Source organism: Hibiscus syriacus, unplaced genomic scaffold (assembly GCF_006381635.1).
Source record: "Hibiscus syriacus cultivar Baekdansim isolate YM2019G1 unplaced genomic scaffold, ASM638163v2 tig00110556_pilon, whole genome shotgun sequence".
NCBI lineage: Eukaryota > Viridiplantae > Streptophyta > Magnoliopsida > Malvales > Malvaceae > Hibiscus > Hibiscus syriacus.
Window position 1 is genome coordinate 361,831 of NW_024062779.1, and position 55,726 is coordinate 417,556.

The 55,726-nt window shown below is 35.1% G+C and overlaps 5 protein-coding genes, 1 non-coding gene and 1 pseudogene across 6 annotated transcripts; 4 read left to right on the plus strand and 3 right to left on the minus strand.

Annotated features, from left to right (window-relative positions):
• Positions 1–23,599: 23,599 nt before the first annotated feature.
• Positions 23,600–42,239, plus strand: LOC120131888. The gene is made up of 2 exons (XM_039148759.1): positions 23,600–23,607; positions 41,253–42,239. Exon 2 carries the CDS (start codon positions 41,272–41,274, stop codon positions 42,103–42,105), a length of 834 nt encoding a protein of 277 aa, XP_039004690.1. The 5' UTR covers positions 23,600–23,607; positions 41,253–41,271; the 3' UTR covers positions 42,106–42,239.
• LOC120131781 (protein DETOXIFICATION 40-like) lies at positions 30,321–31,194 on the plus strand. The gene is made up of 3 exons (XM_039148695.1): positions 30,321–30,445; positions 30,562–30,792; positions 30,864–31,194. Exons 1-3 carry the CDS (start codon positions 30,321–30,323, stop codon positions 31,192–31,194), a joined length of 687 nt encoding a protein of 228 aa, XP_039004626.1.
• Positions 31,869–32,207, minus strand: LOC120131782. The gene has a single exon (XM_039148696.1). The coding sequence runs from the start codon at positions 32,205–32,207 to the stop codon at positions 31,869–31,871; it is 339 nt and encodes a 112-aa protein (XP_039004627.1).
• Positions 33,619–36,198, minus strand: LOC120131887 (annotated as a pseudogene).
• On the plus strand, positions 36,373–36,445 carry TRNAR-UCU. Its single transcript has one exon. It is a non-coding gene; the product is annotated as a tRNA-Arg (tRNA).
• A 9,054-nt stretch (positions 42,240–51,293) lies between the features above and the next one.
• Positions 51,294–52,076, plus strand: LOC120131889 (15.4 kDa class V heat shock protein-like). The gene is made up of 2 exons (XM_039148760.1): positions 51,294–51,463; positions 51,602–52,076. The coding sequence occupies exons 1-2, from the start codon at positions 51,316–51,318 to the stop codon at positions 51,868–51,870; spliced, it is 417 nt and encodes a 138-aa protein (XP_039004691.1). The 5' UTR covers positions 51,294–51,315; the 3' UTR covers positions 51,871–52,076.
• A 709-nt stretch (positions 52,077–52,785) lies between these two features.
• On the minus strand, positions 52,786–55,271 carry LOC120131605 (derlin-2.2). The gene is made up of 6 exons (XM_039148559.1): positions 54,972–55,271; positions 54,419–54,518; positions 53,767–53,981; positions 53,574–53,657; positions 53,334–53,387; positions 52,786–53,004 (listed from the first exon to the last, which is right to left on the minus strand). Exons 1-6 carry the CDS (start codon positions 55,068–55,070, stop codon positions 52,876–52,878), a joined length of 681 nt encoding a protein of 226 aa, XP_039004490.1. The 5' UTR covers positions 55,071–55,271; the 3' UTR covers positions 52,786–52,875.
• Positions 55,272–55,726: the final 455 nt, after the last annotated feature.

The following is a 55,726-nucleotide window of genomic DNA, read 5'->3' on the forward strand; positions in this document are numbered from 1 at the left end:
CTTTTTACAAAAGGATAAGAAATGTAAACAAGAAAACCTCTCTAAGATAGGTGTTTACAAGAATTAAGCTCACAAGAACAAAATATTTCTAGAGAAAGATGAAATAAAAATGAAAAACGCTTCTCTTGTTTTTGATTGTTTGGATAGTTGTTCTCTTTCTTCTTCGAATGTCCTTAGCTTGTATTTATAGCTTGGAATGTGTTTGATGTTGTATATAACCGTTGGGGACGTATTGGAGCCGTTTGGGGATGATTTTTCTACTAAAAAAGGCTTCCCATAACATAGTGCATCGGTGCACTATCAAGGTGCATCGATACCCCTTCATTAAATTCAAATAAACTAGCCGTTGTAGCCTTGGTGCATGGATGCACAGCAGGGTGCATCGATGCACTAATTGCATTCGAAATGGAGTGCATGGATGCACTACATGGTGCATCGATGCACTAGTGGCAGGTGCATGGATGCACTGTATGGGTGCATGGATGCACTTTGACACCCTTTAGCATTTTTGCTCAAATCCGAATTTAATAGACTTTGAATTATTTTTCAAACCTTTTTAAAACTTTTAATAAATTCAATTCAAGTCCAAAAACATTTTGCCTTTAAATTTGTTATATCAAAACATATTTCAACAATCTCCCCCTTTTTGATATAACAAAACATTTGAAAAATTTTTTTGGAAAAAATCCCCCTTAATAAAATGTTTAATGAAAAAGATACCAATTGTTAACAAAATGATATCAATTGTTACCAATTGTTTGAAAATATATGAAAATGTTAAGCTCACCCTTTTTCATTAAAAAATTGAATTTTTCAAGCCAAAAACTTCTCCCCCTTTTTGTTATATAAAAAATAATTCAATCTTTGAAGTTCAAAATAACTTTGGAGATTAAGTAGTAAATTTGACATTTTAAAAATAATTTGAAAAATCAAAGCTCTCCCTCCATAAATGCATTCCAAATAAAATTAAGCTTTTAAGAGCTTGACACTTAAACAAAATTGAATTTCAAAAAAGAATAACAAACATGTTAGTAGCACATGAAATTCAATATATCCAAGATTAAAATACTTTATGCAATACCAATTGTTGAAATTTGATACCGATTGTTAAAATTAAATGCATTTACATAAAGTTTTAAAAAAATGTTATGCATTTTGAAAAATCTGATATCAATTGTTAGAGAGATATCATTTTCATTTAAACTATATGCATAAACATTCAAATTTAGGTCAAAATTTAAAAAATGTAAAATCAAAGAATTTTAAAATTTGATATCAATTGTTAGAAGATATCATTTGCATTAAAACCAATTTTGACCAAAATTTTATTATGATGAACTAAAAATTATGAAAAATTATTAAAACTTTAAAATTGTTCATCATAAACATCTTTTCAACATACATGAGATTAAAACAATAATGCATAATCACTTAAAACCAAAACTCATGCATGCTTAAAATCAAATGAGCAACCAAATAACCAAAATTAAAAACATTAAGCTTAAAGGTTACCCATTCCTTTTTCATGTGTGGCTAGAGCATCTTGAATATCATCACTTTCATCACTATTGCTCCCACACACCTACAAGAGACATTTATTTTGATTTTGGTATCCAAATTGCTTTGGATCCTTGGACGTTAGGTTCAATGCCCCTTGTTCCTTTAGGAACCCATACTTGTCTAATTTTAAAACATTTTCTTTTCTTTATAGGAGAAGCATGTTCCAAATGACCATGAAAATGGCAATGTGAGCATTTTGTCATTTTTAAACATAATGAGTTGTTTTGAGAAATTAATTCTTTTTCTTTTGTTAAGCTCTCAAGCTTAACTTTCAAATCTAAATTTTATTTTTCTAAATTATTGATTTTGATTTTTGAAAACTCTAAATCATTTTTTAAAATTTCATTTTGATTTTCAAAATCAACTTTGGCTTTCAAAATCAAATCATTTTCAACTTTAAAATTTGAAATTAATTTCTTATATTTGGAATTCATGGTCTCAAATTCCAAATACAACTCATTATAGAAATCTTGTAAGTTATCAAAAGAACATGAATTAAATTCGTTCGAGTTAGAAGATACCTCGGGCTCTTCACGAGCCAATAGATACACCATCTTTATTGGTTCTTATTTCTTGTTCCCATGGATTTCCTCGAGCTTATTTCAAAGCTCCTTGGCACTTGAACATGAAGAAACTCCTTCATAGATTTCAGGACCAAATGCACAAAACACCATGTGCATGGCATTGGCATTAAGTTGAGCTTTTTTCCGTTCTTTGTCACTCCACTTCTTCTTTTTCTTCCTTGGAGAAGAGTAGTTGTTCTCGATTATCTCCCATGTATCAAGATCATTGGATTGGATGAATACCTTCATTAATTTCTTCCAATGATGATTGTTGACTCCATTGAAGTATAGAGGTTTGTCAGTTGGAAGGGAGTCTTCCATGTGGAACGAGCCGAAGTTGGAAGCTATCTTCTCGGTTATGTAGGGAATTAGTAGAGCTTCTTCTAGGATCGTCTCAAGGTGGTTAAACCTTCTTAAGGAGTTAAGCTCTGATGCCAATTGTTGGGATTTTCATAAGCTCGAATCGACAACTGGAACGGTTTGCAAAGAGGGGTCGGAATGGTTTTGTGTTTAGGGAGTAAGGAGATTGAAAGATAGAGAATTGTACAACGATTTATAGTGGTTCGACTTTCTCAACCAAAGTTTACATCCACTACCTTAGCTCATCACCAAGGATTTTCCAACAAATTCACTAATTTATTCTTTCTTTTGATGACAAATAGATAACCTTACAACTCCTTAGTTTTTTCGGGCTAAACTAGAACATTTCCCTTTTACAAAAGGATAAGAAATGTAAACAAGAAAACCTCTCTAAGGTAGGTGTTTACAAGAATTAAGCTCACAAGAGCAAAATATTTACAAGAGAAATATGAAATAAGAATGAAAAACTCTTCTCTTATGTTTAATTGCTTGGATAGTTATTCTCTTTCTTCTTCAAGTGTCCTTAGCTTGTATTTATAGCTTGGAATGTGTTTGATGTCGTATATAACCGTTGGGGATGTATTGGAGCCATTTGGGGATGATTTTTCTACTCAAAAAGGCTGACCATAACATGGTGCATTGATGCACTATCAAGGTGTATCGATACCCCTTCATTAAATTCAAATAAACTAGCTGTTGCAATCTTGGTGCATGGATGCACAGCAGGGTGCATGGATGCAAAGCAGGGTGCATCGATGCACTAATTGCATTCGAAATGGAGTGCATGGATGCACTACATGGTGCATCGATACACTAGTGGCAAGTGCATGGATGCACTTTGACACCCTTTAGCATTTTTGCTCAAATCTGAATTTAATGGACTTTGAATTATTTTTGAAACCTTTTTAAAACTTTGAATAAATTCAATTCAAGTCCAAAAACATTTTGCCTTTAAATTTGTTATATCAAAACATAATTCAACACATATGGGGTGAGATCTGGAACTACATCAGAAACATGCACTAAACTAGTTTACTCCTGAGAGTTTTGAGGCATCTACGTCCAGCCAAAAACTAAAGTGCCTTGGTACTAGTTGAGATATATTCGGATATTCTAACATGCAAGATGAACATTGTATTGTTAAAGTAACTCGGGAGTAATGGTTATTTCCTGAGCATCACACAATGGCTAGTTTTATGTCATCTTAATTGATATCGTTTCTAGTTGTAGATGTATACATCTATGTTCTCGCTTGTAGTTTTATTTAGTGAAGTTATGGTGTTATCATGCCTCTTTTTCCTTAAACCCCTTGATCATTTTGGTTTCTTATCCAAATCAGTACGCTGGTATCGATATTAAGCTCTTTAGTATCGATACTGACACTTGAGTATCGATACTCACCCTTTGTATCGATACTGAAAATGGCTACTTGTAACACCCCCAACCCGTATCCGAGTCCGAGGTGTCACATTAAGAAAACTCTGTTCTTTAAAAATCCACTAAAATCTTAATTTCATCCTTTAAGAAAATGAGTATTTTACATTAATAATTACCATCAAATTGTTACTTTAAAACCATCAGAGCATATTCAATTTAAAATCTTATAACTACATGCCAACTAACTCTATAAACAAAATACATATGTTCAATATGTTTATGATCTGATCATCGTAAGGAAAATATTGACTTGTCTTGCTTCTCGCTATTCCACTTTCGTATCTCATACCTACGTGTGAAATAATCACACGCTAAGTCATTAACTTAGTGAGGCATAAAACATATAATAAAACTCTAACTCATAGTCATGCTTGAATCATTCCTACTAACATATATACAAGCATTACATCCACATATACATATACTAATTCCTACTATACACATTTCATATATTTATCTTATTATCATACTTTCACATACGTGCACATCATTTTACCAAACAAACATATAGTATCACATAGCATTTTTCTCATTTTATATCTTTTATTTTAGCCCATGCATACATGCGAGAACTGTAGTTATGTGAGTCTATTGAGGTTATGCACTATGCTATCATCACATCTCGTATGGGGTCCCACTAGGGGCTATGAATTTGTCCTAAAGGACCACCATGAAATGTCCCGAAGAACAATTGTATGTTCCGAAGGGCCTATGAACCCTCGACTCTTGGCATGCCAACTATACCTCTAGCTCTCTTTACACATAACATGGGCATTAGCAATCTATCATGTCACATATTCACATGTACATATCATTGTTCATATGATTTCATATTCATATGTCACTTATCTTATAACACTTCCCATGTGTTCATATAACATGTATATCATTTTCATCTCTTGTTCACATATGTGATATATGCTCATATATATCATATATATCACATATGTATATAGATCATTTTCATATTCACATAGCACATACAATAACAAATCAATTCATATAAACAAGCATACACACACTCATATTAAACACAAGTTACTATTCATAAATTCATACGCAACACTATAGGAAATAGACTTGTCGTAAGTCTTATTTCTATCATTTATCATATACTATCGAATATGCACTCACCTTGGCCTCACTAAGTTTCGGTCCCCTTTTATGATTTCCTTTCTTTCGATCGAATCTTAACTTGATAATCATACCAGAACTTGTTCGTGTTCGATATCTACATAATCATACATTGATATGTATTAGTATCCAATTAATATACTCTAATCTATCATTTCTTAGACCAAAAGAAAGGTTTGTTTCTATTTCCCCTTGAAGTTCATCGATGCATTCTATAGTGCATCGATGCATTCTTTATCATGTGCATCGATGCACTACCCATGCATCGATACACAAATCACCTTCGATGTTTTCATTTTAAGGGGGTGCATCGATGCACTCTTTATGCATCGATGCACTAATTGCATTCAATGTTTCCATTTTTAATGGGTGCATCGATGCACTTCTTGTGCCTCGATACACATTGAATAATTTATGGAAATACCCTTGATGCATCGGTACACATTGAATGTGCATCGATGCACATAGCCCAGAATTCATTTTTAAGCCCGAAAATCCACTCAAATCAACTCAAATGCTTCATCTTTCATCCCCTTTCATATTCTTAACTCATATACACATGCTTAAACCACTTTATATCCATATAAACCATCTTTATCTTCCATATCTCATCATGATTCTTAAAATTTAAGAATCTTACTAAACTTTTAACTTTGTTATTAATCCTTTCTAACTTCATATATCTCTTATTCTTAGTGATGACAAGTCAAATTCCTTTTCAAATTTCACTTATTAACTCTTTTCCAGAAATTCATCTAAAAACTCATTTTCTTTAATCTCTTCTATATCTTTCATCTTGTTGTTTTAGAACAATTTAAGCTTTCCTTAAGCTTAATTATCATCTAATGATCATAACCCAACCTTAAAATCAATAATTAATCAACAAACAAAGAAACTCACCTTTGAGTCAAGCCTTCACGTATGAAGAAGGAAGAAGATAAGAGAACTCTAGAACCTTTTCTCTCTTCGCACGTGATTTCCTTATCTTATAAGGAAAATAAAAATCTTCCTTGTCAAATAACCCTTTTGCCCTTTAATTCATCTTATAATTACTAAAAACTTTTATGATTTATTTCCAAATAAATCATTGAACTAATCCATCGTTCTACTATAGTCACCAAATTCTAAAACTTTACAATTTGATCACTAACCCAGTATTGAGGATGATACACTACTAGAGTCTGAGGAAGATGGACAATATCAATATCCTTAGCTAGAGTACCGATACTTCTGAATAGTGTATCAATACTTGTTGAACCTATATTTTGATATAACAAATAAGGGTAAAATGTTTTTGGACTTAATTGAATTTGTTCAAATGATTCAAAAATAATTTAAAGTCCATATTAACTTGAAAAATATGTTTTAAATGTTTTCAACTTAGTCGAACCTTTTTTAAAAACATACTCGATCGTTTTCACGCTTTAAAGTCAAGTTTCCAAGCATTGTTTGCTAAAATGATTGATCCCCTTTAGAAATGATCGATCCCTTGGATTTTAGTAAGTTTTGGATTAATTATTTCACCAAAGAATCAATCTTTCAATGAAAATGACCGATCCCTAGATGAAAAAGATCTATCACTTCTCCTAAAGGTTCAATCACTTTATTGTAATGGTCGAATTGTTTGAAAAGTGATCAATCCCTTTCACAAAAGGATTGATCCCTTGTGTATTAAATGTTGTTTTTAACTATAGGTAACGACTATAATTGATCCTAAACGACTAAAGAATCAATCCCTTGTGTAATGGATTCTAGTAAGTTTTGGATTAATCATTTCATAAACTAATCAATCTATCAATGAAAATGTTTGATCCCTCGGTGAAAAAGATCGACTCATTCTCCTAAAATATCAATCCCTTTCTTGTAACGGTCGAATTATTTGAAAAATAATCAATCCCTTTCACAAAAGAATTGATCCCTTGTGATTGTTTGCTCAAATGATCGATCCCTTGGATTCTAGTAAGTTTTGGATTAATCATTTCACCAAAGAATCAATCTATCAATGAAAATGATTGATCTCTCGATGAAAATGATCGATCCCTTCTCCTAAAGGATCAATCACTTTATTGTAACGATCGAATTATTTGAAAAATAATCAATCCCTTTCACAAAAGGATTGATCCCTTGTGTATTAAATGTTGTTTTTAACTATAGGTAACGACTATAATTGAACCTCAACGACTAAATAATCAATCCCTTGTGTAATGGATTCTAGTAAGTTTTGGATTAACCATTTCATAAAATTATCAATCTATCAATGAAAAGGATTGATCCCTCGGTGAAAAGAATCGACCCATTCTCCTAAAGGATCAATCCATTCTTGTAACGGTCGAATTATTTGAAAAATAATCAATCCCTTTCACAAAAGAGTTGATCCATTGTGTTTAAATGTTGTTTTTAACTATAAGTAACGACTATAATTGACCATTAATGACTCCAAAACATCACCAACAGCTAGAAATCGTCACAAACACATTTCAACTTATAAAAATAAGTTAAGGACACTTGAAGAATTTAACACAACACTTATCTAAGCATTCCTCATTAAGAGAAAAACTTTTCACTCTTTTATTTCTTTTTCTCTTGTATATAGTGTGTTTGAGCTTTATTAAATATCTTTGTATACATTCTTTTTTAAACTATATGAATCAACCAAAAATATAGCCAAGAGGGGGTGAGTTGACTTTTTGAAAAAAAAAAAGAATTGAAGAATAATATCGATATTATTTGTCAAGTACTGATACCCAAGCTCATAAATGTTATATTTGAGCACGAGAATGACACATTATTTCTCCTAAAAGTCCCACTCAGGTCCCCAAACGTTATTAAAGTCTTACATATGTTAAGAGGGGTCATGATAAGTCAATAAACATGTTGAAAAACACCATACACTAAAATTTACTATAAAAATGCTTATATGCTCTATAACTCATGCAAACTATCCAAACACATCTAGTGATCTACATGTGGTAGCGATGAGTTATAAGTATGCTACCTTGGATCCTAAGCTGCTAGAAACACTCAAAGTTTAACTAAGTGCTAGCTTCTCAATCCCTTGCTCTTGGAGCTTTCTCCAACTTCTCTCATTCGACAATGATCAATATATGAATTACTAATGTGTTTAAGTGCTTACAAAGGGGTTAAAAAAGACTTTCTAAGTCTTAAGCCCATCAAAATGAGCTGATTAAACATGGGTTTTTAAACCCCCATTAAACCCCAAGGGCCACAATATCTAATACTTGATTTTTGGGGCTTGAAATGAAGCTATGGGTGAGAGGATTACAAATCTTACCTTGATAATTTTGTTATATGCTTGAAGGGTTATAAAGTTTCCACATTTTGCTAGCTCAACTTGAATGAGAAGGATATAGAGAGAAAGAGATGGAAGATAATAAGATGAAGAAAATGAGAAAATGGGAGTGTTCAACTAATTACATCTAAGGGTGTTAAGATCAAATCCGATCCAAAAAACTGAAACCAAAAAAACGAAATCGATTAAGTGTGTTTGGTTTTTTTTAAAAACCGATCGGTTCGGTTTAGAAATTCAGAACCGATCCAAACCGAACCGAACTGATATCTATTACAATGAAGTGCGACACCGTTTCAAGTTCATGGAAAAAAATCTTAAACCCTAGCCCACTTTCGACTCCGCCTCTTCTCATCCTCCTCAAGCACAACCCTCACTCAAAACCCAAACGAGATTAGTTGAGTGATTGAGACCAGTAACAAGATAGAGAGAAGACAACTAGAGATCATCTGCTAATTTCACTGTTATTCTCTTGGCTCTGATCGGATTATATCAAGAATTTTGTCCTTCATCCCAAGTAAGGTTTTCCTGTAATTACAACTTTTTCCTATGGAAAAAAATACCAAGCTTGTTGTTCTTCTTGCATCTGATGTTTACGGTATTTATCCATAAGTTCTTTACTTTTCTTTTGTTTATCTATCTGCTTCAGTATTTAATGTGAGTTTTTTTGTGTCATTTTCTGTTTGGGTTTTGTGTCAAATTGATGAGGAACAGTCTGTTTAGGAATTGAATAGCTTCAAGGGTTGGTTATATATATATGGAATGGGGAAAATAAGTTTCTTTAGTTTTCACCCATTTTTTGCACTTCTTTTTCTTCATTGTTTTTTATTTGTTTGCACTTTGCACTCTGTTTTTCTACATATCATATATTGGTTTTGTACTTTGTTTACTATACATTTACTTCAATTGATTATTGTTTTTGCAATTGCTTATCTCTGTTGTTGGTAATGCTCAATCCCACATAGTATTGGAAATACTATTGGGAATTGGTATTTAAGGTTTAAATTTCCCACTTTCTTGTTGAGTGAAAGAAACAAGGGAGACTCTCGTGTATCGCCTCCACCATCCGTCTTGGTACGGCTCGGCTCGGCTTGTGGTCGTGGTAATACGTGTCTTTGACACGTCCGCGCGGATACTATCTTTTAGAGAAAATTCTTGAGGAATTTCTCTTTGAAAGAAACAAATGAAAAATGTGAAAGATTTCAAATGATATTTATAGGATGTTGAGGACTGTTTAAATTCAAACGATAACAATTGATTTATGAGTTATCAGAAATTAAACAGTTTTTTCCTAAATTAAATCAAAGACGTTAAGATGAGACAAACTGTTAATATTAGGAGTTACAAGAGTTATATGATTTAATTTTAGGAGTTATAACAGTTGAATAATGAATGCAATGAACCTGTACTATTTCTGAGTAAGGTTCATTTAGACGTTTCAGCTGTTACAATGAAGGGTTTTAATCTTGATATTTTATGGACGATTTTAACCCTATTTCTAGCCTATAAATAGAGAGTTGGATTCAGCTTCTCAACTCACTCTCAACATTCATAATTCATTCTCCAAGTGTTTTCTAAATATTTTCTCTATGTGCTTTCCGATCAGGATTGCAATACCACCAACAGTCCACTCGGGTTTCGGGTGTATAGAATTCGGAGCGACCGTGTTAACCTCGGGGGAAGGTCCGCCTACTGCAACGATTACACACATCAGGGCGAATTCATTTCTAAGGCAGTGGTTTTACCACGACACTGTTTACGAATCTATTCTTTTTAAATTACAATTTATCTTTCATGTCAGTGCTAACGGTGTGGTTTTGCAGTACATATTTCCAACATCTATTCCATAAAGTATTCATAGCGGTTGTCATTAGAATCATGATAATCAATTAATCATCACCATTGTTTTGATCATTTGTTAATTTCACTATTCTTCTCTTGGCTCTGCAGGATATGAGACTCCAAATTTGAGGTAAGACTGATTTTGCCAATGTTTTACTTTAGTTTTCCCTAGCATGTCAATCTTGTCAAAGCATCTCCTTTTCCTTGTATACTACTCACAAAATTAATTATGGAACTATTGACTATTTAAAATGTTCAACATAGTGTCTATTACACTATAATCTAAATTACTAAGAGAAAATTATTCAAGTGAATCTATATGCAAATTAGGTCATTATAAGAATTAAATTAACTTGCATTAACCATTCATATGTTCTAAAATGTTGCTGCAATAGCCTAGAAAACAGTTTTCCATGAACAATTGCAATTAATTCTGTTAGTTGACTTACCATTTCTAATATTTACCTTGTTTGATATGGACATATTGTTTACAGATTTGTGCCAAATTTATAGGCTAACTTATAAGTGTTTCCATATTTCTTGTATATTTGACTTTCCTATTAAGACTCTTGAATATATATAATATAGGTCCCTAAAGTTGTAACCAAATTATTAAAAATGAAAGAGATTCTTTTACCTACTGTTATGTTTATTTACAAATTCTAAATGCAAGGATTTTAAAGTATTGTGTTTTTCCTGCACATTGTTTGTTCATCAAGAATTCCCAATTTCCAAGGGAAATTAACTCCCGACTTAAAGCATCTTAAGAATTCCAAGCTTTCGACAAAGCAGACTACATGAACTCAACTACTAGATTGAGAATAACAAAACAATACATGTGCGCAAGTCCTCGTGACCAAGCAAAAATTGATGTTATGCTATTAGTGTTGGTTTAACCTCCTTTCTGTATCCAAACGTGCATTCCTCATGTTTCTCACTTGTTAAATTTATTTTATTTTGTTTTCTATGAGTTCTGGCATGTTCGATACATGTTCCATTGGGTCAGACGTCTGTTCGACACTGGTAGGCACCCCTGCAAGGAGTGTTCGTGCTTCATAGTCCATCAATGTGGCCATACTCCTTGGAAAATATATGATTTGTGTTGTTTTTTTCAATAGCTTTATGGTTTGACCATTCAATATCTAGATGTCATCAATTTGAATCTAGGTTCTTGTTTATTTTTTTGATTTTTTTCTATTGTTTTTTGTTGTTGATATATGTAGATTAGTTGAGAATTGAATTGAAATTTGATGGATTTAGCAATTTTGATGAGTTGTCGGAGATTATGGTTGAGAGCTGATATTGTTCCTTTTATGTTCATCAACAGTGTTTATTCGATCGATGTTAGTTTAGGATGTGAAATGGTGAAACTGTTTGACCCCTTAGGCAGTATTGTTGCTTTGAATTATTTTGAGAAATTAGAATCCAAAAACCACACAAATCCAACCAAATCAAACCGCACTTAATTGGATCGGATCAGATCATATTTTTTAGAAACATCCAAACTGATCCAAACCATAAACATTTATGCTTTCAGATCGGATGAATTTTTAGCCAAAAACTGATCCAAACCGACCGAAAACACCCCTAATTACTTCACCACCCATTAAAAAATTTCATCATTTGGTTCAAAAATTAGTATAATTACTCCCCTAGTCATTCCTCTTTCACTTTAAGATTAAAAATGCCTCTTTTTTACAACTAAATAGGATCAACCCAAGCCCAAACCACTTCTCATTTGAACCAAGCTTTCCTACAAGGCTAGTGGGCTTACCTAAACCCTCTCGGGTTTGCTCAAAACTTCTAACCCAGAATTTGAGGCATTACATCTATATTTTTCCGTAACAAAAGCAATCATATGAATATAAACATAAAAGGTAAGATTTATATCTAATAGGCTTAATACAAAAATAAGTGCTTGAACTTTGCCTAAAAAAATTTAATGCCTAAAGAAGTTTTCGCTAAAACTAGGTGCCTAATGTTTCTAAAGTTATACATTTAGGTGCCGCATTTAAAAATCATCGTTAAGTGATGTCATTTTCTGGTAATTTTAAAAATTTATTTAAAAAATAAAAGAAATTGTAAAAGAAAGGAACAGTGCCCCCTCCCGCGTGCTCTCTCCCCCTTTCCTTTTCCCCCTGCCCCTTGCAATAGGTCGCCGGCAGGCCGGAGATGACCATCACCGCTACTATCATCGGCACCGACGTCAACCTCCGATCAAACCCCCTGTAACCTTTCGCCGTAAGATGTCATCATTTACCATGGAGAAGCGTTCGAAGTTTCATCGGATTTTATGCCACCATCACTATTTTTCGTCGATTCTGACTGATCCCAATGTCCATATGCCACGTTGTAACCACCATTCGAATCATTGTCCAATCCCACTCAAAACCCATCTTCGTCGGTGCTCCTCCAGTTTTCCACCATGGTAACGGGGTTAAAATGAGATATTTTAATTTTTTTGAGTTTTTTTTATGATTTCATTAAAAGTTTGAGGGTTCTTTTGTAAATAAATTAAGTTTTTTTATATATTTTTCATTAAAAATATTATTTTATTATTAAAAAAATAAAAAAAAATAAAAATATATAACGATGGGCACCTAAAAGTGTAATTGAAAAAATTTTAGCCACCAATTTTTAGCGAAATATTCTTTAGACACCAAATCGTTTTTCGATTTAAAGTTCAATAACTTATTTTTGTATTAATCCTATCTAATAATATATTATTTTGAATGTATTGACTTTACTATTCTTTAAAAAAAATCAAGCATTCTCTCAATTATTTTTCTACTAAAATCTCTCATATTACTGCATGTATTATATCAATGTAATCTGCAATTTTATATGTAGGACGTCATTCGTACGTAAAGCACACGTTATTTTATTGACAAGGACAACGTAAAGTTCTCAGTACAAAAAATAAAACTTTTTGACAACACCACTCAGACGAGATTTACAGAAATTAATTTAGAACACCGCAAAGAATCTATGGGTATTTACAAATTTTTTAACCCGACAAAGGAACGGGACGCCAAACATGCTATTTGAATAAAAAAAAAAACCCCCAAAGAATGAGCGAAGTTTTGTTGGGGGCTTTGTCGTGAAGTGAGACTTGGAGTTGTCTGGCCAGCCAATGAGACGAAATTCTTTGATTCTTTCACGATCACGAGATACTCAAATCAAATGTCTCACTGTAGTGGGCTCCCATGGTTTCTCAAATTTAACCACGACCCACGTCTCTAAAACAGCTAGCCGGTGCATAACCTTGTAAAAACTTGCATCAAAAACAAATATTTCTCTACAGTCTGGAAAGCACTGAAATGTTGGTGCCAAGTAGGAGACAAAGTGTTTCAGTTTACTATAGCATATAGGCAAATGATCATTAATATGAACGTAAATGATAGTCGTTACAGATGAAGTTAAGATTAAATTATCGGTGAAATATAAATGCATGTTGATAGTACAATAGCTTTACCGTAGGTGGTGGGATACGGATACTATCTTTTAGCAATGACGGATTGAAATGACCAATAAATCACCGACAGATCCCTGCTTGGAATTGCTACTGCTTCCAGGTTGGCCCCATTGCCTTTCGTATCAACATATCAGTGCATCTCATAGAACTTGTATAGACTACACTAAAAGACTGTTTGTTTACTTCATAATGATTAAACGTTGAATGATTTAAATATTAAATGATTCAAAGATTTTAAATGGTTTGACTCTGAATGTGACATACTGTTTGATAACTGGCTCTGAATGATTCAGAATGTACTTTTGTGTTGAACCATTCAACACTGTTTTGTTGAATCAGTCAGCACTGAATCATTAAGAGATACGAAACAAATACGCTGAATGCTGAACGGTTTAACATTCAACGCTGAATGATTCCATTAAAAGACAAACAAACAACCCCTAAATTGTTAAATTGATGTTCCTAGGGCTAGGTTTAGTGGCGTAGCCCACTACGGTTGTTCACTTGTTCTTTTACTTCTTATACTGACGGTGCAGTACCATCAACTTTTGTTACGGCCTGCCTAACCATGTGAATCTTGAAGGGATATTGAGATTCTTGGATTTCTTATTCCTTTCTTTTTTCCGTTTCCGTTGCGTGGGGTATAAAATGGGAGAGAGAACTTGCTTTCATAATTAACATTCATGGTTGACAAAAACAAACGACTTCACCTAACTAAACAACCTTTATTTAGTCATTTGTTGTCCGTGGACACTTGACAGGTTAACCAATCTTGTATTTGTTAACTAGGATGCTTAAATATACGACTTGTAACGGTCGAATGCAGCTGTAATATACAATCAAGTACCGTAAAAAGTGCACCCAACAATGTACTTTGATTCCAATATATTGCTTCAGCATCAAACAAGGTAGTACCGCAACTGCAATAGTTTTCAGTCTTCCGTCACATTAAAACCAATGTTTATTTATTTCATTATTTTTTTTTACCTAATTTCTTTCATTATAATTAAAACATTAACAATTAATCACGCTATATAATTTAGTCATTGAAAAAGAATCTTCTTTTGTTTATTAGAGAAAGCATCTTCTGTGTTGTGATACTAGTATTACTATTAGTTGTGTAATTTATTCAACAAAATAAACCAATATTAATCAATGCTGCTATTATAAAATGGAAAGAATCTTACCCTTTCCGAAACATAAAGGGATTTTCTTGCTTTGACCCCTATGGCCGCGCTTCTTATCGATCATCAAGGGTGCCTGTCATAATTGCTGCTACTTTCTAGTGCTTTTCCCATATTAAGACAATCATAATTATTACATATTAAACTAACATGAATTATTGGGTTATTTGACTAAATTGACACGTTTTTAACGAATATTTATCTTTTTGGTACCGTTTAATATATATTTCTTGAAGTGGCACCCTTTCGACTGAGCTAACGAAAGGCGCGTCCCTAGGGACACGCTTTACCCGTGTTTTCGCTGAGTTGGATGCCACGTGTGGAAGGCGTATCCCCAGGGACGCGCCTTTCGCCAGCTCGACTGTCACGTATTTTGTTTAATAATAAATATTTTATTTTTATTATTATTATAATTTAATAATATATTATGTAAAGTGTTTCGATTATAATGTAAGAATTATCAAATGTATTTTGTTAATGTGTGTTAAAGGTAGAGTGAATTATCTACATTAATATGATATAACAATATATGAAAATCAGTTTTGACTTTATTGTAGTTATAGGAAAAATGTATGAAATTATAATATTACACATATTGTTATATTATTATTTTTTATTTTGATTATCGATCTATTAATTTTATCAGTTAATTATTTAAATGTTATCAATCTAGTCATCTCTTATCAATATTTAACGAAAATATTGATGCATAAGTTAATAAATTAGTATAATTACATATTTAATCTTCAAGACTTACATATTTTATGAAATTAGTCTTATTGAAAATTTAATTTAATAAATTTAATCCTCCAATCAGAACATGAAATGTGTCATCGTATACATAAATTTTTTAATAACTTTTAATATGTTTAATTTAATATTTTTCTCTACTTAGAAGGTTGAATTATTATTATATTTTAAAAAAAATTATAACTAATAATATTAATTATTATATTAAATAAATATATTAAAAATATTTATGTATTTAAAAGTTAAAAAAATTATTTAGGTGTACATACATTGACAAATTATATAAATGCAATAACATTAAATTATTAGAAACAAAAACATTCATTTAAATACAATATTAATTACATAAGAGTTAACGGTTATATGATGATAACAGAGCTGGACATTTTTTTCTATTGTGCCCGATGTTTCTACAATGCCCATATCGTTTTTGTTCTGTTGACTTCTCCCGAATATCCATACCACAATGTATTCTAGTAGATTTTGGACGACCTGAGTCCCTCAATAGCAATGGATCTGGTACAATTGTAAGCCAAGTTTGAATCTCATTTGGGTCTCTTTCGTTTCCTATGGGCGGAAACTCAAATTCATATACCTTGAATACTTGTGAAAGTTTGTATACGGGATCAACATAATTTTTGTAGTCCAAATGTGAATGTGAGCAAGCAGCAATGACATGAGAGCATGGATATTTGAGTGCTTGAAAGAAACCACAATCGCACCACCTCTCTTGCAGATTAACTCTGAAAGAGTTTGCTCCAATCCCTTGCAGCAGACGTGGCATTTCGGTTACACGAAACAATTCACGGGTGCGAGAAAAATTTGTAACTAACATCCCATTTGATGCAGCCACTTTTTTATGTAAATCAACTATTAGTCTTGGGTGGTAAATATGTACGTTTTGCATCCAAGTAAGAGCTTGTCCACCGAGCTTTGCAAAGAGTTGACCCAAACGAAAATAAGTCGTTTTAACCAACGCCGTGACTGGTAAATGACGTGCCCCCTTTAAGGTTGAATTTATTACTTCAGCCAAGTTTGTTGTCATATGACCATAGCGATACCCCCCGTCATATGCATTTGTCCATATTTTTTTTGCTGATGTCCATAATGTACTCGCACCCCTTCTTATTTTTGTCAAACAGCTCTTGTAGCATCGACTCAAACCTTTGAGGTAAGAGTTCGTAACCTAAGCCATTAGGAATATGTAATAGTTAATATGAAGTATAAATAAGTAATAAGAAATTGATAGAAAAATTGGGAAAAAGTAACATACCCATCTGCACGACTAACTGACGTTCATCGTTCTTCTTGTATTTTCCGTAATAGTTTGCATCAATATGACGGACACAATAATGATGTTGAACATGTGGAGGTCTATACATTGTACCCAAAGAGTCCATTGCTGCTTTTATCCCGGCTCCTCGGTCTGAAATAATGCATACTCGTTCCCTGGTGACAACATGTAAACGTAAATTTTTAAGGAAAAAAGCCCAAGACTCAGTGTCTTCTCCTTGAACGAGGGCAAACACAACAGGAAGAATATTGCGGTTTCCATCTTGGACCACAGCCAATAATAAAACTTGCTTGTATTTCCCATACAAGAAAGTACCATCAATTTGGACAACTGGTTTACAGTACTTGACTGCATTAATACACTGAGGGTAAGTCCAAAAGACACGGTAAAATTGGCAGCGATCGCGAACCATTCGATCATTCACGTAATGATGTTGAGTTTCGAACTCAACAATTGTCCCGGGATTAAGTCTTTGCACAACATGAAACCAACTGGGCAGCTCGTTGTAAGAGGAATCTCATTCGCCATGAAGTTTGCAAATGGCATTCTGTTTTGCCAACCACGCTTTTTTATATGAGACAATGTACCCATATTGTGACTGTATAGCAGAAATCAACACTGCAACAGCTATATGAGAGCTTTGCTTCACAATGGGCATGATTGCTTGACAAATAATGTTGGAGTCCAAGTTGGGATGATCCTGGTTTATACCTGTTGCACAACATGTATGAGGACCGTTGTATCTGGTTAGTTCCCATAAGTTGTTATTCCTCTTCCTCTTTGATACACGGACCATCCATTGACATTCGTTGTCACGTTGGACGCAGTAGCAGACATATTTCTCCGTGTTAGATCGATCAACTCGGGACTTAACTGAGTTATGAATATTGTAACTCTTTATTGCCATCATTGCTTCCTCCTTCGATGCGAACTCCATTCCAATATGTAAATTACCGTCATTGACTAATGATTGAAGTCTATAGTTGCCAACATCAGGAAGATCTGGAAATTCAGGCTCATACATTGCATCATAATCAGCCTCATACATATGTGCAGGAAGTTCGGCTGGTGTTGTTTTTATCGGAACGTCATCCTCGTCATCATCATAATGTACGTTAAACTGTGGTGAGTCAGGTTCAACGAATAATCCCGTTTCAGCACCATCTGCACCTGGCTCCCGAAGAGGTTCTTCTGGTGGAGATGAGGGTTCCTCCGATAATCCAATATTGAGGTCAAATAAGTTCCCGCTTGCGTGTCCTCCCCTTGAACTTGAGGCCCCTCCCCTTGAACTTGAGGCCATTGTATCATGTGGGATGTGAATAGACTGCTGTCTCTTTGGCATTTCCATATGTAAGTCGAAAATATTGGCAGATGAATGTCTGCCCCTTGAAGTAGAAGAGATGTTGCCATATGGATTATTGGTGAAGCCACGTGGGTTGAGATCATAAGCAGTTGCAGATGAATGCCTTCCTATTGAACTTGATGGCATGGTATCTGGCGTTGTATCCGCCATTAATGATGTGAAATCATTACAGATCAGGTTTGTCAGGCTATCAACTTGATCAGCTTGATATGCAATGCCAAAGTGAGAGGAATATGAGAGACCACGAGTTGTACGAACCTCAATAAAAGTGGCATACATTTCAATAAGAGATTGTGAACTCCCCATATGAGCATCAACCATCATAGAAACATCATCATCGTTTGAAAGCTGAAATGATGTATACGTGAGCGGAAAAAGTTCAGTAGAAAATCTGTACTGAAGTGAAGATAGTCTTCTCTGGCCTGCTACACGAATCTTTAACGAAATTTTTGTGATTAACTCCTCAATTATGATGTTTCTCTTCAAGTTTAAGGGGATATAATGATCTGACTAAAAAACAACCCCCTCTTCAGCTTCCTTAATTTCTCCATCATACAAAACAACAGCAGAAAGACGACTCATTTTCAGAGAATTTGAGAATTTAGAGTTTGAGAATTTGAGAATTTGAAAGCTTGTGAACTGAAGTTTGTTTTGAAAGTTTATAATATGTTTCATATAATAGTGTCTATAATCGGAGTACTATTCACGTGAAGGCGCGTTCCCGGGGGCGCGTCTTCCATTATTTTTTCAGAGAATATGTTATCATTTCCCTATTATATCACTCAAGTCCCTCGGGGACACTAGATATATCAGTACCTATTATTTCACTATTCACATGAAGGCGCGTTCCCGGGGGCGCGCCTTCCATTATTTTGTCAGAGAATATGTTATCATTTCCCTATAATGTCACTCATGTCCCTCGGGCACTAGATATATTAGTACCTATTATTTCTCAAGGGACTTGAAGGCGCGTTCCCGGGGGCGCGCCTTCCATTATTTTGTCAGATAATATGTTATCATTGCCCTATTATGTTACTCATGTCCCTCGGGGACACTAGATATATCAATACCTATTATTTCTCAGGGGACTTGAAGGCGCGTTCTAAGGGGGCGCGCCTTCCATTATTTTGTCAGAGAATATGTTATCATTGCCCTATTATGTCACTCATGTCCCTCGGGGACACTATTCATATCAGTACCTATTATTTCTCAGGGGACTTGAAGGCGCGTTCCCATGGGCGCGCCTTCCATTATTTTGTCAGAGAATATGTTATCATTGCCCTATTATGTCTCTCATGTCCCTCGGGGACACTAGATATATCAGCACCTATTATTTATCAGGGGACTTGAAGGCGCGGTCCCGGGGGCGCGCCTTCCATTATTTTGTCAGAGAATATGTTATCATTGCCCTATTATGTCACTCATGTCCCTCGGGGACACTATTCATATCAGTACCTATTATTTCTCAGGGGACTTGAAGGCGCGTTCCCGGGGGCGCACCTTCCATTATTTTGTCAGAGAATATGTTATCATTGCCCTATTATGTCACTCATGTCCCTCGGGGACTCTAGATATATCAGTAAATCAAGTAAATTATAACCAAAATTTAACTTCTTTTGAAAGTTCAGCAAGTTAAGAATAACTTAAATTAAAATGTTATGTGAAGTTTGAATAAATTAGATAAAATGTTATGGATAAATTGAATAAATGTGAAGTGATAAGTTGATTGTGACATTGAAATTGTATGGAATGAGCATCGAGATGTTTTTACGAATAAATGTGAAGTGATAACTTGATTTTAATGTATACGTTTTAATATATATGTTAATGATAAAATCATATGTATGGATAAATTTAATTTCAATTTAAGTATTGTGAACTATAATTGGAATATAACTTTTAATTTCGAATACAATTGGAATATTAAGTTGAAATTTAATGTTAAATTTCGAATACTATAATTTATATTTTAATTTTAAATTTCGAATAATATTATTTTTATTTTTATTTTAAATTTCGAATAATATAATTTGTATTTTAAAAACATTTATCAAACATTTAATGTTAAATGTGAATAAAAAATAACATTAAAAATATGTATGTAACAACCATGAAACATTTAAATAACATAACCAAATTACATAAAATTCTGAAATATTACTATTTAAATAACATTAAAATACAACTGGATCACCGATGTCGTCTTCTCGAATGAGTTCCACATGGCGGTGGTTGTCTATTTCGTGGAGGATTTCTTCGTGGAACTTGTTCTTCAGTCTCCTCATCTTCACTATCATCATCAGCAGCATTTTCTTCATTTGGTGTAGATGACGCTGAAGGAGCTGAAGGGCCTGTATAAAATAACGACCCTGGAGGAGTGCTAGTAACAATCCCACCGCTCCCCGGGAACTGTGAAAATTGTGGAAACATTGGCATCGATGTCTGTGATCCAGATGGAGATTGAGGTGTCTGCGGAGAAGCACCACCAGCCAAATAAGATGCATATGAACCATATGCTGGATCATTAAACATAGTCGTATATGCACCTCCATATGGTATAAAACCCTACGGGCTAGGCATGTAACCTGGCGGGCTAGGAATGTAACCCTGCGGGCTCGGAATGTAACCCTGCGGAGATGGCATATAAACTGGTGGGCTTGGCATATGAAGTGGAGGGCTGTGCATGTACCCCTGCGGCATCGACGGATAAGGATGTTGTGGTGGGACTGATGCAGAACCAGTAGCGTCTTCTCTCTGTCCACGCGTCGGGGGATGATGATATTGAGACGGTTGACGTCTTTCTCGGCGCCTAGGAATGTTAACCCCTCGTGCTTCCGTCGAAAGTAGAAACGACTTCCCATTTTCATTAAACCAGTCCATATAGTTATCCGTAACCATATGACCAGTTTCAGCGTAATATTGTTGAGTGGCCAACAGTGTATATCGGTTCTCCCAAAGCGCAATCCAATCTCTGTGTCTCACCACCCAGTTAACATCTTTCTTTCCTCGTCTATCTATGTTATGCACGTCGTCTAAATTCCTAGGTGCTCCATGAATATATTGCGTACAACCATACTGACGGAGCACGTAATCAACTGCATGCCACTCAATAATAGCATAACATATAAGAGATATAACCGATATCTATACCTCTAATGACCCACTAAGGTGGGGTGGGATGCAAGCTTTCACTTCATCGCTCGCATAAGGTATCCACTGAAACTGAAATATAAATATACAATTCAAATAAATAAAATATTCTAATTATATCTAGCATTTTAAATTAAAATATTAATAATTAAACAAATTTAAAAACATACCTCAGACTCAGCTTTCGTATCAATAAGTAAACGAATTTCCTCTAACCAAGTATGTATACTTTTATGGTCATTTCTTTTCATCGACCACCTATGAAATATAATATAAACTAAATATCACCCTATTTAATTGAAAATATTTAAATCAAAATTTAGTTCGAAAATTACCTCAACAATAAGGGGAATACGTATGGTTCATTCACGATCGGGCATAAGAAAGACATGCGGAACCACGCCCATGATTGTAGAAGCAGAAGACATCCACCAATAACAGTTTTCTTATAATTCGTCGCCCGACACATTTCTCTAAAGAGAAATGCCAAAACTGCAGCGCCCCAACTATATCTTCCAGCTTCATCAAAATCGATTAGATGCCGCAACCACATACAATGCACCTGGTTGCGAGATTTGTCGGGCATCAATATTCCTCCAATTATTCGTAGAATATATGCCCGAGCACATGCCTTTGCTTGATCCTCTTAAGCATTTTCATTTAAAACCTCAAAATTAGCTTTCAACCAAGATAAAGCTATTCTACCTCCATTAAACTCTGGCGGAGCAGCTCCAAGATAATCAATGCACATTGATTACCAATCACCATCCGACATACCACACATCATATTTCCGTCGACGGGAAGCCCTAGATGCATAGAGACATCCTCCAATGTAATTGTGGCCTCTCTACATGGAAGGTGAAAAGTGTGTGTCTCGGGCCTCCACCTCTCAATCAGTGCATAAATTAGGACATGTTCGAGTTTGCAACCGCCTATAATTGTTGCAATATACCCGAACCCGGCAGAAGCCAAATATGGCAAAATACGTTCTGGTGTCGGTATACGTGGATTTTTAATAAAAGTCTCTAAAATACGATCAGTATCCTAAATAATATACATTATAAAAAATAAAAATTAATATAAATTCATAATAACTTTAAAATAAAAATAAATTTAAATATTAACATTAATTATAAAAAATATTACCATATCGCTAAAATGTCTGGAGATATGATCAATATCCAATCGCAACAGTATTTCGTTTTCCATTATAACTGTAGACAAAACAATATAATTAGCAAAAAAAATTAATAATTATAAATAAATAATAATTATATAAATATTATTTTAATAAAAAAATAATATTTACATAAATATATTAATAAAAATATAATAACTATTTAAAAAAATACTAACATAAAAATAAATTTCTTACCACTAATAACAAATTTAAAACTCAAATAGTTGGAGAATTTGAGTTATATAAGAGAGGAGAATATGATTTTGGTGTGAAGAATGAGGGAGGGTTGAGGGGGTTTATATAGGAGATGAGGGGGGTAGTTAGGGAAAGTGGATGGGAGCATTTATGGCATTTAATGGAAGGCGCTTCCCCGGGGATGCGCTTTCCACACGTGGCAGTTGAGTCAGTGAAGACGCGTCCCCGGGGATGCGCCTTCCACACGTAACATCCAACTCAGCGAAAATACGAGTAAAGTGCGTCCCCGGAGACACGCCTTTCGTCAGTTCAACCGAAAAAATGTCACTTCAGAAAATATATATTAAACATGTAAAAAAAGTAAATATTCGTAAAAAGGCCGAATTATTGGCCTAATTAATAGGAAAACAGTCGTAAATGTAGCTCGATTGAACCCCCGTATCTCCATCGCTGATTATTTATGGTTTGCTTTAATTAGTGTCTCCCCCTTGTATTTGAAAAAAAAACTTCTGAAACAACTTAATGATGGCGTAAAGTCACTTTCAGATCATGTCAATTAACAGTAACTCTCTGGTATATCAGTTATAGTCACAGTTAACGGAAAAAGGTTATCTTTTACATCAGGTTACAGCGATTACCACTTTACCAGAGAAGTGCTCCGCCCACTTGCATAGTGTGGTGGCGGTGGTCTCTAAAATTTAAATTTTAGAGTGATGATGGTTAAACCAGGGATCTGAAAATATTTTTTTAGGGTATATACATATAGATTAGTAATAAAAAAAATTAAATTGATAGGCACAATAAAATTTTAGGTATACAAAAATAAAATTTCAAAATAAACATCTCAATAAAATAAAAAACTAATAAAAAAATTTAAATTTCAAAGTAAGCACGTTCTGTGTGACTACGCGACTGCTGGTGGCGAGTCAATTTTTCATTGAGGGTGGGGTTCCTTTGCAAAATAAATGCACTATGGCTTTTTTTTATATAAGCTTTCTATTTCATCGTCCAAAAATGAAGAAATCTGCTACAGTTCAACAACATTATAAATCATTACAGTATCAACAACTCAATAAACTATACATTTATTTTATGTTTCATACTCTACAAAGACTGTATTTATCCTCTCATCTACATTAATTCTCTTCTTTCCTAGCTTGATACTAATGGCTTAGCTACTATGTAACCTAGTTTTGTTTCCATTCACATCCAATAAACCATACCATTCTATGATCATGCGCTATAGCTTTGGGGGGCGTTTTTACCAAAAAAAAATACTCAAAGAATCAATAATTACCTATCAGACACTAATTGATTAAATTTTATCGATCTAATACTTATTTGTTGACATGGACGGAAGGCGTAGATCACTAAAAGTGCATTCCTTGAGTTTTCGTCATAGTTGACACCACACAGATCATCATTTGTGCCTTCGTAGTAAAGTTGACACGCGGCGGAAGACGTGGATCACTATCATTGTAAACATTACTTCCACAATGATTTGATGTGAAGACAACGTCGATTTCATATTCCTGAATTTCTCTATCATAATAAACAATAGCTGAAACACGCCTCATTTTGAGAGTTTGAAAGATTGAGTCTTTTATCTGTAAAAATAATAGTTGAAATATACCTAATTAAATAAATAGTATACGAATTAAAATATAAACTAATGCTAACAAAATTTAAAAAATTTCACAGTAAATTAAATAAATCAATTTAATATTATTACCGTATCGATAAAATATCTCGAGATTTGATTTCGCATTCCATTTTACAACCATAAAAAATAATATGAAAAAGTTAGTACAAAAAAATTAGTCAAATAATTAAATATAAAAAAATATAATATAATAAAAAAATTTACTTTCTAAGAACTATAACAAATTTTACTTAGTTTGATAGAATGAATTAATAGAAAGAAGAATGTGAACGTAATTTTTGTGTGATTTGATGTTTGCATTTAGGAGTATTTATAAGGGAGGAGATGGGTGAGTCGTCGAATTTTAAACCTCGGAAAATAATAGAGTACCCAATAAGGTGAATAATAAAGGGCACTATGATGATCCACACCTTTCGCCGAGTATCAGCTTTATAACGAAGGCGTGGATGGTGATCCTCGCTTTACTTGCATGGCGTCAACTAAGATGAAAATTCAAGAAAGACGTGTTTAGTGATCTGTGCCTTCCGTACATGTCAGTATATAAGTCTTAGATTGATAAAATTTGATCAATGTGGAACTAACAGATAATTATTGATTATTTAGGTGAATTTTTAGTAAAAGCACCTTTGTTTGACCAATAACATCGGGTGTAATCTTATCATCTGATGTCAGTAGACCCCAAGGCAGGTCAAATCAAAATCACCTATGCTTAAATTAACAATACTTTAGTAAACCTCCAAGTTAATATAAATAAAAAAAACTATACAAGGAAACTAATTTGATGTAATTTACTACACCTTCGGTCATTTTCTCAAAACTTTAAATCCAGATAATTTACTGGAACATGATGTATATATGGCTAGAACCATAACCTCAGAGTTAACCAACCACAATTACTACTGTGGCCTTAAAAAAGAACAACTGTGGTCGATTGATTTTGCTGACTTCGGTTGCATAAGTTTATTCGAAATGACATGACAGGGTACGTACCTTTGTCCCATTCCCTGTAATTTTCAAACATTTACTATGTTTGGTTCCATTCCAAAATTAGAACATTAACTTTCCGATTCTAGATTTACAGCGGATTCCTGAATGAATCAGTTTGCGTCATACAAGAACTCAGAGCTTTCATTTACTACCAATGGCTACGGAAGTCCAGGTTAGGTGGAAACTGTTCACAGGCTTTTCAGCCCAATGTAACCAATCACAAATTTCTGGGTAGCCCATTAGTTATGAACACGACAGCGTGTTATCTGAATCCGACCATAACATGTGAAGGAAGTTGGGGCTTCCCCTTTCCACTACACAGTGGATTATTTGAAATGCTTTTTTGGTTGATAATGAAAGGTAGTTGTTCCTATTCTGGATTAGGCCATCAAGAGAAGGGAAGCCTAGAGTCTCATTGCTATGATATCTTTTAACTTCACTTACACAAGTGGGTTTACTTGTGGGCCATGGGGAACAAGATTGGACTTGGATGGGGTATATTTAAGCTGAAGCCTGACGGTGAATAGTTCAATGCATAATGCATTGTTAATAGGAACACTGGGAAATTAGGTTATTATTTTTCTCTGTCAGACTATTCATGATTTGAAGACAAATAATTGTGGACATGGAAGTTTAAGGTGGGTCTACGGTGATAAGAACAAGAGGGACAACTAGTCTACAGTTTTCGTTTAATACATTGTCATCTTAATTATTTATTTATTTATTTTTATTAAACTAAGTTGATTATAAAGTAGTATATGCTCTAAATACTTTAATTATTTGACAATATACGTTCAAACTCCGTTCAATCTCCAAACTGCAATCGTTGATGCTTGAGCATATGACTTCTAGAAACATCAATGATTTATTTAACTACTGAAGTAAATTTGTTCATACTATTCGTATTTTTTTCTTTCTTGGAAATGAGGCCAAAGTTTTCAACAATGTACGCAAGCAATTCCACTGGAATTGAGTTCTATGTGGAAAATTTATGCCCAAATCGGAACTGTCCCATTTGAAAACTACATCTAGAAGCAAGTTGAGTTGGACATTTCTGTTGCTGGGTTTTGTGGGGGTAATCTCGGTTTGTCTTCAAAACCCAATGGGCTAGTGTTCGAACATTATGACCTGAATTATTAAGGAAACATGGTATTAGATCTGGGGATAAGCCTAGTCTTAGCTGTCGCCTGTTTTCTAGGCCCGACACCATTTCTAGTAGATAAGATAAAACGAGACAGTTTATGAAGGACAGTAATATTTTTCATTTATGTTTAAATATATAGATGATTGTGCATGCAAAACTACAAAAACAAATCAAGTGTTCCGGGATTGGCCCAACCTTTTCTGTTACTGGAAATGGTTCATCAAGTTCCTTAAATGCATGTAGCAGAAAGGTAAGTTGATATTTATCAATGTTTTTAAAATCGGATCGGACTTTGAACCGATGAAGGTACTGATTCACTGGTTCAATCGTGATTCAACCGGGTTGAATCGAATTTTATATAAAATAATATTTTTTTTAAAAAATTTTACATAATATTCAAAGCAATATTAATATATGTATAACACTTTTTTTAAAGTTTACAATATTAAAAGATATAAAAATATCACAAGTCATAACATATATAAGTTAAAAAACATAAAATCAAGTGAAACAAAATGATTCACATCAATTACAACATAATATTTAAGGTAAAACATATTAAATAATAAATATAATTATAAAACTATAATAAAAAAAATAAATTTGAGACTGAAAAAAACATAACAAACGATGTCGTTTGGTTTAATTTAAAAAAAAACAATCTCACATGGCTAAAAAACATAAAAGAGCATCATAAAAGTCTAAAGAGTAAAAATATGAGAACAAAACAATCGCACATGGCTAAGAAACATAGAAGAGCATCTCAACTAACTTCTATAAATACTAGAGGTAATTTGACATTCAAAACCATAGAGGTTTTTGGTGAGCACATAGCGAACTATTCTAGTGAGTTCGAGCTTCTAAATTTTTTTTGAGTTCGAGCCTTTTTGAGTTCAAGTTTCAATATTATATTTCGAGTTTGAGTTGAACTTGATAATTTTTAGCTCGTGAGTTTTTGAGTCGAGTTGAGCTTACTTTTAAAGTTTTCGAGTTCGAGTCGAACTCAGCAGTACTCGAGTTCAACTTGGCTTGTTTAACAAATGGCGTCGTTTGGTTTATTTTTTTTAAAGAAAAAAAGAGAACAGGCTGTTCACACCGATTTTATCGGTTTTTAGCCGGTTCATCCCGATTTTGCCGGTTCTTAGTTGGTTTTATCAGTTCAGTACACAATCGGTTTTGAAAGTTAACCGAATTGAACAGGCCATCGATTTACGGTTCAACCGGTTGAACCGACCGATCCGATATAGTTTTAATAACATTGATATTTATATTTTCTCTTCTGTGTGTTTTTTTAATTCCTTAGTCCCATACCGACAACTTTAGCAATAATAATTTTATTGTGTCGTTGTGATGGGATAGTAACTCTCGTGAGCACTTACCATATCAAAACTCCGGCTCCATTGCTGGCTGCGCATCTCCCCGACTTCCCTCATCGTGAATCTGTTGTGGGCTCAGATATGGGAAGGTTTTGGATTTTTGTTTATTTAGTAGCGTCCAATATTATTTGCTAAAAAGTTTCTTTAGTTATTAATTTTCTCTTTCTAATAAAATTAAAATAATTTAATTTATGTCAATTTTAATATACAAACACTACGAAAAATTTTGCTGGGTTTATTTTTCTTTTATCGATTTATCTTAATTTTGAGCGTTAAGATAATAAATTTGATACTTAATATATATACCAATCAAAATTATTTAAAATAAAAATATAATATTTAAGGATAAAATCTATTATTATACCAATCAAAAGTTAGATAAAATAAGCAAAAAAATAACTTTAGTGAAAGTGTGGAAAATGATTTTATTAGATTTTTGATATAGTGTATTTTGTTACTCGCACCTTTATCATGGGTAACTTTTTTTTTATTTTGATTTTAAGGTTTCGTCTTTATTAATATGAATTGATCCGGATCGTATATTTAATTTTGGTAGGTGAGTTTTCTAGTAGAGATTTCTTACATACACAATGACTCAAACCTGAGACTTTACTTAAAAATATCAAGTTGCTTACCACTTAAATCAACCATGTTGATAACTTTTTTATTAGTTTAATATTATAAAATATATTTTTTATTTCTTTTCCACCGTCTCTTTCCCGTCACATCTAAGTAATAGATTACAACTAAATTGAACTCACTTGATTCCGATTACTTTTTGTAATAGTTTTTTAATCCAGTGGAAAATGACGAGTGACAACTCTACTGACCGTGAGAAAGAAAACTCCACATTAAAGATAAGCGAAGCAGTATCCAAGTTGGTTTTTACTTGTTGGATGTAGATAAAGGTTTCTTTTTACCCCAAAAGTATCATTCAAATGATTAATTTTAAAAAAAATACTAACATTTATTTTTGTTGACAATACATGTTGTATATAATAAAATATTTTTAAACTTATGATTAATTAGATATACGTGACATGTTTAGTCATAAGAGGTAAGATGTTGTATTATTTGGCAAATATAACCCAATGTGTGAGAGATATTTGACAAATTCTTATTAACAGTCCAGCTACCAACTAACAGCTCAACGGGTTCCTAACAGTCCAAATACCACTAACAGCCCAATCAATGGCTCAGCAGCTGCCTCTCTCTTAACAAAGAAAAAACAAACGATTTTGCATCATGGGGATATCGATCAAAACTCAAAAGCCACTAACAGAAATGTTCATATAAGTGTTTAAATTCACTCAAGTTAATTATCAAAAGCCATTTTAAGTATAAGTTAAAATATAATTAAATTCCTTATTTGTGTTTGACGAAGTCAGCAAAATATAAATATTTTTTTAGTGGAACGAAAAATATAAAATGACCGTTTGCTGTCACTTACTATATATTTTTGGTTCTCTGCATGAATTGATTTATGCAACTTATCAATATTTTTTATATATCATTTCGTGGTCTATCTCTTTATCAATAAAAAAGGGACTCTGAGTCTGTGGACTATAAACAGAAACGTTTACTATTTATACGTGAGAGAGAGAAATGAAAACTTTTTATTTATTTATTTTTGAATAATATGAGATTAGTAAAATGTAATATTTGTTTAAATATAACTCTAAACTATTTGACATTGAACGGTCACACCTTAATATTTTTAGAATTCGAACTCGAAACATCAAAGAATAACAATAATTTATTTATCAATTACCATCGAGGTCAATTGATTCATGAAAAAGAAATGAAAGCTAATTACCTTCTTCATTAACAATTACACGTGTTATAATCTTAAACAGGGTTGGAACATCATGGGATCCAAGGAGATCCTTAGGCTCCATCAATTATTTTTTTAAGTATTAATTAATATTAAAAATATATATATTTTTAAAAAATAAATAAAGAAAAATTTACCAAATCCCCTCAATTAAAAAAATTGTATTTATGAATTTTTTTTTTGATCTCGTTATAATAAATTCCTAATTTCGCCCTCTTAAACATTAAAGCTATTCAATCAGTAAAATTAAATTATAAAAAGTAAGTTAAATGATACAAGTAATGGTAATTAATAAAGTTTTTACAGCTTTAAGTTTAAATTTAGAAAACGTACCAATCAACCATATGATGTATAGTAGTAACATGGTGGTAGAAGATAATGGCATAGTTTTTTCGGAAGTATTATAATCCATCACCTAAATGCAGATAAACCTTTTATGAATATCGACAGCAATTATCTCTAATTCCTTACCATTTCCTTTAATATCAATCAACCATAGGCTGGAACTGCTAGGAAAAAACATGGATTCCCAACAGGACCTGAATCATCCAATCTTGAATAACTCCTTGCCTGATGATGATGATCAGCAGCAGCCACCCTCATACGACTCATCTAGAATGAGGGTTTCAAATCACAGTCCGAAAAAGTAATAGCGCTAGTGACGGCCACAATTATGGTAAACCCGAAATGATTGAAAACGCAACCGCGACCATGATTTGAAACCCTGTCTGAAACTGATCATGGCCATGAAGTGGACTCTAGGCACGAGAATGTTTTGTCAGGCACGGAGCTGCCTTTCTTCAGGCGTCTCCGATTGGCCTTGTTGATTGAAATGAAGCTCCTTTTCCGCCTAGCGGCACCGGCGGTCTTTGTTTATTTAATCAATTTCGCCATGTTCTTATCCACTCGTGTCTTTTGTGGTCATCTGGGCAATCTCTCGCCTCTGCCTCTCTTGGCAACAGCGGCATCCAACTCCTTGCTTATGGCCTCATGGTACTGACATTTAGCACACTTGGGAGGCATTCATCGATCACTTTATGAGTTTATTTATCTAACTAAGCTAGGGTATCCAACGTTTTGCAGCTAGGAACGGGGAGTGCTGTGGAGACTCTATGCGGACAAGCTTTTGGTGGGCTTAGATACGGCATGTTAGGGGTTTATCTTCAGAGATCAACCATTGTCCTTACTTCAACAGGGATCCCACTGATGCTGGCCTATGTGTTTTCCAAGCCAATCTTGATCTTACTAGGCGAACCGCCGGAAGTTGCATCTGCTGCTGCTGTTTTTGTCTATGGTTTGATCCCACAAATCATTGATTACGCTGTGAACTTCCCACTACAAAAGTTTCTTCAATCTCAAAGCATTGTGAATCCGAGTGCATGCATAACAAAATAATAATTACTCTACACTTTTATTATTACTAATTTGAATGTATATTCATAGGATCATAGAATACTAGATTCCAATGAGCTAGATAACCAAAAAAATAATAATTTTTTTAGCATTAATTAGGCCGGGTAGTTGTGGTTCGGTTGACCACAAGGGCACCGCCATGAACCAATAAATAGTTAAGGTATAATTGATCAGACAGTCCTGCAGATAGGAAAAGTAGGTTTTTAGATCTTTGAAACACCCCCACAGGTACCAATAATTTTCAAAGGTTTGAATGTTCCTGCTTGCTATATGGCTAACATTTCAGTAAATAAGAAAAATGCTGAAAGTTGAAACTCATGTGAGTAGACTCTCTCAAATCTCAGCTAACTGGATCTTTATCATTTCTGTGCACCTAGATGGATTGAGGACCACAATCTCATAACCCTCACCTTCCTTAGGAGTTCCATCAGGGTAAAAAAAGGGAAGATGAAAATTAACCAGACCAGCAAAACATAGGTGTGCTGGAAAGCTCTAATTTTGGCGTGCATCAATAAGAAGCAGTGCCAATATATGAAAGGAAAATTAGAATAATGAAAAAAAAACCTTGTTATTGCAAAAAGAAGAAAACACAAATCATTCTTGTATTCCAACAAAAAGCAAAGAGAGAGTTCATATCTAACAGCAACGTATGTTTTTCAAGTGAACAAAGGCCGAGGAAGGGTGGCAATGGTTCCATGATGGCTGCCTCGGTTAAACAAGCGTCGCCATGTCTTCAACTGATTCATAACCTGCTTGTAAACGCCGATTCTTGCTGCTGAAATACTAACCAACACACTCTTCCTTAGCTTTTTCAATCTTCTCCCAATCTTCACCTTTAGCCTACACAATCTGATTCGTATAAACGATGTTTTTCTTCTACACTCTGCTTGCTCCATCACTTTGTAGATCAAGAACTGAGCTCGTCGATGAATTAACTCCTTTGGGTCTTCTTTATCCACCTTTGAGTACCCATTTGATCTCCTCAGAATCCCCATTTTTTTTTCTTTGTTTTGTTTCTCTGTTTGGGGGGGGGGAATTCTACTATCAGAAGGAGAGTTAAAGAGAGCAAGATGAGACTTCATACAGAAGCAATATTTATAGGGGGGATGTATGTATCAAAGCTACTGAAGAAGTCATATGGTGATGAAGCTGTACATGTGAAGCGATATTAATTTCACAAAACATAAAATAATAACAATCAGAATGGAGAGAGAGATGTTTTTAATTAGCTGGCATTTTTGTAGTGTGAAAACTGATCTGCTCTGCTCAGGAAACACCATGCCACTACTTTATTAAAGAATCCAGTGGGGGTGATATTCTCAATGAATCCATAAATATAATTACCATGTTCTCGTAAATCAAGCTAAGATCGAGTTTATCATATGGTAACTCCGATTGTTTATATGAAATTTAATAATTGCATTAACGATCGACTCTTATCATGATCAAAATTGCATGTATAATGAAATGAAGCACGTGGATGAGCATAAGGTCCAGCTATTGATGAGATTTGACTTTTCATAGCACACCATATATGTGAGAAAAACTCAAAGACAGAATTTCGGTGCGTATTGGCTGAGTTGGGCCAGAGACAGTGAAAGAAAAGTATGAAAGTCAAAGGTAGCCAATCTAAAACGTACCAATTTTCCACCGGCATGACTCGTGAAGTGCCATTGATAAGCAAAAATTATTAATTGAAAAAATGTGGAGTGTTTATTGTCACGTTCTATACTATCAAAAGGAATTTCCTTTTTGCAAGTCATCCTACCGACGATGGAATGTATATCGCTGATAAAACAGTTAGACTAAAGTATGTTGCTGAAATCAAAGAGAGATGATTCTTTATAATCTTTGCGGGAAGAAAAAATATTTTACTCCAACAATTATGTAGATAAAAGTTATTGGTATTAGGAGCTGAAGTCTATCTGTAAAGGATAGACTAGCTTCTTATTTTGCTGGTTATTCTCTCAATAAGTTCATCACAACCAGAACTTCACCAGGGGAGCTCCAAGGTATCTAACAGAAAGCTGCCCCAACTTTAGCCCTCTAGAGTTCTATAATCTCCTTAACTCCAATGTGATCAATACCTGAGCTATATGGTTCACTTTTGAATTATTCACTTGTAGCCCGTGAAAGAATTTCAACACATTACGAGCTGCTCCAATGGAATCAACATTACGTTTAGTAAACAACAGCAAATCTTCCGTAAATATTAAAAATGTAAATATTTCAAGTTAAATTTATTATTATACTAATTTCCAGATTATGGTTCGAGGGATAACCTGGTAATTACAACTAAATTTTATTAATGTAGTTGTTGACTTTCTAACTGGACATGTACATTACAACACTGTTGGTTATAATAAACTTACACCGACAATGTATAAAAAGCAAATTCATCAAAAGAACATGATTGGAATACCGAGAGAAACTTTCTCGTCACAGCAATACGCAAAACGGACTTCTAAGATGTATATTACAAAGTTGTTCAGGGTATAAGAGATCAAGTATATAGTATACACAGGTATACATATTTCGAGAAATATGTATTTTTTAGTGTTCAAAACAGCACTTTGAAATGGCAAATACATCAAAGCTAACTAGTCATTCATAAAAAGACTCCTAAGAACTTGAACGTTAGGGAATTCATTGACAAAAGTATTTAATTATCCAACATGACATCATTTGACCAAAACCTGCATCATGCTTAACCCACGGATCCCTCGAGCTTCAAACTCATGAGTTGGTTCACCTCAGCACCGAACTCATCCGGAAGTTCATAGAAAACGTCACGGCAAAACCCAGAAACCATGGCAGACATGGCCTTCTCATACTCAATTCCCCTCTGCTGAAAGTAAAATAACTGATCTTCACCGATTTTCGATGTGCTGGCTTCATGCTCAACACGAGCTGAGGGATTCTTAACCTGTTAAATAACGACAATCCAATCATAATCAACAAAATGAAGCTCCTACCTTCTTGATGCAACAAATAACAACAGAGTCTTACATAGGAATGTAATTCAATTCTAAAAGAAATAGCTGTTACAGTACAAACATCAAAAGCAGATTTGTGCCAAAACAAGAATGAGAATAAAATTCTATCATGACTATTGACTAGCATTCCACTGCTTTCTTTGGGTCAAATAATGGAGCTCTTTTTGGTAAACAAGATGATGATAGCAAACATGGTTATGGGCTGATATTATGGAGCATGCACAGTATGGGAGTAAACATTGTTTCAGCAGAGTAATAGACAGTTGGATAGACGGGAGAACACATGTATTGCAAAATATCAATCCAACAGCTTGAATTTTGCAGCAGTTTATTAATATGCGTACACAGGAAAGCAAATAAAAGAAGGTGGTTCACCCCACTTTCCCAAAATGTATAATCATAAAATAGGTGGCAATAAAAACTTGTACAGACAAATATTTTAACATGATATCGGAGAAAATTGCCAGTAAATCAAATATTCACACCTGAATGTAAGGATAGGTGTTTGCAGCAGCATTATCACCAATAAGCATTGAATCACATTGTGAGGAATTTTTAGCATTCTCTGCCTTTGATTGAACCTGAACCAGCCCCCTATAACAGTTTCTTGAATTTCCGGCAGAAATACCCTTCGAGATAATCTGGCTTCTTGTATTCCTCCCCTTGTGTATCATTTTTGTACCTGTGTCGGCCTGCTGATAGTTATTCGTGAGTGCCACAGAGTAAAATTCGCCCACAGTGACATCACCCTCCAAAACAACACTTGGGTACTTCCAAGTTATAGAAGACCCTGTCTCCACTTGCGTCCAAGATATCTTCGATCAATCTCCAGCACAAAGTCCACGCTTAGTAACAAAATTATAAATCCCACCTTTTCCTTGCTCGTCACCTGCATACCAGTTCTGCACAGTGGAGTATTTAATCTCTGCACCCTCAGCACAATACAACTCAACAACAGCAGCATGAAGCTGATTCCTATCATAAGAAGGCGCCATACATCCTTCTAAATACTCCACAAAACTTCCCTCATCAGCAACAATCAATGTCCTCTCAAACTGCCCGGTTTCTAATGCATTAATCTGGAAATAAGTCGAAATCGGGATAGGGCATTTTGTATCCTTTGGAATATAACAGAATGACCCATCACTAAAAAAAGCTGTATTCAAAGCTGCATAATAGTTATCATCACTAGGCACAACTCTACCCAAATATTTCCTAACTAAATCAGGGTACTCCCTGATTGCCTCAGATATCGAACAAAAAATGACCCCAGCTTTTTCTAAAGTCTTCCTATGTGTAGTAGCAATTGAAACACTATCAAGAACAGCATCAACGGCAACATTAGCCAATCGATTACGTTCATTCAAAGGCACACCCAACCTCTCAAAGTACTTCAAAAGTTCAGGATCAGCCACATCTAAGCTGTTTAAAGTTGGCTTCTTTTTAGGCGCAGAGTAATAACAAATATCCTGGAAATTAATTGGCGGGTAGTGATTATCAGACCATTTGGGTTCTTTCATTTTCAAAAATTTCTCATAAGCATTCAATCTAAACTCCACCATCCAATCAGGTTCTTCCTTCAGAGAAGAAATTAAACGAATTGTCTCCTCAGAAAGCCCTTTGGGTATCGCAAACGAATCGATATCCACAGTAAAGCCAAATTTTTTTATCATAATCACGATTTCGAAGAATTTCCTGGATTTTCTCATCGTAGGACTTACCTGATGAAGAGCTGGGATCGGACGTGAGGGTTTGAGAATCGAAACCAACGTCTGCTCTGACCTTTGTAAGCCTTGAGTTTGGGGGTTTTGAGGTTATGGGTTTGACGAAATCGAACTTTGGGTAAAACCCTCTAGGAGACTTGGTTGAATCTGAGGTAGGCCGTGCTGAGAAGCTCGAGATGCCGTTGGCTAGCAAGGAAGACATGGTTACGGCAGCGTGGTTTCAGGATAGAGAAAGAAAACGCACCATAAAAGGAAATCAAAACTAAACGTGGAAGTAGAAGTTGAATTTTCTGGTTTCTAATTTCTAATTTTATTTTTTCCTGGCTACGATATTCTTAGGTGGTCTTGTGGACAACACACACTCGTCACGAAATTATTTTAGGACCAACCGTTTTAAGTTATTATATAAAATTTATACTTGCTAAATCTTGGCAAAAATGGCGCCTGTGGCCTAATGGATAAGGCGTCTGACTTCTAATCAGACGATTGTGGGTTCGAATCCCACCAGGCGTGTTTGTTTTAATTGCTGTTTTTCTGTTGTTTCTAACAATTTAGGCGTGAAGAAACCAAATACAATTAATTACTTTTTGCGTCTACTCGCATTACGGTTTTATATATCCCATTTAGAAACCTTAGTTTTACTTGTATCATTGCGTTCTGATCGCTGAGTTTCCCCCCCTTTTTGATGGAATGAGCAAAATATTTTTTTTGGGGGTGGGGATTGTGTGTGAGTTCATAACTTAGCAATATTCATTTGCCTGTTTAGACTGTGAAGAAGGTGGTTCTTTTGTTATTTTTTTTTTTTGCACCCGATGTAACTTGAAATGTGTTCAAGAGGGTATTCGTATTTTTAAACTTGCTGATTTGGGTTATGATTATGGGTTAAACTTTTCTCGTATTTGGGGTTGCTTTCCTGATCCTAGAACAACACAGTTCTGTTGGGGGGAGGAAAAGAAAGGGAAAGGTGCCTTTCTTCGAAACTATAAGTTGCTCTGCGTTGTTTTATAGAATGGTGTCTTGCTTTTGTGTTTGTTATGCATAGGTACCAGAACTGTCCCTTTTACATAAAGGGGTAGCTCTATCGAGTATCATTTCATGTTGGAGATTGTTTAGAGGAAATTGTTTCAAAATCATGGACCAAAAATGGGGAATTTGTTTAGCAGTACAATTCATATAAGGCCAACCAGTAAATTGCTGTAGGCAAAATGTAAAAGGAATAGACAAACAAGCAACGCGTATGACTTGAAATTTGGCTGTTCATCATGACATCAAATCTGTACCAGAATTTCTTGGTCATGCTTAGACGTCTATATTTGGAATTTACCCCATAACTAAAAAGGCTAGTTGTATTGATAAAGTTTAGAACTCATCAACATCTTAAACAGAAAGAGAATCTTGAAGCATTTTGTAAGTTTGTCATCTGCTTCGGTGCCCAAATTTTGGGAAGCGGCTGTGTAAGATATCACGATGACTTGTCATATTTGAATTTGCACCCCTCTGGCTAGTTCTAGAATCTATCAATTACACAGATGACCTTCTTGATATGCATATCTTTATCACTAGTAGCTCTTCTCTGAGCAGGTGATCTTGTTCAAATCTATATTAACATCCATTACTTGTGAAAGTTAAGATATTAATTGAATTACTTTTTCACATTGAATGCTTATTAAAACCAAAATTTTAGGATAAAATCTGGGCGTACTCCAACAGAACACTTCGCTATTGCACTGAATAGGCAATCTTTATGTTCATGATAATCAAGAGGATTTCTTGATGTTATTTAGTTTCGCGTATTTGATTCATGTGAAATATGATTTACTAGCATGGCAAAAGAAGTGGTACTAGTCTTGATTAACTATGTTTTGCACCATTTTCCTGATGCTCTCAATTATTGTGTTGGAATATTGATGACAAAGGTTTTAAATACTCTTGTGACTGCAGGTAAGCTCAGGAAGATTATTGTAAAAGGATTTGTAAATTGTAGTAAGATTGTATAAAGGAGATTGTTCATCCAATTGTGGAGGATGAGTAACCAGAGTCGAGGTGCAAGTTTATCTCTGACAGCATACCCCACTATTAAGCGGAGATGTGGGCGTCCACGTAAGGATAGTAGTATTCAAGGGGACAGCACACTTTTGACACATCCATCTGAGAATCTCGAAAACAAGCAGAGCGTGGGAACAAGTGACCCTACCTCTGATGACATGGTTGGTCAGATGGTTTCTGGTGTCATTGAAGGTTCATTTGATGCTGGATATCTTCTTAGTGTTCAGGTGGGTGATACCAACACACACCTTAAGAGGTCTTGTATTTCTACCAGGGCGACACTCCAATTACTGCTGAAAATGACGTAGCTCCAGATGCTAAGATGTACGAAACAAAAAGGATTTCTATCCCATCTGTAAATGCGCAGGATCATCTCCAGGTTGTGAGTTCAAGGAAAAGTTCGAAGTGTGTTGACCATAAAAATGATGCACCTAACTTTCCAGAACAAGGTCCTGTAAAAGGTCTTCCGCCGGGGCAAAAGGTCCTGCAAGAACAAATCTTAGATCCTGGAGTGCATAATGATAAAGCTCTAGGACAGGATCAGTCACTTCTGGGATATGAAGCCTCCAAGCTGATGAAAGGACCAATTATTAACTTAGAGGTACTTAATGCAGATGAGCCAGTGTTTGCAACATTTACTGCTACTTTGCCAGCATCCGAGGAAGTAAATCTGAACCCTCAAGTTGAAGACAGGGTTGTATATTCTAATCTTAAGCCAAAGGAATTGTTTCGTGATGATGATACAGGATTTGAAGCCTCCAAGCTGATGAAAGGACCAAACATTAACATAGAGGCACTTAATGCATCTGAGCCAGAGTCTGCGAGATTTACTGCAACTGGAAATTTTGAGTCTCAAGTTGAAGACGGGGCCGTATGTTCTTATCTTAATGATCTTAAGCCACAGGAATTGTTTAATGATGATACGAGATTTGAAGCCTCCAAGCTGATGAAAGGACCAAACATTAACGTAGAGGCACTTAATGCATCTGAGCCAGTGTCTGCGACATTTACTGTAACTTTGCCTGCAACTGGAACTCTAAATCTTGAGTCTCAAGTTGAAGACAGGGCCGCATGTTCTGAACTTAAGCCATAAGAATTGTTTAATGGTGATACAGGATTTGAAGCCTCCAAGCTGATGAAAGGACAAACTATTAACGTAGACACTTAATGCATCTGAGCCTGTGTTTGCAGTATTTATTGCTAATTAGCCAGAGACTGAGACTGTAAATCTGAAGCATCAAGTTGAATACAGGACCATATGTTCTGATCTTAAGCCACTGAACCTGTTTCTCGATGACACACAAAGCCTTGACCTTGGTAACAGCCAAACTCCCAAGTTATCTGAACCTCAAGCCAATGCTAGTGAACCCACTCGAACCAACATATTGGAAAACATTCGTCATCAATGCAAGACATATTTCTCAAGATACTGAATTGGAGCTTGCTACGAATAGTATTGGTGGACTCTGCAATGTTGTTCCAAAATTGGCTCCATCTTTTTGAAATTGAAATTTGGAAGTGAAGATCGAAAAATCTTGCACTTTGTATAGTTGTATTCCTAAAATGGACATAAATTTTGCAACACATAGGTCTGTAAATGAACTGAACGTTTAGTGAACCGTTCATGAATCGTGCGGCGGGAAGTTCGTTTATGTTCGTTTATTTATTAAATGAATGAACATGAACAAGATTTTGCGTTCGTTTAATTAAATAAACGAACATGAACAAAGGGCTCGTTCGTTCATTTGCGTTCGTGAACGTTCGATTATATGTTCATTTATGTTCGTTCATTTATGTTCATTTATGTTCGAACAGAGGGCAAGTTGAATATATTACGAAGATTATTGAAGTTGTTTGGATTTCAAGAAGATTGTTTTGTCGAACAAATTAACTTTAAGACTTTATTATGTTCATATAGCTTATTTATGATTTATGTATGTTTTTGTCGTATTCGAACAAATTAACTCTAAAGTTGCATGTTATATTAAAGAATTTTAAGTTGTTATTCTTGTTTACTTTTTTTACATTCATTTGTTGTGTTCGAATAAGTTTATTTTTTGTGTTTGTCTTATTCGTTTATGTTCGTTTATGTTCGTTTATTGTGTTTGTTTATGTTCGTTCGCTTGTGTTCGTTTACGATCGTTTATCATTTAAATGAACAAGCATGAACGAACATGAACAAGCTATATTCATTAATGAACGAACATTAACAAAAAAAAAATTCGTTTATATTCGTGTTTGTTTATGTTTGTTTATTTATTAAATGAACGAACATGAACATACCTTCGTTCATGCGCGTTCGGTTCATTTACAGGCCAAGCCAACACACCTTGTAAATTATATAATCGCAAACAAACCATATGTTCGCGGATTTTTTTAAAATGTGAAGTATATTTTATCCCCTAATTTATATGTTAATCATTCTATAAAAAGTATGTAATGAAAAGAGTATTTGGACAATTTTAACTAAATATTATTTTAGCTGTTATGATTTTTCTTTAAAAAAAGGTTAAATATACTATCGATCACTTAATTATCGTCCCTAAAAAATGCAAAGAAAGTGACTTGATTGAATGCATTTAAATAGTTGAGTGACCTGATTGAAAAAAAATCAAAAATAGTGATCAAAATTAAACCTTTTATTTTCCTTTACTAAAAAAACCCCTTTTTTCTAACTAATTTTAATTATCTAAACAAAAATTATATATATTATCTCATTTCCTTCTTTCCTTTCCTTGGCAATTTTTAGGATTCATTGTAAATATAAAAAAATGTTATTTAAGGTATATTTGATGATTTTCCTATTTGTGAACACTGACCGTAGCAGTGTTTTAATGGTTGATTTAGTCATGATAATCACAGGTCTTCTTCACTTAAAATATGGGATAATTTGGATTTTGACATTAACTTCTTCTTCTTCTTTTGTCACAAATCAGTTTCCCTTTTGGTCTTATAAGTAAGAGGTGTACTCTACGGTCTGAAAGAGAAAGCCAATGGGTCTAGAAAGCAACTAAGTCATGGTCTGGAATTTTAACCTTTAGTCTTCCAAATTAAGGTTCCATTCTTGTCTTTAACTCTTCATTTTGTTTTGTCTGGTAATTAACAATTACTCGGTGAGTAGCTGCTCTTACTGAATTTAGAGTTTCTTCCTAGGAGAAAATTCTGGGTTTTAAGTGATTGCTTATGAGATCTTTTGAGTTTTGGTTGGTTTCCTCTTTGTAATTGGAATCGTTGTTTTCTGTCTCGTTCTCTAATTCATCAAGGATTTTACTAGATTTCATACTAGAGTCCGAATGGATTTACATTTGAAGAACCTGTTTGATAGATTCCAGGAGCATTTTGGTTCCGGTCTTGGCCTCGGTCCTGGATCTGGGACATGCCTTACGAAGGTGGAAGGCATTTCTTCTAATTTTATAAAGTCACTATTTAAAGCCTCTGCAGCCCTATATAGCCCTGGACATCTGTTTCGTATCCGAGTCGGGAAAGATTCAGATTGGTATGGGAAAAAACAGCCTTTTCCTTGTTCCCAGTTCATTGGAGCTGGTGGGAATATTGGGTTTTATATGTTTAGATCTGAAAATGATGCTAAGAGGATGACAGGATCGAGGGAGACAATTCGAGTTCCAAATGCTGAGCTTTTGAGGGTTATATATGAGCTTGAGAAGTTAATGTTTCCTTCCAACCGCAAGATGATCAAGTCATTGTCACTGGAAGCCTCTGGGAACGATCGGTTCCCTGTTATTGATGTCACACGCTGCACGTCTTCAGGTGAGCTTCAGTTTAGGAATCCTACCCTGGAAGAACTAAAGTTTGTCTATGCTTTCATGAGAGCCATTTCTCTGGTGCACCCATTGCTTCAGGCAGATAAAGGTGGTGGTTCAAACTGGACAAGGTTGATATGTTTCGACCCCTTTATTGAAACAGTTGACATTCAGTGGCCTCTAGAAATAGCTAAAGGTCATGAACTTGTTGATGTTACAATCTCTCATCCACCTGGTCAGGCATATGAAGAGAAGACGAGTTCAACAGCCAGCTCAACACCAACCAAGTATGCAGAGCCACCAGATGAGGCCACCTTCATGGATATTAAACTCAAATTCCAGCTCAAGGTATTGTGCAATGTGTGAGAAAGAAGTTAATGGAGAACAGTCTCTCTGCTGCGGACGATGTCGAGCAGTGCTCTACTGTACTTCTCTATGCCAAAAGCAGCACTGGAAGGAATCACATAAAAGCATGTGTGGTCTGTACAAAGCTATGATGGAAAGGGAAGAAGAGCTGTTGAAAGTATTAAAATGGTTTTCAAAGTTTGGTAAATGTTTCTTTGAAAATGGTTTTCAAAGTTTGGTAAATGTTTCTTTGAAAAATAGTTTTTCAAAGTTTGGTAATTGTTTGTTGAAAAATGATAATGGGATAATCACAATTAATCCCTAGGTTTTAGGGTATTTACAAGATTAAGTCCTTAAGTTTCAACTATAAATACCATAGCTCATTTAGCTTCAAAACCATTCTAAAAATCATTTCTTTCTCCCAATACTAGAGAGTTTTCTTGTGAGCAGTGAGTGTTTTGTAAACACCTGTAAATTTTCTCTCTTAGTAAAAGATCTGCAGCAGTCCGGAGACGTAAGCACAATTGGCTGAACTCCGTTATCAATTTCGGGTATTATTTTTCCGCTTTTATTTCGTATTCTCACTACTCTGGTAATAGGGAAATTACTTGTACTTGGTTTATTTCCTAACAACTGGTATCAGAGCTTTTGGTTGTGAATTCTGCCAATTTTTTGCGAGGTTACTATTTGGGTTACTATTCACGTTAATAGTAAATTTCGTGAATAGTGAAATTCGGTCGGCGATACGAGTTTGTCGACGGAGGTGTTCTAATACACGACGGTTCGCGAAAATTGTCAGAAACGATCCAAACGAAGCCAGATTCGAGTGGGAGCGATGGCTGCAGACGAAAGGAAGGTGAAAATTAAAAAGTTCGATGATGCGGACTTTGGATTTTGGAAGATGCAAATTGAAGATTTTCTATACCAGAAAAATCTATATCAACCACTCTCAGGAAAACAACCAGAGGGCATGAAGAATGAAGACTGGGCTCTTCTCGACAGACAAGCCCTCGGAGTTATCCGACTGACGTTATCCCGCAATGTTGCTTTCAACATAGCAAAGGAAAAGACCACGGCGGGTCTTATGACGGCTCTCTCCAGTATGTATGAGAAGCCATCGGCCTCAAACAAAGTTCATTTGATGAGGCGATTATTCAATTTGCGGATGACGGAAGGGGCATCGGTGGCACAACACCTAAATGAACTCAACACAATCACAACCCAGTTGAGTTCAGTGAAAATTGAATTTGATGATGAAGTTCGAGCTTTAATTCTCTTATCATCTTTACTAGACAGTTGGAATGCTACTGTTACAGCAGTCAGCAGTTCGTCGGGAAACAGCAAATTAAAATTCGACGATGTTCGGGATCTGGTACTGAGCGAAGAAATTCGACGGAGAGAATCGGGTGAAGCATCAACCTCCTCAGCCTTGCACACGGAGTCCAGAGGGAGAACTTCAGAAAGAAATTCAAATCGTGGAAGATCGAAATCCAGAAGGGGAAAATCAAGAACAGGAAATAAAGATTTTACCTGTTATAATTGCGGCAAGAAGGGCCACTTCAAAAGAGATTGCCGAGCACCGAAGAAAAATATCGGCGCACAGGAATCTGCCAACATGACGGAGGAGACAGGTGATGCCATGATTTTAAGCGTCAACAGTCCGATTGAATCATGGATTTTGGATTCAGGGGCATCTTTCCACTCCACGCCATGCCAAGAAATCATGGAGAACTATGTCAGTGGTGATTTTGGGAAGGTTCATCTTGCTGATGATGAAACCTTGAAGATCGTCGGAAAAGGAGACATCCGACTAAAGCTGCCAAACCAGACCACCTGTAAGCTGACAGGAGTGAGACATATTCCTGGTCTCAAAAGAAATTTGATTTTTGTAGGACAGCTTGATGGAGAAGGATACAGTACAACCTTTTCAGGCTGTGAATGGAAGATTACCAAAGGAGCACTCGTCATTGCTCGTGGTAAGAAGACTGGTACTCTCTATGTAACCTCAAATTTAGAGAATATCATTGCAGTAGCAGATGTTGATGGAAAATCAAACCTATGGAACCAAAGGCTTGGCCATATGAGCGAGAAAGGAATGAAGACACTTCTGTCAAAAGGGAAGTTGCCGGATCTAAAGAATGTAGTTGTCAGACTATGCGAAGATTGCATCTTTGGCAAACAAAAGAAAGTTAGTTTTGCAAAGATTGGCAAGACACCCAAGGCAGAAAGGTTAGAATTGGTTCATACTGATGTATGGGGACCATCCCCAGTTCCATCTCTTGCAGGCTCACTATATTATGTCACCTTCATCGATGATTCAACAAGGAAGGTGTGGGTTTATTTTCTGAAGAAGAAATCAGAAGTCTTTGATACCTTCAGAAAATGGAAGGCCATGGTGGAAAATGAGACTGGTTTAAAAGTCAAGCGGTTGAGGTCTGATAATGGAGGAGAGTACAGAGATAGTAGATTCAGAGATTTCTGCGCAAACAATGGGATCAAGATGGAGACAACAGTTCCCATAACACCGCAACAGAATGGCGTAGCAGAGCGCATGAACAGAACTCTGAATGAACGTGCCAGAAGCATGAGGATACATGTCGGATTGCCCAAATTTCTATGGGCTGAAGCTATCAACACTGCAGCTTACCTGATCAACCGTGGGCCCTCAGTTCCTTTGGATGGCAGAATACCAGAGGAAGTTTGGAGCAAGAAAGAAATAAACCTTTCACACTTAAGAGTGTTTGGTTGTATTTCTTATGTACACATAGACTATGTTGAAAGAAGTAAACTTGATGCTAAGTCCAACAAATGTGCCTTTGTTGGTTACGGCGGTGATGAGTTCGGTTATCGGTTTTGGGACTACGAAAATCGAAAGATCATTAGAAGCAGAGACGTCATTTTCAATGAAAATGTGATGTACAAAAATAGGTCAACCGCAGAATCAAGTAATACCGAAGCTGAAACAAAGGAATTTGTTGATTTCGAGAAGATTTCTGGAAATGATGTTCAGATCAGTCCTGAAGCAGTTCAAGAGGAAGAACCAGGCACACCAGAACTAAGACGCTCCTCCAGAATTCCTAACCAACCCAACGGTATTCTCCTTCTTTGCACTACTTGTTGCTGACTGACAAGTGGAGGATTCAATCAAGTGGGAGTCTTCCATGAAAGATGAGATGGACTCGCTTTTATCAAATCAGACGTGGGAATTAGCTGAATTACCACCAGGCAAGAAAGCGCTTCACAACAAGTGGATTTACAGGATCAAAGAAGAGCAGATAGGAGCAAACGCTACAAAGCGAGATTGGTTGTCAAAGGTTTTCAGCAAAAAGAAGGTATTGACTACAATGAAATTTTCTCTCCAGTCGTGAAACTGTCTACAATCATACTGGTGTTGAAAATTGTAGCTGCAGAGAATTTACATCTTGAGCAGTTAGATGTAAAGACAGTTTTCCTTCATGGTGATTTGGAGGAAGAAATCTATATGAGGCAGCCAGAAGGCTTCATAGAGGCAGACAAGAAAAACCTGGTATGCAGGTTGAAGAAGAGCTTGTATGGTTTAAAATAAGCTCCTAGACAGTGGTACAAGAAATTCGATAGTTTCATGAGTAACAGTGGTTTTACCAGATGCCAAGCAGATCATTGTTGCTACATCAAGAGGTTCGACAATAGCTTCATTATTTTATTGTTGTACGTTGATGACATGCTCGTTGCAGGCTTAGACAAGCAAGAGATTATAAACTTGAAGCAAAAATTGTCAAAGCAGTTTGCTATGAAGGATCTGGGCGCTGCAAAGCAGATTCTTGGGATGAGGATCAAGAGAGACACAAAGTCAGGGACTTTGATATTATCACAGGCTGAGTACATCAACAAAATACTCTCCAGGTTCAACATGCAAGATGCTAAACCAGTAAGTACACCTTTAGGTGTTCATTTCAGACTCTCCAAAGAACAGTCACCAAAGACGGAGGAAGAACGTGTACACATGGTGAAGGTATCGTACGCCTCAGCGATTGGAAGTCTGATGTATGCCATGGTTTGTACCAGACCAGATATTGCTCAAGCAGTGGGAGCTGTTAGCAGGTACATGAATAATCCGGGCAAAGTACACTGGGAAGCAGTCAAATGGATCCTCAGATATCTGCGGGGTACCACAAACAAAACACTTTGTTTCAAAGGTGGAGATACGATACTGACAGGCTATGTAGATGCTGACTTAGCCAGAAATGTTGACATCAGAAGGAGCACTACAAGGTATGTCTATACTCTAGGAGGAACCGCAGTGAGTTGGGTTTCTCAACTACAGAAGATAGTTGCTCTCTCCACAACTGAAGCAAAATATGTCGTTGTTACGGAAGCCAGCAAGGAGATGGTTTGGCTCCAAAGTTTCTTGGAAGAGTTAGGCAAGAAACAAGAAAACAATGTCTTGTATTGCGACAGTCAAAGTGCTATACATCTAGCAAAGAATCCGTCTTTTCATTCCAGGACAAAGCACATACAATTGCGATATCATTTTATCCGGTCTCTTCTGGAAGATGAGATTTTGAAACTTGAAAAGATCAGTGGAGCTCAAAATCCGGCAGATATGTTGAAAAAGACGGTGACTACAGACAAACTAAAGTTGTGTTCAACTTCAGTTGGCATGCTAGAGTAACAAGACTAGAAAAGCTGTTGCAATGATCGAGGTGTGAAGACAGATTAAAATTAGTCTTCAAGTGGGAGATTGTTGAAAGTATTAAAATGGTTTTCAAGTTTGGTAACCAACTTTGAAAAAATGGTTTTCAAAGTTTGGTAAATGTTTCTTTGAAAATGGTTTTCAAAGTTTAGTAAATGTTTCTTTGAAAAATAGTTTTTCAAAGTTTGGTAAATGTTTGTTGAAAAATGATAATGGGATAATCACAATTAATCTCTAGGTTTTAGGGTATTTACAAGATTAAGTCCTTAAGTTTCAACTATAAATACCCTAGCTCATTTAGCTTTAAAACCATTCCAAAAATCATTTCTTTCTCCCAATACTAGAGAGTTTTCTTGTGAGTAGTGAGTGTTTTGTAAACACCTGTAAATTTTCTCTCTTAGTAAAAGATCTGTAGCAGTCCGGAGACGTAAGCACAATTGGCTGAACTCCGTTATCAATTTCGGGTATTATTTTTCCGCTTTTATTTCGTATTCTCACTAATCTGGTAATAGGGAAATTACTTGTACTTGGTTTATTTCCTAACAAGAGCTTATAATGAAAATTTTCATGTTCCCTTGCTCGGCTGACCAACCTTGTAAATGGCTTGAATCATTGGGTATCCATCAGAAAGGGATGTGGAGAATGAAGTGTAGTTGTTATTCACACTGCCCTTTCGGTCTCCTTCCAGTTAAAGGTGGACTATGGGATTCCTGGGGTGGGCTAGATGAGGAAGAATACCCTGGTGATTTACCCTTTCGCAATCAATTACGAGATGGGATCTCCAGTCCTATCCTACTCTCTTGTTGGTCCGAGTACTATAACCTTCGATCTCTGCCATTGTCGAGTCCTATAGCTGATATCCTTTCCCACTCTTTGACGATATATTATATATTGACAGCTCTCAGTATTAATTCAAAGAATCTTTTACTAAAAGAAAAGGAGGTGATTGTAACCTACCTGGGGCCAGAAGGAGAGATGGATTGGATGCCTGCATCAGGAATTATACAAACAGTTATGATTGGACCTGAAGTTCCGACAAACTTGTCAGGTACAACATCAGGAATTAGCAGCAGGTTTAGGGTGAAACTAGTAAGAGGTGTTTATCAGGAAGAAGCCACCTACTTGCCTTCACCCCATGTTATAGTTGCACTAAACTGTGCATTGGACAGATACTCCAATTGGGGCGGTGCTCTTGATTTGATTAAAGCCATCGGTGTCCCTGCTTTCTTTACCGAGCAGTCAGAAATTTTGTGTGCAAATGCTAAACAGGTTCTCCGTGGTGCTGGACTACGTATCACCCACCCTGTGACACCAAATCCCTTCCGATCTCCGGTGAAGAATAACAATTCTTCCACCAATCTTCATTCTTACAGCAACGGATTTGTGCTGGGGGTAAACACCTGACTCAAGTTTCAAGCATTAACGGACGTTAGAACCTAAAGTTTTTTTATGATTTTATTCTAGAAATATATTGTATGCTCTTGATTGTCTTACCTACTGATCAGGTATTGCCTGATAGACAACATGGGAATGAAAATCTAAATGTAATTGAGTTGAATTACCAACTAGTTGATGTAGAACTTCATTGTTATTCCGTCATTTCTGATTAATAAAAACCCCATGCTTGTACGAGAGATTTTACGTTCTCCCTCCGCGAAAATACTGGATATTATTCTGCTTAGGTTTTGCCTTGTTGGCACATTTCGTTACTATTGTTGTATCTTTTTACCGCAGTAATAGAACTCTTCCTAGAGCATCTATCTATTAAAGAATTATCATTTTCATATATGTTTTTTTTTTTTTGGATAAGTAGATTTTTATTATCCAAATAGGAAGTACAACAACCAAAGTCTCAAATAGGAGTATAAACGCTATTTACAACAACAAAATGTTAATCTATACCCCAGTAATTACAAAGGTTAACATTAACTCTATCAATTCTATTAAGATTCCTATCACTAAGTTTGATTCGGACAAAGTCTTTAATAACCCTTAGAACTTGATCAATCGATCTCGATTCTCCTCTGAAAATTCTTCTGTTCCTTTCTTCCCAAACCGAATAAATAAAAGCAGTCCATGCTAATTTCAAAATGATGATAAGAAGGAATTTACCCTTCCATTCCAGAACAGCCCAATTAATCCTGGATTCCCAAGTATTGTGTATGTTACTCAAAGAAGTAAGACTCAAGATAGTGTTCCACAGTGAAGTAGCATAAGTACAGTGCACAAACAGATGGTTTCTGTTTTTAGGAAACTCATTACATAAGATACATAACTCATCAGAAGCAATCCCCATTTTAATAAGCCTATCCCGTGTTGGAAGTCTGTCAAGAATGGTCATCCAAGAGATAATACTGAGTTTAGGTATATGGAGAGGGAACCAGACTATTCTGTGCCAATGAACCTTAGTTTTGTGAACTCTCAGTTCCTCCCATAAATTCTTTGTCCTCGTTAAACCAGAATTAAGAAGGGACAAAGCTTCACTCTTTAGTCTGATAAGTTTCCATTTTCATATATGTTTTTCCTCCTTTCTCATACTACAATATGAATAGGATCCATTACTGAGTTTTATACATGGATAATATCCAATCCTGATGCTAACATGGATTTACATGCTTCAATAACTGAGTTTGAAAGATTTTGAAAACACCAGGAGCTCTCTGTGTAAGTATGGTGAAACGAATGTGTCATCTTCGACAGTCGTAGACTTGGGAATAGTAAATTTCACATTCAGACGTCATTCAAGGTCAAGTCTATCATTTCAAATACAATTCTTTTTCCATCAGGACCTCACAATGGATTGTCTCAGGAAAGGCGACTAATATACGGTTAATATACGGCATTGCCGGATATATTAAAAGATATTTAATAAATTTGGTTTAGCGCTACCTATTATGTTGACAGACTAAAAATGTTTTAGGTAGAAAACATGAAAAACTATTAAAAAAATTGGTAACTGGTAAACTTTGGTTATCGGTAAGTATCGATACATATATATAAGTGTCCATACTTATTTCACTATGAAAAACATTAATTTAAGGTTATTTTTTTAATGAGTTTTAAGATATTAATTTAGTAATTATACACGTCTAATGGTTTATTTTTATGTTATGGTATATATTATTATTAAATTAAAAATAATAAACATAGATATTACATATTTATTATTATCTTTGGTTAAAATTGTTAAATTTAAATTCTAAATAATATTTTATAAAATATCAAAACAATCAAATAATTTTTTGTGTAAATGAAATTATAAATTAATATTGTAGGTGGAAAACATAAAACACTATTAAAAAATTTTGAAACATAAATTACATAACTCAACAAAGTATTGATACATTTTTATAAAAAGTATCTATACTTTCAACATATTAGGTAAATTTGACCGATTTTATCATAATGAAACTGATTTTGTCATATTTTTACCTGTTATATTGTAAAGTATCAACCATTTTTATAAAAATGATCGATACTTTATAATATAACAGGTAAAAATATGATGTAATAGGTAGCGCTTATATAATGTAATAGGTAGCGCTTATATAATGTAATAGGTAGCGCTTATATAATAAAATAGGTTAATTACTGGAAACATTATCAAGCACAATAACATATTAGATACTGCTTATATAATGTAATAGGTATCGCTTATATAATAAAATATGTTAATTATTGGAAACATTATCAAGCACTTCAACATATCCGGTAAATTTTATCGGCTTTGTCATAATGAAACTGGTTTTGTCATATTTTTACATGTTATATTGTAAAGTATCGATATATTTTTATAAAGTATCGATACTTTATAGGCACTATTACTGCTTTTCTTTTAAATTTCAAAAGTGTCGATACTTATTTAAATGGAATCGACACTTTCAATATATCCAGTAGGTAGTTTAATGTAATAGGTAGCGCCTATTTTTTTTTACTGGTTACATTATTATACTTGATAATGTTTCCAGTAAATAACCAGTTATGTTATCCTTGGTAATATTTTAGGCTTTTACCTAATATATTGTAATAACAAATTAAATAATTAACATATTTTATTATATAAACACTAATTATTACGTTATATAAGCGCTACATAATATATTATTGTGCTTGATAATATTTCCAGTAAGTAACCTATTTTATTATATAAATGCTATCTATTACTTTATATAAGTTTTACCTAATATATTATTGTGCTTGATAATGGTTGCAGTAATTAACCTATTTTATTATATAAGCACTACATATTACATTATATAAACGATACATAATATATTATTGTGTTTGATAATATTTCCGATTAACTTCACCCTCACAATCAAACATTGAGATTCATCTAACCCAATATCCAATTCTCTCAATTACGTCCCGTAAAGTTTGAAACTTTGGGTATCCAATAAGGTCCCAATTAAAAGGCCCCACGGCATCAACTTGCCCACTTGGCCTCTAAAAAATGGTGCAGACAAGGCAACTTGAGACTTTCTATCTCCTTATATAAACCAACCCCTGTCCTCATACATCCAATTAGGCAGCCAAAAAAAAATTCCTCTCATCGGAAAATGGAGGTTCCTTTCCCTGCAAACCAACTTTCTCCTTTGCATTATTTCCTTGCATCTCCTGGCCTTTTCTCCAACCAGATTGTTCCTGAGAACTATGTTAGTTGGACTGAAACCCCAGAGGCACACGTTTACTCTGCTGATCTTCCCGGTAACTCTTTGCCATAGACAATTCATTTTAATCCCTTGTTTTCTTTTCCTTTACCTTGTTAGTTTTTCTTTTCCTTTACCTTGTTAGTTTTTGTACTTAGCATTTTGTTTCATGTCATTTTTTGTTTACTTATATTAGGTGTGAGGAAGGAAGAGATAAAAGTGGAAGTTGAAGACTCAAGATATCTTATAATTAGGACCGAGGGAATCAATGATTCGAAGAAGCCAGCCATGAACTTCATGAGGAAATTCCGACTGCCTGGTTCGGTAGATATCGATGGAATATCAGCCAAATATGAAGATGGGGTCTTGACAGTAACCGTGCCAAGGTCTTTCGGGAGGGGTGGTTTCTATATTGACCCTGCTGATGTGCCTGATAGAGTTGAGGTTCTTGCAAGGGCTGCCTAAAGTTGGAAATACAACTTGGTTTACCTGTTTAGTTAGCCTATGGTGTCCTACTCAATGATTAGATTTTATTGTAATGTAGGCCTCTTTTTGTGGGCTGGGAATTGAACCCGGGGAACATTTCTGTAGCAAACATTAGATTTTCCCCGGAAACAAACATCCATGGATATTTGGCAAACATTATATTGCATCCATTTGGTTGAATATTATGTACATTTTCTTTACAGTTCTCCCTTAACTACTTGTTGGTGAGATTATTGAATCTAAATTGTAGAACAGCTGTGAACTTAAAGTTGGCAAAGAACTGCAGTGGAAGATACGCATTCAGACGACCAAACATGCTTCAATTGAAAACAAGTTAAACACAAGGCCTTGTTAGTGGTTTTTTTTTTTCTGCGAATCTAAAAAAGGGCTTCCCTCCCAGTTGGTAAAATGGTTGTACACAAACGGTCCTTTAATGCAGGTGGTTAGATATTTTTTTCGGGTGGAACTCTGGCCACAATGTCAGGTCAGTCACGTGCGCAGCTGCCATAGGGACTAGGGACGGGGAGCACCGCTAAATTAATTTAAGTTGAATGACAAACTACATTGAACAATAAAGGGGAAAAGTGCAGCTTTCCTTGATTAAACCAGCTTTGTAATTAACAAAGTTGCCTCTTTGTTGACGAAAATATCTGCTGCAACTTGAAATATCGCAAATATATACGAAGAGAAAGGGCGTTCTATAACAACAAAAAGCACTCGATCAAATAGTAGTTACAATTTTTCACCCCAATTCTGCACATATAGCGCAAGTAGCAACATCAGATATACACCCCTCTAATTTACCAAAAGATGTATAGTCCATAATCAGCAATTTAGCATGTTACAGCTACATGTTTAAGAAATAGGCCAACGAAGAAATTTTTTAGGCCTTTCCTCTCGGAGATCGATTCAACCAAAATTGCTCTAGTTTTCAAAGGGCGGACGTTCATCTGCAGGTGGTGGAGCAAATCTGACATTTGCTGGCTATGCTACCACCACAGCATCTTCAGCAAACATGGCTTTAATAAAGGATGGGGTTTTTAGGGGTCGACGACCCGTCATTCTTGCATATACATCTTCGAGAAAATAGTAGGCATGACCAGCAATCATTCCCTGGATAAACACAATATTTAGTTTCACAAAACAAAAGTCACAAAAGTAACAATGATAACTGTTGACCGACAAGATGCAAAAGTAGAATATGACAGCGATGAGGATTTAAGCAAAGTGAGACTATAACAGCTGGAAGCTTATAGGGCTACAGCATAATTATATGGAAGTCTCATAGTCCAACATACAGACATACTCCCCCACATCAGCGAGCATAGATAGAAAAGGATTTATTATACAAATATAGCTTAATCCAATTGGCTCAACATGCTACAATGGTTTTTTGAATTATGCAAAAAATTCACATAACAGGCACTATAAAGGAAGCGTACCAGGAGATCCACCCAAGCACTAGCACCAACAAGGACAGAGAATCCTAAAAGCACCTGTAATACAGGGAAAGGAAGCAATCACATTCTTTAGCAAGAAGTAGGATCAAGATCACAAACATAAATAAGAACAGTAAAACTTTAGTCCAATGGGAAATCCACCATAGAAGCCTTTGAAATAGAAAATAGAAAATCGAAGAACAATAAAAGAAAAAGAAGGATAAAATGAATAAAGGTACATACCCAGGGTAAATAAGCTGCTGTAAAGGTAAATAGACCAAGAAAATTCATATGTATGAAAGGGTTCTGTTTGCTCCACACATAAACCTACAATGTGTAGTGCAATAAGATGGCTTCCAAAATGAATACCAGAAAACATACACTACTAGTAAACCATATTTTGCATCCAGATGAAGGCAAACATTCTTAGTCTTACCATCATGAATGTCAATGAATTGCTGAGAAATATGATCTTGGCAAATGATGCTGATAAATAAGGTATCATTCCTCCAATAAGAACGATGCCAGTTAAGACAGAAGCTCCAAACAAGAGCATGTAAAAGAAATCTGCAGTCCTTCCCCTGAAAGAGTTCTCTTCGAGAAGCTTGCAGTATCGTGCAAGAAAGAACATGTGAAACATGAAATCCAAATCTGGCATTATCAAAGGATATCGTGCTAAATATATAAAATGATTTGAGAACACCAGCTTCAATCATATCAAAGTTATCACATATACACGCCAGGACAATCACTATTAATTTTGAAGATGTTTAATGTCAGTGGTAGAATGAACTAAGAAATGAAGCAAGAAGGGAAGGACGGGGTATGTACAATGGACTCAACTCTTTTTAAAAAAAATTATACCTCATTTCACTTTTAGCTACACACAAAATAATCTAAATCACAACTGCATTTGCATACTTTTGACTAAATGCTGAAGGCAGACATAAAGAAACCCATGTTGCTTGGACTCTTCATTTTTCATTAAGTGAAGTATCGCACTACAACTCTCTTTTGTTCCAATTGGAACATTCTACATCTTTAGCAATAACATGCACAACATACAACACAGCATTGTTCGAATTTACCCATCTTGCGGAAGTACAAAAAGTTAGTAATGAGGCGCCAGAATTGATACTGCTTAACAACGAGCTTAGGGTTCAAGTACAGATGATAAGGTGATATTATCTGCAAAAATTCAGAATTAAATTAGATTAGCATGACAATCCCCGATAATATAAAAAATTCTTTTTGAATCAGGATGGAAAACCAATAATACCCAATTGTCTATTATACCCAAAACGAAGAAATCAAACAGGGGGAACAGACCACTGGCTAGGTTTGCCTGCTCGAATTCCCAACTAAGTTTTCTCAAGAAATAAATTTCGAAGCATAAATGATAAAATGGAAAACCATATGGCAATTCCAATTGGGAATCGCCAAATTTATAAAACTGAGACGAGCACAGATCAAATCTGCGGAAAATATCAATACCCTTTACATATGAATTAAAAGGCAAGCGCTAATTAATCAATGAAAATTGAAGACACGATTTCAATCCTATTGCCCCGATAGAGAAAAATAACACCAAAACAAGAATAAAAGCAATAAGAACATATTTTAAAAGGAAAAGTGGCAAACATCGAGAGAGCAACAGATAGTGGTAACTACGGCAGCTGTGAGATACGAACGGGTGATGATTGGCATCTGCTTATACCATTCTTCAACAACTTGAGCCATTTTCTTTCTTTTTTTAACAGAGAAAGTTCTCTTTAATTTCAATAAAAACAAAAAATTGAACCAAGATAATTTGAAGGGCAATTCAATAAAATTGCTAACTTGAATTTCTGGGCTTTGGTTTTTCAAGATTGAAACAGAGATTAACGAAGAACCCAACGGGAAACGCTACAAGGAAACAAAGAGTAATTTGGCTATGCTGTATAATACGTGTCTTGTTTAATGACAAATTCAGGCGAATCAGAGTGCGCGTAGTTGACACGAACCAATCGTACTGCATTAGCTGGCAAATAAATAGTAAGCCATGGCATAATTCATAATAGAGAAAATAATCTCAGTGACCAAAAATACCTTATAATATACCATTTTAACCAATTTTTTTTGGATTTGCCAAAATGACCAACTAAATCGCAATGCGATCGATAATTCGCAACGCAATCTCCGGTATCGCAAATCAGTTTCCAGATTCGCAACGCAATTCTGACTATCGCATTGCGATTTTCCGACCATCGCATTGCGATTTTCCGACTATCGCAATGCGAATATGTAAATCGAAATACGAGTATGTAAATCGCAATACGAATATGTAAATCGCAATGCGATTATGACTATCGCAATGCGATTCTGACTATCGCAATGCGATTCTGACTATCGCAACG

Excerpts from the sequence above, each read along its gene's own strand:
- LOC120131781 (XM_039148695.1), top strand. The coding sequence starts at position 30,321 with ATGGATTCCCAACAGGACCTGAATCATCCAATCTTGAATAACTCCTTG. Across the intron at positions 30,446-30,561 it reads TCAAATCACAGTCCGAAAAA|GCACGAGAATGTTTTGTCAG; the intron begins GTAATAGCGCTA and ends AGTGGACTCTAG. Across the intron at positions 30,793-30,863 it reads TCCTTGCTTATGGCCTCATG|GGTATCCAACGTTTTGCAGC; the intron begins GTACTGACATTT and ends TAACTAAGCTAG.
- LOC120131782 (XM_039148696.1), bottom strand. The coding sequence starts at position 32,207 with ATGGGGATTCTGAGGAGATCAAATGGGTACTCAAAGGTGGATAAAGAA.
- LOC120131888 (XM_039148759.1), top strand. The coding sequence starts at position 41,272 with ATGGATTTACATTTGAAGAACCTGTTTGATAGATTCCAGGAGCATTTT.
- LOC120131889 (XM_039148760.1), top strand. The coding sequence starts at position 51,316 with ATGGAGGTTCCTTTCCCTGCAAACCAACTTTCTCCTTTGCATTATTTC. Across the intron at positions 51,464-51,601 it reads TTACTCTGCTGATCTTCCCG|GTGTGAGGAAGGAAGAGATA; the intron begins GTAACTCTTTGC and ends TACTTATATTAG.
- LOC120131605 (XM_039148559.1), bottom strand. The coding sequence starts at position 55,070 with ATGGCTCAAGTTGTTGAAGAATGGTATAAGCAGATGCCAATCATCACC. Across the intron at positions 54,519-54,971 it reads CTATCTGTTGCTCTCTCGAT|ATAATATCACCTTATCATCT; the intron begins GTTTGCCACTTT and ends GAATTTTTGCAG. Across the intron at positions 53,658-53,766 it reads ATTCATTGACATTCATGATG|GTTTATGTGTGGAGCAAACA; the intron begins GTAAGACTAAGA and ends TACACATTGTAG.